This window comes from Miscanthus floridulus, chromosome 10, assembly GCF_019320115.1.
Source record: "Miscanthus floridulus cultivar M001 chromosome 10, ASM1932011v1, whole genome shotgun sequence".
Taxonomy (NCBI): domain Eukaryota; kingdom Viridiplantae; phylum Streptophyta; class Magnoliopsida; order Poales; family Poaceae; genus Miscanthus; species Miscanthus floridulus.
In genome coordinates, this window is record NC_089589.1 from 133,457,337 (window position 1) to 133,528,173 (window position 70,837).

Here is a 70,837-nt window from a genome sequence, read left to right on the forward strand (position 1 = left end):
TACCAGGCAAACGTCAGCAGAATGGAGTAGCTGAAAGACACAATCGTACCCTGATGGATATGGTGTGTAGTATGATAAGTTACTCCACCTTATCGTTGAGCCTGTGGATGAAGGCGTTAAAAACCGCGATTCATATTCTCAATAAAGTACCAAGTAAGTCGGTGCCCAAACAACCGTATGAGTTGTGGACTGGAAGAGTACCCTCACTAAATCACTTACGTGTGTAGGGGAGTCCTGCTGAGGCTAAAGTATTTAACCCAAACATTGGGAAGCTAGATCCCAAAACAATAAGTTGGCATTTCATTGGCTACCCAGAAAAGTCAAAAGGTTTTCGTTTCTACTGTCCAGAAGACATACAAAGTTTGTGGAAACGAGACATGTTGTCTTCCTAGAGGATGAAATGATGAGGGGGAGCATGGTAGCTCGAGAAATTGACCTTGAAAAGAAGCGGGTGTATGCGCCCACTCCGATGATTCATGAGCCATTTTTCTCACTACCTGCTGTCGCTGCACCAACAGTGCAAGATACTATGGTGCCAGCACCTGTTGTTATTCCGCCTATGGCAACAATGAATGACAATGATGAACCTATTCTTCAGGATCCTGTAGAACCTATTGCCACACATGAGGGGGAGCAACAACAGTCTCAAACAGAAGATGTGCTAAATGTGGAGGCCCCTAGAAGGTCTCAAAGAGTTAGAAAATCAGTTATTCCTGCTGACTATGAAGTATACAACACTGAGGAATTTCAAATGGACGATGATCCCACCTCATTTGAAGAAGCCATGAGAAGTGATCATTCATCAAAGTGGCTTGAGGCCATGGAAGATGAAATAAAATCTATGAATGCCAATAAAGTTTGGGACTTGGAAATAATTCCTAAAGGAGCCAAAACAGTAGGCTGTAAATGGGTCTACAAAATAAAACTTAAGTCTCAAGGAAATATAGAGAGATATAAAGTGCGACTTGTGGCAAAAGGCTTTACGCAAAGACAAGGAATTGATTACAATGAGACATTTTCTCTAGTCTCATGTAAGGATTCCTTCATAATCATAATTGCATTAGTGACATATTACGATTTAGAATTACATCAGATGGATGTAAAGACGACATTTCTCAATGGGGACTTGGAGGAAAATATTTACATGGCACAACCGAAAGGTTTTGTCATGGAAGGAAAAGAACGAATGGGATACCGCCTAAAGAAACCAATTTATGGATTAAAACAAGCTTGAAGACAGTGATACTTGAAGTTTGATCAGATAATAAGCAATTTGGGTTTAAAGAGAATATAGAGGACAATTGTGTCTATGCAAAATTTAAGAATGGGAAATTTATCTTCCTTGTCCTGTATGTGGATGATATCTTACTTGCTAGTAGTGATGTTAGTCTATTACTAGAGACAAAGAAGTTTTTGTCCTCAAAATTTGATATGAAAGATCTTGGTGAAGCCTCGTTCGTTCTAGGGATCGAGATTCACCGAGATAGAAGTAAAGGGGTATTAGGACTGTCACAAAAGGCATACATAGAAAAGATCTTAAAAAAATTCAATATGCACAAATGTAGTCTCTCACCTGCTCCAATAGTCAAGGGTGACAGATATGACGATTTTCAATGCCCCAAGAATCAGTATGAGATCAATCAAATGAAAACGGTTCCATATGCTTCAGTTATTGAAAGCTTGCAATATGCTCAAGTATGTACGTGCCCTGACTTGGCATTTGTTACCGGGTTACTTGGCAGATTCCAGAGCAATCCTGAAATAGAACACTGGAAATTAGTAAAGAAAGTCTTGCATTATTTGCAAGGAACGAAAAGCCTCATGATGACGTATAGAAGATCAGATTCACTCCATATAGTGGGATATTCAGATTCTGATTATGCGGGAGATGATAGAAAATCCACGTCCGGATATGTATTCACTCTCGCAGGGGGAGCTATTTCATGGAAAAGCTCAAAGCAAACCGTCACTACATCGTCCACAATGTATGCCGAGTTTGTAGCGTGTTATGAGGCAACGGGGCAGGTGAACTGGCTAAAGAAGTTCATACCCGGTTTGAAGGTGGTTGACGACATCTGTAGACCACTTAAGTTATACTGCGATAATAATCCGGTAGTACAGTATGCTCACAACAATAAGTCAAGTGGGGCTGTCAAACACATTGATATAAAGTATTATGTTGTGAAAGATAAAGTCCGGGATCATGTCATAAGTCTTGAGCATATAAGTACCGAAAAGATGCTCGCGGATCCGCTTACAAAAGGCTTACCACCCAATGTGTAAAGAGAACATGTAGTCGGCATGAGTTTAAGGGAAAGCCTATAATTCCTGGACAAAAGAAGGCACAAAGTTAAGTATCTATTTCAGAACAGAGTGGTGTATTGTAGTTGTTAAATCTATCGGCAATTGACCGTGATGATAAAACATGCTCTATGCGCTAATCTGTAATGGAATGAACAAAAGTAAATGATATGAAATTGAAAGATGGTAGGAGATCAAGGGGGAGATTGTTAGATTGATCTGTAATCCCAAACTGGGCCCAATGGCCCAGTTGGGCCTTTGATTCGTGCCCTGATCAGGGGCGCCCAGCCCACTATGGCTGGAGGGCCTCTGTCACACTGCGCTATATATGGAGGTGGGGGCCGACGGCTCAGAGTACGAGGTTTACCGTGAGCCGAGCTCCCCATCGATACCTAAACCCTAATCCCGATCAGAGAGGGGCACAGCCAGTGACGGGAAGCCACCAGCCGCGCCGCCCGCTCCACCGACGTCGACGACTTCATTGACCTCTTCCCCGAACGTCGCTGCCCGTACGCAGACTTCACCGACGAACGAGATGGCGGCTTCTGGACCATCTCCCTCTGCGGTGTCAGGTTCGACACGTTCTTTTTCTATTCCTCTCCGTCTCTTTACTCTCGATATCGCATTTACAGTAAAGAGAACCCGCTAGACCTAACCCTAGATGATCTTTACGATCTCAACAGTGGCTACTCCGTCCTCTCCCGTTCCTACAGAAATCTTCTTCTTTTAAGAGGCATAATAATGCCTCTTGCTTGCATTGTTTCTTCTCTACTGTTTCAATTGCATGTTTATATATATATATGCTTGCTTTCCCTAGCTAGCCAATCTGTATGCACGTATTCCAGCGTCAACATTTATATACACTCCATGCCATGGATGAGACCTTGCAAACCCCATAGGTTAACATTTTAGATCGAGTCACATGGTAATCATTAATTATATATTCTCCTTAAATGAGCCTTGCATCCAGTTTAGATATGAGTTAGCTAATCTTAAGGTGATTTAATTAATTTGGTGCCTGCACACTGGCCCCTAATTACATTGGCTGCTCATTACAATTAATATAACGAAATACCAATTAAATGAGCTTGCAGCTATTCCGATGAGACTAATCTGTCCTGGGTTACTTGTTTACGTAGGACGTCCTCTGGAGCCATGGCCGCCATCCTGGATGCTATGGCACCCTACGTGACGAAGCTGATAGCGGGACATGGCCACAGAAGAGGTGGCCATGTTGCTGGGTGTGTCTGGCGAGACTGAAAAGCTCAAAGATAACATGTACGAGGCATAATCTTAGAGAACTAAACCTGTACGAGCTCACCAACCTGACACATGTTGAGAACTTCACTTCAGTTGTGGAACTTGCCCTAAGCTCAAGAGGATCAGCGGACTCCCCATGTTGTAGAAGATTAGGATCGTTCACTGCACAAAGCTAGAGGTTCTAGAAGGTGTACCAGCACACGACAGCCTCGTACTGGAGAACTCCACCATGGATACGGTTCCAGAATACCTGCAAGCTGTAAACCCAAGGTATCTCAAGTTGTATTGCAACAAGAAGCTATACGAATCCTCCTCATCTCCAGGTAGCTCCGAATGGGACAAGATCAGCCACATTGGAAAGCACAAGATTGTCTGCCTCGAAGATTGAGACACAGGCGAACAGGCGAAGACTGGTAACTGCATAGCTGCATCGGAGATGGCTCGTGTGTTAAATTGCGTTATTTCACTTGGCCGGAAGTGGGTTTTCATATTAGTAATTATTGCTTGTACTCTGATTCATTGCAGGAAAAGCTTTCATTGGACCAAAATATATGGTGATTAGACAAAGTGTGGCTACAGCCTGCCCATCCGACAAGAGGACATCTACAATTGTTAACAATCAATTCTCTTAGAACAAAAGAAAAACACAGTGCTTGCGTTCACCTTTTCCCTGTTGAAGTCTGGTGTAAGTATGTTTGTTATCATCTCCTATATTTGTAACTACAATTTTTCTCTCACTTAGTACGTAGTTTCAAATGTCATTATGCACTGACCGTGTAAACTAATGTATGCAGGGATCCAGGATCCTTACGGCAGAGCCACATGATGCTAGCTTGTAGTGGCAAGTGGGAGTGACATCTGCTTGGTAGAAGCTCGTCTCCAGCACGCAGTACACATACTCTGTTCACGTCCAGACTGTCGTCATAGTACTAAATCATGGTTTGTTCACTCTTGTAGTCTTGACCATGTATATTTGTGCACTCCATATATTCTTTTTAAGTAATGGACCTATATATATTTACACATGTAATGGGTCTGAAGCCGTGGATCTTGTAATGAACCGAATGTGTGGTGATGAAAGCAGCAGAACATGCAGCACGAACATTGTATGCTGACCGTATTGATGATCATGAAATCAGGCATCCCAATCATTATTGTTGGTCGATCTTGCTCAGCCTCCTCGATGTCGTGGCGATTATGGAGTTTTCCTCTCTCCTCTGATCTCGTGGCAACACCATATGTGTCCTCTGCTTCTGTCGCCTGTACTGCACCAATATATGAAGGCCCTCTGCTTTCTGAGGGAGACAGACGAGCCTTCACTTTGTGCCGTGACTCAGGAATATAATGGTTCATTCATAATTCTTTGGAAGCACGGGACAGCATGCAGTTCATCCTATATATACCATATGTCAGTCAACAGAGTAAGGACCAAGTATAACAGAGCACAGCCGCCCTCTTGTCACATGGTTATTGGGTAGAACACCTCTGTTGCTTAGGCTCTCAACCTGTACGAGGAGCTGTCCAAATCTGCAGGTGCTTCAATGTGTCCCCACGCTCGACATATACAATCGATTGTCCCATGCACAAAAGGATCAACAACCTCTCTAGGTTACAGAAAATCAGGATCATCGGTTGCCCAAATGAGCAGGTGCTAAAAGGAGTCCCATCACTAGACAGCACGAGATGAGACTATTGATGCCACCGTGGAGACATTTTCGGAATACCGAACATCAGTAAGCCCGAGGTATCTCGGGTTGATAATTGTTCTTGTTAAGAGGCAGCTCATCTGACAACGACAAGATCAGCAATATCAAGTCAGTCGACTACTTTCCTGAAGATGAAGACTAATTGTTGTGTCGCCAGATCAGAAATAAAGCAAGTGTATATTTAGCCAGGGCCAGGTAGTTAATAATTTTCTCTCGCAACACATTGCTCGTCTTAGTATGTCTTTTTGATGCAACCAACTTTATGTATGCAGGGACGGGATCCTGTACATTCCTTTCTGCCATGGGAGCGCGCGGGGCCAGGGATCCTGTACATTCCTTTCTGTACATCTCTAGCTGGCAGATTTAATTTCAGTTTTCTGTACATTCCTTTCTGTACATCTCTAGCCCGAGGTATCTCTAGCTGGAAAGGAAAGGGTGCCAGCCTCGACAGATATCAGCTAGCCTTTGGGCTAGACGACGCCAATTTTTCAATTGCAGATCTCGAGGAGGGAGCAAAACTTTTTGTTTTCCCCGGACACACAGGGACACGGTGGGGTGTCAGGTATAATATTACGATATGATATTATATGGTGAATTAGCAGAGTGTTGAAATACTGAGCTGGAGAGGTGAGACTGCAGCACTAGTTGTATCCTTGCTTGCGCACGTGTGTGTGTATTTCTATATGAGTTGTACAACTAATGGAGATGTGAGGACTTGCGCACGTATATATTTGGTTTCTATGAGTTGTACAACTAATGGAGATGTTAGGACTTGCACACGTACAGTACGTACTAGTGTTGTGTGCATGCTTTCAACTTATTGACAGGTTTTACTATAGAACTTGTATGTTCCCATCCCTCCCTTGTTAATTAATGTAGACTATTGACTGAGAACAAGTATATTATACACATCATATCCATATGGCAAAAAACTATGCACCCACAAGGCAAGCACACCCCGCCTTAAATTTGCTCCAGCTCGGCCCTACATCTACGGTTGTGAAAATCCTCACCACCAAGGTGAGTGTCACCAGCCGTGGCCTTGACCTCAAAGATACCCTCCTCGATGGGAAAAAAAATGGGTGGGGACCGTCCCCATGAAGCAACCATAGGCCCCCATCATGGATTTGCGACATGTGTCTATGTGCATGCATCCAACGTATAAGAGAGATGTCGTTTTTCTTTCCAATTATTCCTTCTATATTTAAGCAATAGTTTCATTTGTTAGATGGACACATGTACCAAACTTACTCTGGGTGCCCAATGTTACTCCATGGGGACCATCCCAGCCTAATTTTTTTTCTGAGATGAGAGACATCAAAAGTCTTGCCTGCAATGGAAGGTCAAATATAAGAACATTAATGCCAAGGCCATAAGCAATAGCAGGAGCTTTCGGCTCACAGATGATGGCCAGGTGCGCATAACATTTTGACCAGCGATTACTCACATCATCCTTGGTGGCCTGCGACTGAAGTAGGCCAGGCTGGTACTATTATATATCATATATAAGCTCTGCTTTGCAAGGAAGGAAAACATAACGGGTCGGAGCAGATCACAACCCAAATGCCATGTATGCAAGGGTGCGATTGAGATAGGTGAAGGTACGGAAATTATTATTATTCCATATACCAGGACGAAGATAACATGAGAGCAGGAAGGAGATGAGAAAAATAACATGAGAGCATCTGACGCTGAAGCAGGGGAGGGAAGTGGAAGCGATGTACGCAACTCTAAAGTAAGGCATAACTTGCCATGTGCGCAACTCTGACCTGCTGACGGCATGCATGCTGTCTGTGTACAAAAAAACCCTGCCGCGAGATTCCAGAAGGAAGGAATTGTAAGTGAGACAGAACAACTCTAAAGTTTGGTTCTTAAGAGTGTGTAACAAGCATTGTATCTTCGTCTCCTTTCTTCCATTAACATAGCGGCTGTGGTGGCAGATGTATTGCCTTTAACAAAAGCGGCTGTGGTGGCAGTTGTCAGCAGCGTGGAAACCCAAGCTCTCCATCTACCTAGATCCAAAGCCCAGTATCAGTTCCAGAAGCAAGGAAAAGAACAAACTATCAAGCAAGCACAAATTAAGCTATTATTATAGTTAATTAACAGTACCTGCATTTATCAATCATCAAGCAAGGCATAACGTGCGTGCAATATATATAACAGCAGCATGCAGGTTCCATTCTAAGTTTGGTACTCGATTCTTGTAGTGTGTAGCAAGGATTGGATCGTGGCCTTTTTTTTTCCTTTTTCCAGCTGGTCCATCTTATATATATAAGCTAAGGCTCATGCCTGATGCCTTGCCATTTGCCTTACACCCTCAAGAGAAGTTAGCCCAACTGAGACGCAAGCAGTACCTGCAAATTGAGGTGCCTCCATCCTCTATCCCGAAACTATATATGCAGTGAATACTTTAAAGTTCATTTCTGTAATGTCTTCTTACTTGCTTGCTTGCATTGTTCGACCATCCTTTTCCATTATATTCTCTAAACTTCACCTATATATGTATTTAGAGAACCATGCCATAAATATTTCCCACATATATCTCTAGGTTTTGTTCTGTATACTGTAATACCTTATCACCATTTTTCTTGTGTGAAAATTTCATGAGAGAACTACCATATCTTGAATTTAGAGAGCAGTGTAGCCTCGCCATTTTCATCAAAAGCGTAGCCTCTCTATTGATGGAGAGTGAGAAGGGTGGTTTTAGATTGCAAAAGAGATGGAGAGTGCTTTAGAGAGTCCATAGGAGTCTGGCTTTTTGTTATGTTTTCTAAATTTTATGATAAAGCGGTGCGTAGAGATCCACTTGGAGAAGTTTGTTTCTCTAGCTAGCTATACATGCATGCATGTTCTATTCACATTAATGCAGGATCATGCCTGTAAAATGTATCTGTAGCGAATCTACATGTTAACTGCCAGTTCTATCCTTCTAAAAAACGGAAAAAAGAATGAGCGAAATAGGTAGCTAGAGCGAGGCTGGTTCTTTTCCGGCGTTAGTTTTAAACTCCCCGCTGCTCGCCTTTTGGTGTAAGTATAAGCATACTAACGTCTCGATCTTTGAACTCCCAGCTGCTCGCCCTTTTGGTGTGAGTAAGCATATTAAACGTCTAGTATCCCTTGGCAAATCCTAATTCACTTTAAAACAATAGATCTAGATTGAAAAAAATTTTATCATGATCCAAATTATATTATGAGGCTCTAGTATAAGGTGATTTAGTACAAGTGGCACAAAAGAATAAATGATCTAGTGGTTGTTCTGATGAAACAAGTGTATGATTCTGATGTACTTGTATATGTATAGGACGGACGTCTGGGGGAGCCATGGCCGCAATCTTGGATGCTATGGGACCCTATGTGATGCAGCTGATAGCCGACATGGCAACAAAAGAGGTGAAGATGTTGCTGGGCATATCTGGCGATATTGAGAAGCTAGAGAACAACATGGAAAGTATCAAATGCTTCCTTGCTGACGCTGAGAGGAAGCGCATCACTGAATTGAGGGTGCAAAGATGGGTTCAGAAGCTCAAGAACGCCATATATGACGCCACTGACATCCTAGACCTATGTCAAATCGAAGCTGACAAGCAGAGGGAATCGAAAGGTAGCAGCACGGTTGAAAAGGCTCCAGGTTGCTGCCGGCCATTGCTCTCCTGCCTACGGAATCCCGTGTTCGCACACAAGATAGGCAGCCGCATCAAGGAGCTCAACCAGAGGCTGGACAACATATATGAAGAGGCTCACAAGTTCAACTTCAGCAATCTAGGATCCCACCCAGAACAGAGGATGTCCACTGGAGAGAAGGTGACATCTGAGTTTGTTGAGTCAGCTATTGTTGGTGAGAAAATTGAGAGGGAGACAAGGGAGCTTGCTCAAATGCTAACCATCAATGGACACTACGACATCAAAGTGGTGGCCATTGTGGGCACAGGAGGCATGGGCAAAACCACCTTGGCCCAGAAGATCTTCAATGAGACCACCGTCCAAGGACACTTCAAAGTGAAGATATGGCTAAGCATCACCCAACACTTTGATGAGGTTGAGCTTCTCAGGACAGCAATTGAGCATGCTGGGGGAGTCCATGGTGGGGTGCAAGACAAGACCCTCCTCTCATGGAGGCTCACCAACACCTTGTCCATGGGTAGGTTTCTCCTGGTCCTGGATGATGTGTGGAGTAATGTATCATGGAGCAATGTGCTTAGTGTTCCAGTCAGAAATGCAAGTAAAAATCAACAAGGCAATTGGGTGCTAATCACTACAAGATTAGAAGACCTAGCTCTACAGACCGGAGCCTCCTTCTACCAACATCATGTCAGCCCACTCAACGAAGATGATGCTTGGTCCTTGCTGAACAAACAGTTGCCGCCAACACCTGGTCAAGTTAGTAAACACATATACCATTTATTTTGCAGTTTAATGCACATTATTCCCTTAACTCTATCTATTCAGGGCCTATTTTGACATAGCAGGTTTAGAAAACTATGGTATTACAAACTAGTTACAATATACAACTCCTAGTAAAGCCATAAGTACGTATCCAAATTATCGAGCTTTGTTGTTGAGTCTAAAGTGACTCATGAATATGCATCAAAATGATCCACACTAATCCATTACGTGTCCACCTATACAGGTTTGAACCTTTGAGATATAAGTCTTAGAAGTTTGTGGAAATGTTTAGTACCTATATCTAATCAAATTGCTTGTCTTTGTGCCCTTTGTCTCTCTTTTATTCTTTATACATAATAACCATATAGATACTATGTTACCTCTACCGAAGTGTGATAATTTGACCAAGTAATCTATATGTTTTCATCAATATTCACTATTTCTTCCTTTTTGTATCACAAAACTATGTGTCCGCAATGGTTATAGTCCATGATGAGCTACGTTGTCATGGACTACATCGTTTATTCTATTATTAGTCATTGTAATTTTCTATGCATATATCTTAAGTTGAAACTCTAGTTGTATATTCACCTATTAAGAAAAAATAGCATATATTAGGGAATGACCCCCATTACATGGAAGGAGCCACCTTGCAACAAGACATAAAAGCTTAAGAGATCCTAAAGACAACATCCACAATGATAACCTAAACAACACATATTTGAGAATGATTTTCAAGTTAAATCCCACAAAAGTGCCAGAAAGTTTTGATAATGGTTCATTGGAAACATGGTGAACATTGTGTAACACACCAGCCCGTTAGAAGCATGTAGTTGTGTTGTTGGCCCATGTGACCAGGGAGGGGTGTACCAAGGGGTGGTTCTAGGCATCTGCTGTGTGTGGTGAGCTGACGAGGACATCAGCCCTTCATGAGATGAATGTAACACCTCAGCCTGTTAGATGCCTGTTGTTGGCCCATGTGGCACATGAGCAGTTACAATTGGTGGGTTTATTACCACCTTATATATTTATTAGGGTGATGTCTTGTCATTCGAAAAATAGCATCTTTGGGTTAAATCCTTTTACACAAATTGAGGACTGAAGTGCAAGAGAGGTGCTAGTGTATGCAGGTCCGTTGCACTTGAGGAACTGCGTCAAATAAGAAAATTCTAGACGCAGAGTATTACACACTCTCATTGGATAATGGCACCAAAAACTTCCTAGTGATGCCCTTGAAACTGTATTAATTATTGCTTTCGTGATTCAAAAATAATTCTCATTTTTTGTTTTATTTAAAAGCTTGTCCGGACAAATGACACATCTTTTTTCAAAACTCTTAGGCATTCTTTCGTAGCAACGCACGGGCCTTCTTTCATATATTAAAGACCAAAAGGTTTCTTTATCTTTCATCAATCACAATTGCCCGATGGGATCGAACAGACTCAGTCTGTTCCATTTGTGTACAAGTTAGAGTAGGATGTCTAAGCATGATGCAGAGTCTATTTCCAAAACAAATTGGAATACAAAAGTGTTACCATGGTCCACCACATTTACCTATGTCCGTACAAATTAAGTGTTTAGGCATGGTGCATAGCCCGATTCCAAAATGAAATGGAACAAATAACATAATTGTTGAGAGTTTCCTCCGGTACACATATGAGTAAAAATATAGCATGTCTCAAGGCACAATATAGAGTTTGATTTTAGATGAATTGAAACACATGAAGTGATTACTAAATAGATATCCAGCACTACATGAGTAATCTAACTACATGACAAAGTTCCCATTGCAATGCACATGTATGTTTGCTAGTAATAACCTAAAGAAAACCCCTAATATGCATCCAAATTATCCTTCTCTATCATCACGAAAATAACAAAAGTAACACCTAAATATGCATCTAAATTACCCATATTTTTCATTAGTAAAAATAATCTAGGTAACATAAACATCTGCATCTAAATTATCGACTTGTACGACTATAAAAAGGTAATAAATGTACCTTTAAATTTGCTTCAATATTTTTTTAGTATTAAACATAATCTAAGGTCACTTATAAGTCTCCAATAAATTACTCATCTCTCCCATCTACATGTAAGATTGGCCACTAAATCATAATTTGATTTTGGGAATTTATGCATATTTAAGGCATGCTTGATTGGATCTCAAAATTTTCCATGTCAAATATTCAGTTGTGAAAAGTTGCACAAAAATATTTGTCATCGATTTGTCAACCTAAATGTGCGATGTAGGCAAATTTAGGTAGCAAACTGAATGGAACAAAAAATTTAGCGTCCATCAACAAATCAGCCAATGCATTGGGCAGAACTGCCATGGACAGCTCCCAATGTGAGGTGGGCCCACAAATTCCAAACTCAACCTTTCTACTCCCTCTGTTCCATAAATAAAGCAATTCTCACTTCCCAAGAAGTCAAGTAATTTAAATTTTGATCAAAATTATATAAGAAACTACTAACATTTACGATACAAAGTAAGTGCCATTAAATTATTACAGCATATATTTTCATAATAAATTTGTAGGGAGACATAAATGCTAATATTATTTATTAAAATTTTGTCATTAGAGCTATTTCGGCTAGCACGAATCCCATAATTGCTCTTTTTGTGACAGGGAGTATTTACCATTTTAGCTTCTTCCGTCCGTGCAGGCGGGGCAGCATATACAAAAGATTATATAGTATAACAAATCGGCTAACTGCTTACCATTATTTTACAAATTAAATATTGTAAATATGTTTTATGAGTGGAAATGGTTGTTTGTGCTGGTAGGTACATGGAACAGATCACCTGAAAGTTGTCGGGATGAAAATTATCAGTAAGTGTGGAGGTTTACCACTTGCTATCAAAGTGATGGGAGGACTGCTAAGTACGAAGCCCCGAAGCGAAGGTGATTGGGAGGCTGTTTTGAAGCATCATGCATGGTCAGTAGCTGGATTGCCTAAGGAACTGGACAACGCGATCTACTTGAGCTATGAGGATTTGTCTCCCCAGCTGAAGCAGTGCTTCCTATACTGCTCACTTTTCCCTAAAGGTACAACTATTAGGCAAGTTGAAGTTGGTCCGATGTGGATCAGTGAGGGATTTATCCATCCACCAGACAGAAGCAGTAGTTCATATGATGATTGGCTAGAAGAAATAGCAGAAAGGTATTACCAGGAGCTAGTCACAAGGAATCTTATTGAACCAGAATCAGCTCTCGCTCCATACTCATGCACCATGCAAACTTTGTCATGTATGGTTCCCATGACAATGTTTTAATACCCAAGGGGTTTGGTCAGTTAAAAAATCTAAGAACACTTTTAGGGTTCCGAGTACATTTGGACAAGAATGGGGGCACGGGCTGGTGCAGCTTGGAAGAGATAGGGCCTCTGTCCCAGCTTAGGAAGCTTTCTTTACATGGTCTAGAAAATGTGCCTGCTAGCTCGTCGGCTGGAATGGCCATTATTAGTAGCAAGGAGTACCTTGATTACTTGGAACTACATTGGAGTAGCACCGGATTCATGGGATTGAGGGATGAAACCAACAAGCAGAAGCAGCAGAGAGTAGTGGAGGAGGTAATTGAGAAGCTCAGCCCTCCATCCAGCATACGGCATCTAAGCATGGAAGGATACTTTGGTAGCCGGCTACCAAATTGGATGATGGTTCCAGCTACATGTGGCTTTAAGAGCCTGAGGATTTTAAGGATGGACAAACTTTGTTGTTGCACCCAACTCCCTGACGGTCTGTGCCAGCTCCCTAGTTTGGAGACTCTGGCCATTATTGACGCACCTGCTATCAAGAGTGTTGGGCCTGAGTTCCAGTCACCCTCATCCTTGGCAGTTGGTGGAGGTATTGTCACTACTGGATCAGTAGTAGGTTTTCCTAACCTGGCAACTCTTCATCTGGATGGCTTGTGCGAATGGGAGGAGTGGGAATGGGAGGAGCAGGGTGAGGATGCAACAGTAGATGCCATGGCAATGCCTGCACTCAAGGAGCTCGTAATTCTTAGCTGCAAGCTAACTTGTCTTCCACCAGGGCTCGCCAGTAGCAGGAGGCATGCTCTAAGAGATGTGCGCCTGTACAAGCTGAGCAACCTGACATATATAGAGAACTTCCCTTCAGTCGTGCGGCTTAAAGTATTCGACTGCCCGGAGCTGAGAAGGATCAGCAATCTCTCCAAGTTGCAGAAAATCGAGATCGCATACTGCCCAAATGTGGAGGTGCTAGAAGGAATCCCGTCACTTGACAGCATGGAGATGGAGGACCGCACAATGGAGACAGTTCCGGAATATGTGACAACAGTAACCCCAAGGTATTTCAAGTTGACATGCAACGAGAAGTTGTACAAGTCCTTGTTAACAGGCAGCAGCTCATGTGAGTACCACAAGATCAGCCATATCAAGTCATGCGCTATCGACTACTTTCGCAGAAGATGAAGACTAATTGCTGCACGACCATACCAGAAATAAATCACGTACTAATATTTTCAGGTAACAAGTGTTCCACATTACTTTTGGTTCACAGTGCAGTGCACCGCACCTACATGTGCAGTCATAGTACTTACTACGTAGTAGTACCACTTAATACGCACTCAATTTTGAAGTATCATTATCCATTGATCCTGTATGTAACTAATATATATGCAGGGATCCTTATCGCGGAGCCGCATCCTGCTAGCTTGCAGCGGCCAGTACTCTGTTTTGCTCAATTGCTCTGCTTGATGCTGCCGGTGGGTGGGTCACACCCAGACTGTGTACAGAGGCCTACGAACGACATACTGAGGAATCATTGTAACCGGTGGCGCTCTTGTATTACTTGGGCCTCTATATTTCATCTACTATGTATGTTTTTTTGTTGAAGTAATGGACCTATGTATATTTGTACAAGTAATGGACCTATGTATATTTGTAGGATTTGTAATAAACAGGGAGCAGACATGGGAGCACCATAATGGTGATTATGATGTGCTGTGCTTTCTGACGCAGACAGGGCAAATGTCCAGAACGAGCCTTCCTTGTGAGTTGTGGATAACAGATGAGTGGTGGCTTTGGTGGTCAAATCGACATTATTTGTCCGTCATTCTTTTTGTCTTAAATCGGTCGTTCTAACATTGTGAAGCAAAATCGTCTAAAAAAACAAAACTTGTGAAGCAAAATGACCAAAAAAAATAAAAGCCACCCTGTATTGCCCGACAGACCAATTCATAATTCCACTTGTAGAAGAAGATATCCGTCAAGTAGCATGTACATAATTTTTGTGAAAAAGAAAAAAGTAGCATGTACATAATGATCTTGTTCTTCCCAGCCCATTCTTGTAAAGCAAACAGATACTTGGATGACAACTACACTGAGTGGATTTTTTTTATGAGTCCTTGTGAACACGCAGAAGCTCATCTGAGTACAACAAGATGAGCCATATCGAGTCGCCCACTATCGACTACTCCCTCCGTCCCAAAAAGACCGTTGTTTTAAAAATGAACCTGAACAAGCACCTGTCCAGATTCATTCCTAAAACAACGGTCTTTTTTCTGGAACGGAGGGAGTACAATCACTGAAGATGAAGATTAATTGCTGCATGGCCATATCAGAAATAAATCACGTAGATATTCAGGTAACTAGCACTTATTACTTTTGGCTCACAAGGCAGTGTGCAGTCGTACTACTTTATGCAGTACCGCTTAGTACTCACTTTATTTTTTTCAATTATCTTTATGCATGATTCTTCAGTTATGGCCAAATAGTGTAACGGATTAACAACAGCCACAGTTAACGAGAGACTGCCCTCCTGGTGGCCCATCCAAACACGCCTGGTTGGACTGCGTAGATGTCAAAGTGTGTGAGCTGGGCCTTAAAGCACAGTCCGGTCCGCCCGAAGGAAAATCCAGATCAAGGCTGGATCCACTGAACCCCCTACTAGGCCCAAGAGCAGATAGGGTGTATTGTTGTGTTGCAGGGCCCATAATCTGCTCGTCGCTACCCAGGAACTCCGATGTTGGCGCAGGCGGCTGAATGAGCGCCTCCAGCAACATAGGATCCACGCCTATGCCCCCTGCGGGCCCCAACTCATCTCTGGACAGGAGTTCCATCACGGTGAGGGGCTCGGCGCAAACCTCGCACACGCCCTATGTGTGTATGTACACAAGGAATGGAATGGAATCGAACAAAACATGCCAGCTTAGAGCATCGGCAGTGTGTGTGTCGAAGCCGGTTCTATGCATTTAATGCATGTATGGAACCTGGTACGTTATAGTGTGGGATGGTTTCGATGGAGGAGCAGGTCCAAGATATAGAACCCGCCCCCTTTGCAATAAAAAAATATATCACTCTGACACATGACATAGCTCCAACGGTTCCAACTGCCTTGAGCTGATGAGCATTCAGATTTCAATGATCAAGTGAAATGCAGCGTCACTTGACCATTGCCTTAAAAAAAATAGTGTTCCTTGTTGCTTGCTATAGCACAGCGCTTCTTCAAAAGGAGCCCCAGCCCCAGCAGCCTGCTTCCTTCCTCCCAACAATCCCCCCGCCTCCTCATTCCCAGCGGCCTCCTCCTTTGCTCCCATCAATCTTTCCCTGCCTCCTTGTTCCCAACAACCACACAAAAATAGAGAAGCAAAATCAAAACAACTCAATACTCATATTTCTTAGTTCATATGGAGCCCTCAGAGGGAAGTTTTGGTAGGTTGCTCGCCACTGATCCCAGAAAATCAAAGAGCAGATAACACATGCTTCCAGCACATGCCAAATTTCGCACCAACACTTTCAACCAGACTCAGTTCCCCACCCCACCACCACCATTCAATCACTCCCATTATCCCCAACATAGTCAACCTACTCATGCCATGCACAACTTGAATCCCTTTGGTGGTGTAGGCAACCTCCAACAATATGCCCAGTGTTCACCAAGTTATCAAGGTTTTCAACCACTACCCAACTTTAACTTCCCAGGTAGAATGTTTGTAGGTACTGCTGGTGGTGCATCTTCGCATGGCTTAGATTCAGCAACCCTGCAATCGCAAATAAGAGAGCTGGAGCAAGATGAAGAAAAGGAAGATTCAAGTGCCAGCAGCCCTGATGAAGGAAGGAGGGCTGTGAGAATTAATTACACTGAGGACGAGAACCTACGCCTTGTAAGTCTTTGGATTAAGCATTCAGTAGATCCAATTCGTGGCACAAATCAGAGCAGAGAGGCCTACTAGAACAAGATAGTAGGAATGTTCCATTCGGGCCTGGCCAAAGGTGCAAGAAGAAGGTCAAAAGGATAGTTCAAAAGTCATTGGGGAAGAATTAATGCAGTTGTTGCTAAGTTCAATGGGGTCTATGGTCGAATGACCTTTTGTAGTGAGGAATCTGATGACATGCTGATGGACAAAGCACGTGTTGCATTTAAAAGAAAAAACAAGAAAAAGCCATTTACGCTTGAATATGTCTGGAAGATTCTGGGGAAGGAACCCAAATGGTATAGAAGCATATACCTGCTATGGATTGTTCAGAGAAGAACAAAAGGACAAAAGTAGATGAATCTGGAGCATACACTTCATCTTCCAACCAAGACACAGATAAGGGGGAGACATTCAAAAAAGTACGCCCAGAGGGGCAGAAGAAAGCAAAAGCTAGGATGAGAGGAAAAGGAAAGGGAAAGGCCATACCATAACCTCCCCTTGGCTCGCAGCCAGATGAAGACATGGTTTTGTTTCACGATGCTATGTTGAAGAGAGCAAGTGCACTAGAGAAAACAGCAGAAGCATCAAAGGAAAAAGGTTAGAATGGAAAAGATAGGAAAGGACATGCAAATTTCGGATGAGAAAGCACATATTTTTACAAATTGTGGAAGCATTAGAAAATTGGTCCCCGTATTTTCAGTTAAGGAGAGATGCATTCAGTAAGGTTGGTCTTTCACCGCTGCAAAAATGCACGGCTGCCCTCCGAATGTTAGCATATGGATCACCAGCAGACCTTATGGATGAAGCATTTGGAATTGCTGAAACCACAGCCTTAGAGTGTGTAATCAAGTTTGTTCAAGGTATTAGACACATATATGGGGAGAAATATCTTAGAAGACCTAATGGTGAGGATATCCAACGGTTACTTCAAGTTGGAGAAGCACGAGGGTTTCCAGGGATGTTGGGAAGTCTAGATTCCATGCATTGGTGATGGGGAAATTGCCCAGTTGCATGGAAGGGACAATTTACCCGTGGTGACTATAAGGTACCCACTATCATGCTCTAAGCTGTTGCCTCCTATGACTGCTGGGTTTGGCATGCCTTTTTGGGCACACCTGGTTCGCACAAAAAAAAGAAAAAGAAAAAACACAGACGAAAGTGAAATGGAGGCGGATAGATTACTTGCAACAGCTAAAGCAGTAGCAGCTGGAGGTGGAATCTGACAAGCTCGACTCCAGCAGGCCAGATTAAAGTAGATTCTCAAGACAAAATGACGCAGCTATGTACTGCACTTTTTGATATCGCAAGTAACATGCTCTAGTCTTACCAGCTCTTGACAGAGATCCACAGTGCCTGCTTCCTTGGCTTCACAGAGAATCAGAGTTGAGCTACAGATTCCAAAGGAGAGCAAGGAGAGTCATCGTTCCATCATGGCAAGTTGGCAACATGTACAGTCGTAGTATAGTACTTACGTGCCGCTTAGTACTTATTTTCAGGTGTCTTTATGCATGGACCGTGTAACCAATGTATGCAGCGATCCAGGATTCGTATGGCAGAGCCACACGAATCCTGGATGTTAGAAGCTCGTAGTGGCCAGCGGGAGTGTGAGATCCGATTGGTAGAAGCTCGTCTCTTTTACACAGTAGCAATACACATATTCTGTTCGTGTGGACATACCGTCAAACAGGGAAAGGTGAACCGGCGGCGAAGGTGCAGGAAAATGTGCCTGCACTCTTGTATTCTTTTTTTTTTTGTAGACCGCATATATATATTATTGTTTCTTGTTTTGAAGTAATGGACCAATATTTGCACAAGTCAATGAACCGAATGTGTGGCGAAGAAATCTTTTGTGGTACACTAACAAACAGCAAGCAGCAACATGTACTGTACGCTGACCTGATCCACTTACTCTTTGATCTGTTCACATGTACTATGTTTGTGCAGAAACTGAGCAGAGCACCTGCAATATGTTTGGGCTATTTCGTACCATCTGCTTGCCCCTGCTTTGGTCACATTTCACTTCTAGCGAGACACGGAGGACTCTGTACAACAGATTGCCTTGGGCTGATGGCGCTTGGAGTCATAACATGGTGAAGCAGAGTGCTGGATAGTCATTTTGTTCAGACTCTGGCACTAGCATGTTTCATATTTATTCTTGTGTTCGTATATTTGGGGAGATAATTTATTCTGAGCCCAGCAAGCACTGTATGTTAATCCTCTGCTTTGTAGCCTGCACCAATATACATACATACACATCCTCTGCTTTGAGAGGAAGGAAATCGTAACAGAAACAACAGCTCAATGGAATCAAATCCTCTTGCGTGTGCAGCACCTCTTACTATGAGTTCTGATGTAACGAACTTTATTTATGCAGAGGGAGCGGTGGCTCATCCATCATCTCTAGCAGGCAGATTTCAGTTTTCGACACATGCAAAGACACGATCGACCAGCTACCGCCAAATCATGACAAGCCAAGAAGCCGGTGCGTGGTCGAGGTGCTGGGAAGAAATAAAGTAAAGCGTGCCGGCCTCGATGGATGTCAGCTGGCCTTTGGGCTGGACGACGCCATAGTTTCAACTGCAGCTCAGGAGGAAGCAAAAGTTTCCATTTTTTCCGGGCCACACAGGGCGGCAGGCCATCAGATAATATTATATAATTAGCTAAGTGCTGATATAAACAGCTGGAGAGGCCGGTGAGACTGCAGCACTAGGTATATTATATGCATCCATTCCATGGTAAATCTTTATTTATTTATTTCAGTGTCTGTCATCCAAAAGCAATGTGTTGTGTTGGCATGGCAGATTATTATTATTATATTATACATACCCAGCAGACATAACATGAGAGCAGGAGCAGCCACGTACCAAATTTTTTATTCAGACGAGAAAAAACACTGAGCATCTGAAGGGAAGGGTGAAGAATGGGGCAAGGGAGGACGGACCCTGCAATGTAAAACAACTCAATTAATTAGGAACTTTGCAAATCACCAATCAGCAAGCAGAGCATAACTTGCCGTGTATGAAATACGGAACTCGCCTTCCTACTAGTAGTATTCATTCTGGAGCTCCATCCACCTGCATGCTGGGCATATCTGCTTCCATGTTAAATCCTTAGAGTGTGTTGCAAGCGTTGTATCTATCTTTGTCTCCTTTATTTTTGGCGCTGTTTTTTTCAGGTGCACCTCCCTACAGCAAGCTATACATAACGGCCACACCATACGCACTTGTCACCTTGCCTGTGTCACCGGCAATCACATCCTCAAGAGTCAGAAGCTGAGCAGGTTGCTACTCCGTCCTCTCCCGTTGCCACAGAAATCTTCTTCTTTCACTAGTACAGAAACGTTTTCCGCGGCGGACGATTTTGCTTTTGCGCAGCGGGCAAACGCGTCCGCCAGCGTGAAAATGTCACGGTAAATCGTGGCCTTCCCGCGGCGGACCGCTTTGCCCGCTGCGGTTAATCGAGTTCCTGCGGCGGGCACGTTAGGATGCCCGCCGCGGTTAAACGTTTTAAAAAAAACAAAAAAAACCCAGGAACCCACCGGCGAGCCCATTCTCGAGCCCACTGACGAGCTCATTCACAACCCAATACTGGCGCCACCGCACCTCGCTGGATCCGCCGCCGGGGTCTCCACCTTGCCGGATCTGCCGCCGGGGAGGTCATCCTCGCAGGATCTGCGCCATTGCCGCAGGTTGGGGCCGTCTCGCCGTGGATCTGTGTCGTCGCCGTGTGGATCCACGTCGTGGGAGCAGGGAGTAGACGCGGCCGCCCTGGATCCGCCGTCGTGTGGATCCACGTTGTAGGGACTCGACGCGGCCGCCTGGATCCGCCGCCGTGTGGATCACCCGTCCCTGCGCGCCACGCAGCTCCTCGCCTACGAGAGAGAGATGAGGGAGGTACCGAGAGGAGAGAGAGGGTGGGAGAGAGAGGGAGAGAGAGATACCGGGCACGGCGGCGTGCAGGCGTGGTGCTCTGTGTCCTTGAGGATCTCGTCGAAGTAGCTGTCCATGGAGCAGCTGCTAGGCGGGTCGGTGCCGAGCGCCGGGCACAGGTACGTGTCCGGGTTGGACAAATCCAGGTCCCCGTCGTCCATTGCTGCTGCGGGAAGGCGGGCAGGCGGGCGGGCGCTGGGCAGTCAAGGGCACATCCACCTGGGAACATGACAAACCATCGGAAAATTGTAAGTATTAGTGCTCCGTCGCTGCTCCGGAGACAAACGGATTCGAGGCAGCGGTAGGCGAACAGATTCTACCAGAGACAAACGGAACGAGCAAATCCGTCGGAGCGAAGAGCGGAAGGGGTTCCTTGCCTACCACCAGCAGTGGGGGAAGGCCAATCCAAGCCCCGGATGGGCGGCGGTTGCGACGACGAGAAGGGGAAAAGGGGCGGAGCGGACGGAGACGAAGGGGAAGAGGAGTCGATGAATCTGGACGGGGACCTGTTGCGCGTAGGGCGGCGGAGGGGGATGAGAGGTAAGAGGACTGAAACCCTAAGTGTTCATTTTATACCAGTACCCGCTACGGGCCTTGCCCTGGGCCTCGGACTTAACCGAGGCGGGCTTTATAGGATGCCCGCCGCGGTAAATCGATTTACCGTGGCGGACCTCTTAATATGCCCGCCATGGAAAATAGGTATTTTCCGTGGCGGGCATATTAAGAGGTCCGCCACAGTAAATCGATTTACCGTGGCGGGCAAAAGTGTCCGCCTCAGTAAATAAAAAATGCCCGCCGCGGTAAATCGTGGGATTTACCGCAGCGGGCAAAAATAGGAGCCCGCCGTGGAGAGTGTTATCGCAACGCTGCGCAAATTTGTTTTTGCAGTAGTGTTTGAAGAGGCATAATAATGCCTCTTGCTTGCATCGTTTCTTCTCTACTGTTTCAATTGCATGTGTATATATGTATATGTTTGCTTTCGCTAGCTAGCCAATCTGTATGCACGTATTCCAGCGTCAACATTTATATACACTCCATGCCTTGGATGAGACCCTGCAAACCCCGTAGGTTAACATTTTAGATCGAGTCACTTGGTAATCATTAATTATATATTCTCCTTAAATGAGCCTTGCATCCAGTTTAGATATGAGTTAGCTAATCTTAAGGTGATTTAATTAATCTGGTGCGTGCACACTGGCCCCTAATTACATTGGCTGCTCATTACAATTAATATAACGAAAGACCAGTTAAATGAGCTTGCAGCTATTCCGATGAGACTAATCTGTGCTGGGTTACTTGTTTACGTAGGACGTCCTCTGGAGCCATGGCCGCCATCCTGGATGCTATGGCACCCTACGTGACGAAGCTGATAGCGGACATGGCCATACAAGAGGTGGCCATGTTGCTGGGTGTGTCTGGCGAGACTGAAAAGCTCAAAGATAACATGTACGAGGCATAATCTTAGAGAACTTAGAGAACTAAACCTGTACGAGCTCACCAACCTGACACATGTGGAGAACTTCACTTCAGTTGTGGAACTTGACGTGTTTGACTTCGCTAAGCTCAAGAGGATCAGCGGACTCCCCATGTTGTAGAAGATTAGGATCGTTCACTGCACAAAGCTAGAGGTTCTAGAAGGTGTACCAAACAACTATGGACACGCTTCCAGAATACCTGCAAGCTGTAAACCCAAGGTATCTCAAGTTGGATGGCAACAAGAAACTATACGAATCCTCCTCATCTCCATGTAGCTTCGAATGGGACAAGATCAGCCACATTGGAAGGCACAAGATTGTCTGCCTCGAAGAATGAGACACAGACCAAGACTGTTAACTGCATAGCTGCATCGGAGATGGCTCGTGTGTTAAATTGCATTAATTCACTAGGCCGGAAGTGGGTTTTCATATTAGTAATTATTGCTTGTACTCTGATTCATTGCAGGAAAAGCTTTCATTGGACGAAAATATATGGTGATTAGACAAAGTGTGGCTACAGCCTGCCCATCCGACGAGAGGACATCTACAATTGTTAACAATCAATTCTCTTAGAACAAAAGAAAAAAACAGTGCTTGCGTTCACCTTTTCCCTGTTTATTATCATCTCCTATATTTGTAACTACAATTTTTCTCTCACTTAAAACGTAGTTTCAAATGTCATTATGCCCTGACCGTGTAAACTAATGTATACAGGGATCCAGGATCCTTACGGCAGAGCCAAAACTACCATAGCCATGCCTTGTCTTGAGAAACTACAAATCGATAACTGCAAGTTGAGCTGTCTTCTAGCAGGCCTCGCCAGCACCAAGAGGCATGCTCTTAGAGAACTATACCTGTACAAGCTCTCCAACCTGACACATGTGGAGAACTTCCCTTCAGTTGTGAAACTTGACGTGTTTGACTGCCCTGAGCTAAAGAAGATCAGCGGCCTCTCCATGTTGCAGAAGATTAGGATCGTTCGCTGCCCAAAGCTGGAGGTTCTAGAAGGTGTCCCAGCACTCGATAGCCTCGTACTGGAGGACTCCACAATGGACACGTTTCCAGAATACCTGCAAGCTGTAGACCCAAGGTATCTCAAGTTGGATTGCAACAAGAAGCTATACGAATCCTCCTCATCTCCAGGTAGCTCCAAATGGGACAAGATCAGCCACATTGGAAAACGCGACATCAACTGCATCGAAGATTCAGATACAAGTTCGGATGGATCTTCAGAGGAAGACTGAGGACAGCACAGCTCCATTGATGATCGCTCATGCACTCAGGTAATAATAAATCGCATTCTTTCACTATGCCGAAAGTTGCTTTCCAGATTATTAATTAGTTGTTGCTTGTACTCCAATTCTGGCATAAGTATGTTTATTATCATCTCTTGTATTTGTAGCTATAATTTTTCTCTCACTTAGTACGTATTTTCAAGTGTCATTATGCAGTGACCGTGTAATTAATGTATGCAGGGATCCAGGATCCTTACGCAGAGCCACATGATGTTAGCTTGCAGTGGCAATTGGGAGTGAGATGTGCTTGGTAGAAGCTCGTCTCCAGCACGCACTCATGCAGTACACATACTCTGTTCACATACAGACTGTCAACATACTGCCAAATCATTGTTACCGGCGGCGTCTCCTGCACTCTTGTAGTCTTGACCATGTATCTTTGTACACTCCATATATATATTTTTTGAAGTAATGGACCTATATATATTTGCACAAGTAATAGGTCTGAAGCCGTGGATCTTGTAATGAACCGAATGTGTGGTCACGAAAGCAGACATGCAGCACGAACATTGTATGGTGACCTGATCGTTGATCATGAAATCAGGCATCCCAATCATTGTTGTTGATCGATCTTACTCAGCCTCCTCGATATCATGGCCATTATGGAGTTCCCCACTCCGATCTCCGTGGCAACACCATGTCCACATCTGCTTTGTCGCCTGCACTGCACCAATATAAGCAAGGCCCTCTGCTTTATGAGGGAGGCAGAGCAAATGGTTCATTCATACTACTTCGATGTGAGCTGTGACCGAGGAATATAATGGTTCATTCATACTACTTTGGGAGTACATGTCACCTGGCACCAGTGAATCCAAGGTATCTCTAGTTGGATTGCAACAACTGGCCGCATAAGCCCGCAATAATATAATGTTGGCGACACGCGCAGACGGGTTGAGGGACAGCAGCAACCTGCCCTAGCGCCCCGCCTGCAGTTCTACTAGCGAATGCACTTGCTTGTTGTAAAAGCAGAAAGTAAAGGACGGACCTGCTTGTGCGTGCAGGCTCAAGCTCCCTTGTGTGAACACACGTAAGAGAAAGGCGGCGTTGAAAAGGTACCCTGCTGTAGCACTGTAGCCGCTGTAGGGGCAGGCGCCGAACGGTTCACCTGCCGCACTATAGCCACAGCAGGGGCAGGCGCCAGAGTCAGCCCTGCTGTCTCGTCTAGTCACTGTAGCAGCATGACAGATGTACTAGGACTAGATGGATAGAGTTGTATATATAGTTTACCACAGCAACTCAGTAAAGAGCGAGTTCAGATTTGTCATCTCCTATACAGGGCTCCGGCCAACGCTGGTGTCTCTGCTGTGTGTGTATGCTCTGTTCTCCATCACTTCTTCTACCTCTAGCCATAGTGTGTGGTCGGACAACGTTTATCATGGTCGGCAATACTGGTGAGTGGTCGACTCACCTGAGCCGGTGGTCGGCAAGACTGGTGAGTGGTCGACTCACCTGACCTGAGGGTCTAGTGGGATAACAAGTGGTATCGGAGTCGTACAAACGCCGTCGCCGGACTAACCGCTGGCGATGACGCACGGTTCGGAGATGGGCGACAGTAGCGGTGCTGCTGTGGCTGCCCAGCCACAATAGGAGGTCGTTGTTCGCACGGTGCGGGAGGTCAGCGGCACCAGTTGGCCGACGCTGACTCGGACCAACAATGATGAGTGGTCGGTGACCATGAAGGTCAAGCTCAGAGCCCGATGGCTCTAGAATGCTGTTGACAAGGGCACCGACAATGAAGAAGATGACATGTCAGCGTTGGAGGCTATCCTTGTTGCTGTACCGGTGGAGTACAGAGAGCCGTTGGGGGCGACGAGCTCTGCTAAGGAGGCATGGGAGGCCATTGCAGTGATACGCGTCGGTTCCGAACGCGCAAAGAAGGCAATGGCCCAACTTCTGAAGTAGGAGTACGCCAACCTCAAGTTCAAGGATGGTGAATCGGTGGAGGATTTCTCCCTCCGCCTGCAGACACTCATCAGCAAGCTGAAGAGCCACGGTGTGACCATCGACGAAGAGGAGGGGGTCTCCAAGTACCTCCACTCCGTGCCGGCAAAGTACATTCAGTTCGCTCTCTCAATAGAGACGATGTTGGACTTGTCCACCCTCACCATTGAGGATGTACAGGCCGTCTGCGGGCGGTGGACAAGCGCCTGGAGCAGGCGACAGCAACAAAGGACAGCGGCAAACTGCTGCTGACTGAGAAGGAGTGGGCTGCTCGGAGGAACTCCAGGTTAGCCTCCTCTAGCCGCGGTGGCGATGGCAAGCGCCGCGGCAAGGCTTCTTTGGAGAAGAAAAAGCAGGTCGACCCCAACGTCTGCCAACGTTGCGGGAAGACGGGCCATTGGTCACCCAAATCGCAAGCAGGAGAAGAAGGTTGAGGCTCATTTAGCACAAGCTGACGATGATGATGAGGCCACTATCCTGATGGCGACGTTCTATGCACAACACGACGTCGAGGCCGAGGAGAAGGGAGAGGTGATGGTGGGCGAAGGACCTGGGAAGGCCATGAAGGCTGTCAACTTCGATGAACCATGCGCCCAAGTCCACCTCGGACGTGTGGGCGGTGAGTAGGAGCAGCAGTGGTATCTGGACTCTGGTGCCAGCAACCACATGACGGGGTCCAAGGCAGCCTTCTCCGAGCTCGACGACGATGTGACCGGCATGGTGAAGTTCGGTGACGGCAAAAGGGTGGCAATCCAAGGGCATGGCACCATCATCTTCAGGTGCCAGAATGGCGAGCACCGCGCGCTAACGGATGTATATTACATCCCGCAGCTACGTTCAAGCATCATCAACATTGGCTAGGTGGATGAACGCGGTAGCGAGGTACTGATCAAGGATAGAGTCCTCAGGATCAGGGACCGGGAACATCGACGTCTTACCAAGGTGAAGAGGTTCCAGAACCAGTTGTACCTGCTCGACTTGAAGGTGGAGCAGCCGGTGTGCCTACCGGCATGGTACACCGAGGAACCATGGCTGTGGCATGCCCGGTTCGAACATCTCAGCTTTGACGCGCTTGGTCGGCTGGAGAGGATGGTCCGAGGGCTACCCCACATCGAGCACAGAGACGAACTGTGTTACAACTGCCTGGCCAGGAAGCAGAGGAGGCTGCCGTTCCCAAAGGCGGCCAAGTATCGTGTGGTGGACGCTCTCGAGCTCATCCACGGTGATCTCTGCGGGCCAATCACGCCAGCCACAAATGGTGGTCGGCGGTACTTCCTCCTGCTCGTGGATGATTGCAGTCACTACATGTGGCTGCATCTCCTGACGAGCAAGGATGAAGTGGTGATAGCGATCAAGAAGTTCAAGATGCACGTGGAGGCGAAGAGCGGCAAGAAACTACGCGTGTTGAGGACTGATCGCGGCGGCGAATTCACTTCGGTGGAGTTCGCTGCGTACTGCGCGGATCAGGGTGTGATGTGCCACCACACCGCGCCGTACTTGCCACAACAGAATGGCATGGTGGAGCGGAGGAACCAGACGGTGGTCGGCATGGCTCAATCCATGATGAAGGCAAAGGGCATGCCGGCAAGGTTTGGGGGTGAGGCGGTGACCACGGCAGTGTTCATCCTCAACCACGCTCCGACCAAGGCCCTAAAGGGCAAGATGCCGTTCGAAGCTTGGTATGGGTGCAAGCCGAGCGTGTCCTTCCTCCGGACATTCGGCTGCATCGGCCATGTTAGGAAGACGAAGCCGATCCTCACCAAGCTGGAGGATAGGAGCACACTGATGGGGTTCCTGGGCTATGCAGAGGGTACCAAGGCGTACCGGCTCTACGACCCACGCGGAGACAAGGTGCTTGTCTTGTGCGATGTCGTGTTCGACGAGAAGGTGGCCTGGGACTAGAACAGTCCGAGCACGGGGGAAGCTTGCGGCTTCACCAGCACCTTCGTCGTCGAGCACTTGGTCATCCATGGTGGTGGAGATGCTGGGGAAGAGGTGCCGAGCACTCCGGGAGGGGTGCTGAGCACTCAAGCGATAGAGCCGTGCACTCCTGGGGAGGTATCGAGCACTCCAGGAGGGGTGCCGAGCACTCCAGGAGTGGTGCCGGGAGGTCCTGCACTGGTGGCGATCACTCCACGACGGGTGCCGAACACTCCCATAGCAGAGCCGAGGGGTCTTGCATTGGTGCCGACCACTACAAGACGGGTGCCAAGCACTCCTGCAGTGGTGCCGAGCACTGTAGGAATGGTGACAAGCTGTCCAGGAGTAGTGCCGAGCACTGTAGGAATGGTGACAAGCTGTCCAGGAGTAGTGCCGAGCACTGCAACCAGGGTGCCGACCTCTCCAGGTACTGTGTCAAGCACTCCGACGGAACAGGGAACTCCATCGACGCCGATCGAGTTCGCCTCACCTCCAAGTGACATCACTGAGTTCGTGGATGCCTTCAACGACGGTGAGGAGGTGCGGTTCCGCAGGCTAGATGACATCGTTAGAGGCACAGGGTCCTCAGGCCTGGCGGGTCGGCTGCTCAATGATCTAGAGCTGCTTTTCGTCAATGCAGAGGAACCACGCACGTTCGCGCTAGCCGAGCATGATGGAAATTGGCGACGAGCGATGTTGGACGAAACGAAGGCGATCGAGGAAAACGAGACTTGGGAGCTCGTCCATCCACCTCCAGGATGTCGTTCGATCAGGCTGAAGTGGGTTTACAACGTCAAGCGGGACGAGCACGGGGCCATTGTCAAGCACAAGGCGTGCCTCATCGCCTGAGGCTTTGTCCAGCACAAGGGCATCGACTTTGAGGAAGTCTTTACGCTGGTAGCGCGCATGGAGTCTGTCTGACTGCTACTTGCTTTGGCAGCAGCAAAGGACTGGTGCGTCCATCACTTGGACGTAAAATCGGCCTTCCTCAATGGCGAGCTGGCGGAGACGGTCTTCGTCAGGCAACCTCTAGGTTTCGCCGTCAAGGGAGAGGAGCACAGGGTGCTCCGACTGCGCAACTTGACGCCATGCCTGACGCCATGCTGGGTGAACTTGGGTTCACAAGGTGCGCAACTGAGCACGCGCTCTACACGCGGTGATGGGGGAAGGAGGAGCTGGTCGTCGGTGTGTATGTGGATGACTTGATCGTCATCGGTGCGCGTGCGGAGGACATCGACAACTTCAAGCGCGAGATGGCAGCTTGTTTTTGAATGAGCGATCTCGGCTTGCTCTCCTACTACCTGGGCATTGAGGTGAGGTAGGGGAAGGAGGCACTCATGCTCGGTCAGAGCATGTACGCGTCGAAGCTTTTGGAGCGGAGGAGTATGACTAAGTGCAACCGTGCTTGACTCCGATGGAGGAGCGGCTGAAGCTGACGAAGGCCAGTACTGCGGCGAAGGTGGATGCAACACTCTACCGAAGCATTGTCAGCGGTCTGTGCTACCTAGTCCACACGAGGTCGGACATTGCGCTCGCCGTGGGCCACGTCAGTTGCTTCATGGAGGATCCCAGAGAGGATCACTGGGCTGCGGTGAAGCGGCTACTATGCTACATCAAGGGGACGATGGATCAGGGGATCGTCTTCCCCAAGACCGGCAGAAGTAGACTGCAGCTGACCGTGTTCAGTGATGCAGACATGGCGGGGGACATCGACGGACGACGGAGCACCTCTGGCATGCTCGTCTTCCTCGGATCGGCTCCAATTTTATGGTTGTCGCTGAAACAGAAGGTAGTGGCTCTATATACGTGCGACGCAGAGTATGTAGCGGCGGCCTCAGCGACGTGCCAAGTTGTGCGGCTGCGCCGCCTGCTGGGCGAGCTAACAGGTGTGGAATCTCACCCACCGCACTGATGGTGAACAACCAGCCCACCATCGCCCTCGCGAAGAATCCGGTTCTCCTTGTCCAGAACAAGCACATTGATGTTAAGTTCCACTTCCTCAGGGACTATGTCGATGGAGGGCAGATCGTCATCGAGTTCGTCGAAACTGGTCGGCAACTCGCGGACGTCCTCACGTAGCCGCCCGGCCGTCTTCGACTCACGTAGCTTAAGGAGATGATCGGCACGGAGGGGTTCAAGGGTTAGCAGTAGGATTAGGGGAAGAATTGTTAGATAATCTATTGCTCCCTTGTGTGAACACACGGCAAGGGAAGGCGGCGCCGAAAAGGTACCCTACTGTGGCACTGTAGCTGCTGCAGGGACAGGCGTCGAACGGCTCACCTGCCGCACTGTAGCCACAGCAGGGGCAGGCGCTAGAGTCAGCCCTGCTGTCTCATCTAGTCACTGTAGCAACATGGCAGATGTACTTTTGACACTGCAACTCAGTAAAGAGCGAGTTCAGATTTGCCATCTCCTATACAGGGCTCCGGCCAACGCTGGTGTCTCTGCTGTGTGTATGCTCTGTTCTCCCTCACTTCTTCTACGTCTAGCCATAGTGTGTGGTCGGACAACGTTTGTCGTGGTCGGCAAGACTGATGAGTGGTCGACTCACCTGAGCCGGTAGTCGGCAAGACTGGTGAGTGGTCGACACGCCTGAGCTAAGGGTCCAGTGGGATAACAGAAGCTTCGACTTTCATTGAAGCTGTGTTCAATTCAATCCAAAGTGTGTCGGTCAATAACTCAGTATCCAGCAGCAGGTCCATGTGCTTCCGAGTGGACTGGCGTCGCTTGTCGTGTAGGGGAGGGGGTCGCCGGTGGGTGCGGCCATGCGGGCAAAAGAGGTGCAAGAGCTGATTAGAGGTAGCTGTACACTGTGGTAGTCAACGTCGTCGCTGGTGCTAGACCGGGGTGGGAGAAGGAGCTGGAGTGGGGCGGATCGAGGGAGCACCGTTGGCGGGAAAGGGACAGATTGAAGGAGCGGCGGCGGTGGCAGCTTCAGGAACCCGATACTAATAAAAACGAGCCCCTGTGTGGCTGAATCCATGGGGGTGGGCCTAGTGTTACAAACAACTGAAGGAAAATTACCAGTATACTCCTGATAGCAAAAATTAAATTTATAAAAAATCTTTTTAAAGAATTGGTCACAAAATAGAAAATATGAAAGTACCTGCAAGTACCAATGGTACTTTTCCAACGAACTGTAAAAGATATGCAAGGTTCTCTACTGTGTGACCGAGGCAGGCAAATGTCAAAAGAGTTATTTTATGTACAAAAGCTTGTTGGGTTTATTTTAGAATACCATTTAGAACAAGGCTTAAAATCTTACTATTACTAATTAGAGGCCCCAACGGAGCCTCCATGTTAATCCTCATCAGATGCGTTAGAAAAAAAAGAAAATTGCTAGAAAATCTCACATTAATCAGACACATCTGGCTATCAAATCAAAAGCCTTGAGCCATTCACAACCATTAGATCTATTTTATTTGTTGAAAATTTCCCACGTATGACATTATACTAAATAAAATCTTTTTAATGAAAACAAAAAATGGCCGTACGTATGTTTCATAGTTAGTTAATACAAAATAGCAGATTGGTCTATCTATCATGTTCACTTTTAGTTAATATATTAATATCAACATAAAATATCAGGACCCATCACGTTTATGGATCTATCAATAAACTTACTTTTTTTTATAAAGAAAAACAGAACGTTCAATCATACAGAAAAAACTTGAACCGCCTTACAAATGTTCGTTCATAGATGGTTAATATAAAATATTAGATTAGCCTATGAATCGTGTTCACTTGGTTAATACATTAATATGCATATAAAATATCATATCCGTAGTGACGAGATCCTAACATATGGGTATGTTAAGCCTCGGGATCTATGGTTCTCGACCAAAGAGACCCCCGATCGATCACTACAGGATCGCACTGGGGTTCGGGGGCCATATCTATCGGGTACGCTTGCGCGCACCCTCAGACTAAGGAACTTGCCCGAGCTTGAGCACGCTAAGGCATCTGCTCAGGGCTCGGAGACTAACCCGATCCTTAGGCTCCCGATCGGCAGGGAACATGAGCCCAATCCTTGGCTCCTTCCTGGCCTACGACGCCAGCCAAGGTTCGGGCAAAAGAAGACACGCCCCGAGCCATCGAGGCTCGGGGGCTCCTCGACGCAACACTTTGGGCGCGGCCTTGCCGACCGCTCCCCCGACAAGGTGATGCACAGGGCGTGACACAAGAAGACAAGCTCTCCTCGGCCTCGGGGGGCTTGGGGGCTTCCGAGCCCGTGTGTTAGCCCCTCGAGCCAACCTCCCTCGCCACCAAGAAGACTTCCGAAGGTGTGCCTGGGAGAGGCCGGTCCAAGCCGACACAGTCTGACACTTAGCATGTCAGAACAGGCCAGCCGGATGATGCCCAAGGCTTCTTTGGCTCCACGACATCGCCATGGTCTATAGATCGCCGTTGCAAGACCCTCCTGGACTCCGGCGCATGTAGACCAAGGCTCAACCCCAAAACTGCCATGTACCCAACCTATCTCGATATATAAGGGGTAAGGTCGAATCCTAGAGGGGGGAAGGCGATCCCAGATAGATCATTCCATTCTTCATCGATCTGCTCCTGCTCAGCATCGAGAGTAGAGCAATCCAGAGAGGGGCACCAAGAGCTCCTCCACCGCACCTGTCATCTTCCTCCTCTCAGATGTGGGGAAGGCTCCATCGGCGGCGAGACAACCTCAGGATTAGCTCCGAGCTAACCCCCCTACCAAATCTCTCTTCCTCCTGTACCCTCTGTTGGAACCCCCCGATTTTGGGTGCTCTTTAGTATAAGGATTATCAGTTGCTGGACGTAGGACACCGATCAGCCCAAACCATGATAAACCGTTGCATCCTCTCTGTGATTCTTGTGTTCTTGAGTCCACCTAAGAAACCAGAGATACGTACTCTGACACCGACTCAAACAACAATGCTTGCCATGGTTCCGACCCCGCGACAGCTGGCGCGCCAGTTAGGGGGCAACATCAACTGCGATTCAGGCTCTACGGTAGCTAGAGCCAACCGCCTCGTCGCCGGAGCAAGAGGCACCGCCCCAGACGACGGTGTTCGCTTCCCTGGCGAGTTCTTCATCACAGCCGGTGCCTTCGCTCCGGGCCAGGTCCTCAACTTTGGGAGTCTGGCCTATGTTGCCGACTGCTACGGCAACGGGGCCACGCCGGCAGGCAATGAGCTCTTGGCGCCACCCCCTCTACCGGGCCTCCTAGGAGCAGATCTCGAGGTCCTGGCCTAGCAGATCCAACGCAGTCTAGGTCCATACCCCACCATATCGGGCCGTCGCCAGGTGTTCTATATGCTGGCCAACGTCCATCACCAGATTGCCAGCGGCAAGGTGCTCCCGCCGCCTGACCGCTTTTGGTACTAGCTCCAGACCTGCCTTTCAGGATCCAGAATACGGCAGCGTCCTTCCAGCTGGAGCTAGAGCACCTCGTCAGCCATGAGGCGCCATCCTCTCTGGCGCCGCGGGGACTGACGTCCCCTCGTTGTGCACCTTCCTCGAGATCCTCTCGGGGAACGGCCCGGAGTACGACTCCGACGACATCGATTACTACGCTCCACGCGCACGTGCTACCACATCGACAGCGAGGTACCCGCCGATGAGGCGCCCGAGCTCACGCCGCCAGACTTGAGTCCCCGTAGCCGCGCAAACTACCTTCAAGAGAAGGCGGATCGCTTATGAACTCAGCAGGTGGACCTAGGGGCCGCCGAGGCAGAGCACGAGCGCCAAAGGCAGGACTTTGCGTAGCAGCAAGCCACGTAGCTTCTTGCCAACAATGATGATGCCCGCACGGGGGGCCCAGCACCCTACACTTTCCTTGAGTGGCCTACAACATGGTGGCCACTGCTTGTCGGCTTGAGGACATCTTCAATACGCCGGACCTGAAGACAAACGAGCGGCTGAACGAGGCGTGGCCGCTTCTCCATGTCGCCCTTGAGCAGCAGGCCGAGAGTTCCGCCTCCCGGCGTCGCGCTATGTTCTCTAGGCCCTACCAATGGGTGGAAGCGGTGGTGACTCCTCAGGCAGCAGCTCCGGCCATCCACGGACCAGGGGCGCCAAGCCCCGGCAGGAGCGAAGGCGCGAGCTTTCGCCCCTGCGTCCCCCCGCGCACCACCGGGTCGGCGACGACCATGACATCTGTGACACCATTGAGGCCAGGTGCCACGCTCAGGCGCAGTCCCGCACTCCCGAGCGGAGGGGCGGGGGCGCCGCCTTGGATCACTTCGGCCCCCTGGCATTCGGGGCAGCGATCCAGGCCACACCCTACCCCAGGCGATTCCGGTGGCCGACGCACATCTCCAAGTACGACAGCGAGGCCAACCCGGACCATTGGCTCGAGGACTACCGCCTCACCATGGGGGCCAGGGGGTCGGACGACCAGAGCGTGGCTCGAGCAGCTCCAGTACCTTCCCCTGCTCCTATCTAGTTGACCAGAGCATGGCTCGAGCAGCTCGAGCCCGGCAGCATCCGCTGTGGGGCTGACCTCCGTTCCGTCTTCGTCGGCCACTCCCAGGGTACGTACACACGGCCTAGGAACTCATGGGACCTCCGCAACTGCAGGCAGAGGGCCAACGAGACCCTCCGGAAGTACATCCAGCGCTTCTCCAAGAAGCGCAACGAGCTCCCCAACATCACCGACGCTGACGTGATCAACACCATATTTACACTAGTATTGTGCCTGTAGTCCCGGGTATTATAATGAACTGAAAGTGTGGTGATCAAATCCTTTGTAGTACAGCAATAAACAGCAAGCGGACATGTAGCATGAACATTGTATGATGATCCCTGACCATTCTTGATCGACCTTACTCGGCCTCCTCAATGTTGGGGGATACAACACCATATATATCATGGTGATTATGGGATTCTCCTCTGCTTTTTCCGATCACCGCGGCCGCACCGTATCCACTGCTTTGTGGCCTGCATTGCACCAATATATGCAAGGCCCTCTGCTTTCCGAGGGAGGCAGAGCAAATGGCCAGGACGAGCCTTCACTGTGAGCTGTGACTGAGGAATATAATGGTTCATTCATACTACTTTGGAAGCACCGGACATGTCAGTGAACAGAGCAGAAACAGAGCAGAGCTGAGCACAGCCACCATCTAGTCGCTTGGCCTCTCAACCTGTACGAGGATACCAACCTGATATCTGTGCACAGCTTCCAATCAGTGGTGTCACTTGACGTGTCCCACTGCCCCAAGCTCAAGAGTATCAGTGATCTCTGGACTGCAGCACAAGATTGCACCATGCTCAAAAGGATCAACAACCTCTCTAGGTTGTAGAAAATCAGGATCATCGGTTGCCCAAATGTGGAGGTGCTAAAAGGAGTCCCGTCACTAGACAGCATGCGATGAGACTATTGATGCCACCATGGAGACACTTATGGAATTCCTAACAACATTAATATTATGAGAGAATTCTCTAATTGCCACTCAAACATATAACAATCCCTTCATTGCCATAAAAAGTTATAGGCTTCCTTCACTGCCAGTTTTTGATCCCCTCATTGCCATTACCGTTGTATGAACAAGCCTTATTTCCTTAATTGCCATCCATATAGATAATTTGTTCCCTTAAATGCCATTGAGAGGACAAAACACCATTACAAGGTGTTCGTTACACAGGAGACGGGACTAACTCCATTAAATGCCGTTGATAACCAAATTTGAACAATTTTTATAGTCTGAGTTTGATAGTATGCTTAGGCATTTTATTTCACTGGATTAATGAAATTTAAGTTTAATTCAGTACTATCTCTACATAGATATGTTTTATTTTTTTATCTCTAAGATCTACTTTAAGAAAAGAAAAATCAGCATCCTCCATTGTTCAAAAGTCCAAAAAAGCAATACATCCGTCCATATCAAGGATGATCCATCTCCAAGTACTTCATAAGAAAATCTCCCTCCATGATGCAGACTCTTCCTAATCTGATATATCTTGTGAACATTACTATTCAATCATTATTATTTAGCATAATGGAATCAGAAAAAACTATGAATTTCATGGTCAAACAATAATGTTCGCAGTGATGATGGCGTCACCCTCACTTGAAGCGGATGAAGATAGCACCAGCGGAGGTTCGCAGTGATGGCGCACTAGGGCCGGCGGTGACTTGACGACTTCCACTCGCCGAATCTGGCCGTTTCAGGTGGATGCCGGGAAGCAGGGATGTGCTTGAGGTTGTAGTTTGTTCCTTTTTTTGGTCGTGTCCTCTCCTCTTTGTTGAGGTGTAGTCTATGTGCTCTTGTATCCTTTGGCTGTGTATATCCTTCATGTATATAGAGGGGCCAGATTAATGAATCCATTATCTAAAAATTTGTTCAAACTCCCGAGACAACGGAGTATTTGTTTAGTCCCGCTTTTTTTACGATGATCGATACAGATTCTGATTTTAATACATATTCGGTCGCACCCCCTACATCTCGTATGTGACCTGGACCCTAAACCAGCACTCATACAAGATAGAACAAGTCACGTCTAGCAATGGTACGGAATTCAATTTTAATACGTATTGGATTCCGTTGCTAGTTAATTAAAAGGGTGATGAAACTAGCTCCTTGACGCCCGCGCCTGCTCCGCGCCCACGCGTATGCAGAACAGGAGGGGACCGCCTACACTGCTCTTCACCCGTGCGAATGCATGAGGGACCCACCGCGCCCGTTCCGTATCGTGCATGCGGGGACTGCCCGCGCCTGCACCTGCACCCCGCGCCTGGTCTTGAAACACTTGCAAGATGAAGCACTTGCTTCAACATACGTCTAAAACGGATGAAACATTTGGAACATACGCTTGCAACATATGTGTATAGCTAGTGCAACATATGCAACATCCAGATAAAACATTTGCAACATACATCTGAAGTAGATGAAACATTTTGAATAGACACTTGCAACATACGTGTATAGCCATTACAACACATGCAACATCCAGATCTACTTTTGCAACATCCATATGAAACATTTGCAATATACCTCTGAAATACCGAAAACACTTGAACATAGACGTTTGCAACACACACTTTCAGCGCAACATGGACGGGCGGCGCGGTGAACTGGTGGCGGTGGAGGTGGCCCTGCGGAACGAATCTGGGCAGGTAGGTGGTGTGGTGGAGGCGTCCACGGCTGCGGTGAGATGGCCGCAGTGGGCGGGGTGCGCGACGGGTGGGAGCAAGCGTGCAGGTGGAAGCGAGCGGCGTAGGTGGGGCGCACGACGGACGGGAGCGGCTGGGCGTCCGTCGCCGAACGGATGCCCTGATTGGTGTGATCACATTTGGAGTTTAGAGCTAGTTTTGCTCATCTATCCTTTCTTTCATAATAAATGGCTAAAGTTTTGTTGAAGGAGACAAACTCTCTGGGAGCTGGCAGAGTAAATCAGAAGGAAGCAGGCCAGAGATTGGCGTGATGCGTCCTGCTCGACCAGGCCACAACCGTCTAAAACCGCCCTACCTGCAACTCCAAGGTGGCCGGAATAATAGTTTTTCTTTTCTTTTCTGGCAAAGCAGAACAGAGCAGACCAGTGGGCCAGAGGCTGGGCGGCAAAACATATGAAAGAACTAGCACAAGTGGAACAAACAAAGCATAAATGGCATCGACAAATTGATAAAAAATCTGGCCGGCCGGTGTACCCTTCCTCAACTCCATCGGCAAATTAAGGAAAGAGAATACAATTAAGCATATATAGCTGCCTCCTTGGTGTGATCCGCATTGCCCCGGCCGCCCGTCCAGCAGCCGTTTACTGCTGGTTACTCATCCCCATCTGCCAATCTGCTGACGCGCGCACTCCGGTGAGTCGAGTCTAGCTACTTGATTACGGCGTATTACTTTTCTATGATCAGAGTACTAGTTAATACGAGCTACATAAATTAGTTAAGCACATGGTTTACTAATCGGCAGTTGCTATCTTGTGGGTGATTTTTACTACGAGCTGGCTACCACCAGCAGGTATACGACACGCTTAATTCAGCCATGGCGGCTATCCTGGATGCTTTCGCACCCTACCTCAAGAAACTAATCGCAGACATGGCGCAAGAAGAGGTGTCCATGATGTTGGGCGTCTCCGCTCAGATCACCAAGCTGGAGGACAACATGGAAGGCCTCAAAGCCTTCCTCACAGATGCTGAGAGGAGACGCATCACTGACACAAGCGTCCAGAGATGGGCGACAAAGCTCAAGAATGCCATGTATGACGCCGCTGACATCCTAGACCTATGTCAACTCGAGGCGAACAAGAGGAGGGAGTCCAGAGGGTGGCGGCAGCATGGAACAACAAATGGCGCACGGCTGCTTCCAGCCGTTGCTCTTCTGCCTGCGGAATCCTGTGTTCGCACACAAGATAGGCAGCCGCATCAAGGAGCTCAACCAGAGGCTGGACAACATATACAAAGAGGCTCACAAGTTCAACTTCGTCATCAATCTAGGCTCCCACCTAGAGCAGAGGATGTCCACTAGCGAGAAGATGACATCTGAGTTTGTTGAGTCAGCTATTGTTGGTGAGAAAATTGAGAGGGAGACAAGGGAGCTTGCTCAAATGCTAACCATCAATGGACACCACGACATCAAAGTGGTGGCCATTGTGGGCACAGGTGGCATGGGCAAAACCACCTTGGCCCAGAAGATCTGCAATGAGACCACCATCCAAGGACACTTCAAAGTGAAGATATGGCTAAGCATCACCCAACACTTTGATGAGGTTGAGCTTCTCAGGACAGCAATTGAGCAAGCTGGGGGAGTCCATGGTGGGGTGCAAGACAAGACCCTCCTCTCACGGATGCTCACCAACACCTTGTCCATGGGTAGGTTTCTCCTGGTCCTAGATGATGTGTGGAGTAATGTAGCATGGAGCAATGTGCTTAGTGTTCCAGTCAGAAATGCAAGTAAAAATCAACAGGGCAATTGGGTGCTAATCACTACAAGATTAGAAGACCTAGCTCTACGGACCGGAGCCTCCTTCTACCAACATCATGTCAGCCCACTCAACCAAGATGATGCTTGGTCCTTGCTCAACAAACAGTTGCCGCCAACACCTGGTCAAGTTAGTGAACACATATACCATTTATTTTGAAGTTTAATGCACATTATTCCCTTAACTCTATCTATTCAGGGCCTATTTTGACATAGTAGGTTTAGAAAACTATGGTATTACAAACTAGTTACAATATACAACTCCTAGTAAAGCCATAAGTACGCATCCAAATTATCGAGCTTTGTTGTTGAATCTAAAGTGACTCATGAATATGCATCTAAATTATCCACACTAATCCATTACGTGTCCACCTATACAGGTTTAAACCTTTGAGATATAAGTCTTAGAAGTTTGTGGAAATGTTTAGTACCTATATCTAATCAAATTGCTTGTCTTTGTGCCCTTTGTCTCTCTTTTATTCTTTATACATAATAACCATATAGATACTCTGTTACCTCTACCGAAGTGTGATAATTTGACCAAGTAATCTATATGTTTTTCATCAATATTCACTATTTCTTCCTTTTTGTATCACAAAACTGTGTGTCCGCAATAGTTATAGTCCATGATAAGCTACGATGTCATGGCCTGCATCTTTTATCCTATTATTAGTCATTGTAATTTTCTATGCATATATCTTAAGTTGAAACTCTAGTTGTATATTCACCTATTAAGATAAAATAGCAGATATTAGGGAATGACCCCCATTACATGGAAGGGGCCACCTTGCAACAAGACATAAAAGCTTAAGTGATCCTAAAGACAACATCCACAGTGATAACCTAAACAACACATAATTGAGAATGATTTCCAAGTTAAATCCCACAAAAGTGCCAGAAAGTTTTGACAATCACTCATTGGAAACAAGGTGAACATTGTGTAACACACCAGCCCATTAGAAGCATGTAGTTGTGTTGTTGGCCCATGCGTCCCATCTGCCAAATGAGGAGTTATAGTTGGTGTGTTTATTACCACCTTGGAAGCTTAGGAGCGTGAGGGCTAGCTTATAATCCTTTTCATTCCAATTGTAGCACCTCTGGGTTAACCTTTTTATTATACAAAGTGATGACGAAAGTACAAGACATGTGCTATGCAGACCCGTTCCACGTGAGGAGCTGGGCTGTAAGCAGATTTCGGACATATGGTGTTATAGGTAGTATTCAGAGCATCAACTCTTTTGGCATGTGACCAGGGAGGGGTGTACCAAGGGGTGGTTCTAGGCATCTGCTGTGTGTGGTGAGTTGCCGAGGACATCAGCCCTTCATGGGATGAATGTAACACCTCAGCCCGTTAGATGCCTGTTGTTGGCCCATGTGGCACATGAGCAGTTACAATTGGTGGGTTTATTACCACCTTATATATTTATGAGGGTGAGGGCTTGTCATTCGAAAAATAGCATCTTTGGGTTAATCCTTTTACACAAATTGAGGACTGAAGTGCAAGAGAGGTGCTATGTGTATGCAGGCCCATTGCACTTGAGGAACTAGGTCAAATAAGCAAATTCTAGACGCAGAGTATTACACACTGTCATCGGATAATGGCACCAAAAACTTCCTAGTGATTCCCTTGAAACTGTATTAATTATTGCTTCCGTCATTCAAAAATAATTCTCATTTTTTGTTTTATTTAAAAACTTGTCTGCACAAATGACACATCTTTTTTTCAAAACTCTTAGGCATTCTTTCATAGCAACGCACGGGCCTTCTTTCATATATTAAAGACCAAAAGGTTTCTTTATCTTTCATCAATCACAATTGACGGATGGGATCCAACAGACTCCATCTATTCCATTTGTGTACAAGTTAGAGTAGGATGTCTAAGCATGATGCAGAGTCTATTTCCAAAACAAATTGGAATACAAAAGTGTTACCATGGTCCACCACATTTACCTATGTCCATACAAGTTAGCCCAATTCCAAAATGAAATGGAACAAACAACATGATTGTTGAGTGTTTCCTCCCGTACACATATGAGTAAAAATATAGCATGTGTCAAGGCACAATATAGAGTTTGATTTTAGATGAATTGAAACACATGAAGTGATTAATAATAGATATCCAGCACTACATGAGTAATCTAACTACATGACAAAGTTCTCATTCCAACGCACAGGTATGTTTGCCAGTAATAACCTAAAGAAACCCCTAATATGCATCCAAATTATCCATCTCTATCATCATGAAAATAACAAAAGTAACACCTAAATATGCATCTAAATTACCCATATTTTTCATTAGTAAAAATAATCTAGGTAGCATAAACATCTGCATCTAAATTATCGACTTGTACGACTATAAAAAGGTAATAAATGTACCTCTAAATTTGCATCAATATTATTATGTTTTTAGTATTAAACATAATCTATGGTCACTTATAAGTCTCCAATAAATTACTCATCTCTCCCATCTACATGTAAGATTGGCCACTAAACCTTAATTTGATTTTGGCAATTTATGCATATTTAAGGCATGCTTGATTGGCTCTCGAAATTTTCCATGCCAAATATTCAGTTGTGAAAAGTTGCACAAAAATATTTGTCATCAATTTGTCAACCTAAATGTGCGATGTAGGCAAATTTAGGTAGCAAACTGAATGGAAACAAAAAATTTAGCGTCCATCAACAAATCAGCCAATACATTGGGCGGAACTGCCATGGACAGCTCCCAATGTGAGGTGGGCCCACAAATTCCAAACTGAACCTTTCTACTCCCTCTGTTCCATAAATAATGCAATTCTCACTTCCCAAGAAGTCGAGTAATTTAAATTTTGACCAAAATTATATAAGAAACTACTAACATTTATGATACAAAGTAAGTGCCATTAAATTATTACAGAATATATTTTCATAATAAATTTGTAGGGAGACATAAATGCTAATATTATTTATTAAAATTTTGTCACTGGAGCTATTTCGGCTAGCGCGAATCCCATAATTGCTCTTTTTGTGACAGGGAGTATTTATCATTTTAGCTTCTTCCGTCCACGCAGGCGGGGCAGCATATACAAAAGATTATATAGTATAACAAATCGGCTAACTGCTTACCATTATTTTACAAATTAAATATTGTAAATATGTTTTATGATTGGAAATGGTTGTTTGTGCTGGTAGGTACATGGAACAGATCACCTGAAAGTTGTCGGGATGAAAATTATCAGTAAGTGTGGAGGTTTACCACTTGCTATCAAAGTGATGGGAGGACTGCTAAGTACGAAGCCCCGAAGCGAGGGTGATTGGGAGGCTGTTTTTAAGCATCATGCATGGTCAGTAGCTGGATTGCCTAAGGAACTGGACAATGCGATCTACTTGAGCTATGAGGATTTGTCTCCCCAGCTGAAGCAGTGCTTCCTATACTGCTCACTTTTCCCTAAAGGTACAACTTTTTGGCAACGTGAAGTTGTTCCGATGTGGATCAGTGAGGGATTTATCCATCCACCAGACAGAAGCAGTAGTTCATATGATGATTGGCTAGAAGAAATAGCAGATGGGTATTACCAGGAGCTAATCACGAGGAATCTTATTGAACCAGAATCAGCTCTCACTCGATACTCATGCACCATGCATGACGTGGTGCGATCTTTTGCAGAGTTTATGTCTAAAGAAGAATCATTGGTGGTCCAGGATCAGCAAGATGATGGTGGTAGCAAGATCAGCCATGTACGTCACTTGTCTATAGGATCAACCAAGTCAGCACTAGAATGGGATATTCTACAGAAGCACAAATCAGTAAGAACATTAATTATAAATAAAAGAATTAATGTTCAGCCTAGTGACTCATTTGGGAGATTGTCTACCCTAAGAGTGCTTTTTATAAGGGGTACTGATTGTGATAGATTGGTTGACTCTCTATGTCAGCTGAGGCACCTGAGATACCTCCACTTAGAGGATACAAATATAACTAGGCTACCAGGAGACATTCATAGGATGAAGTTCTTGCAGCACATTGTGGTTGACGGATGTCCACAGCTAGACCATCTTCCTAGCTGCATTACACAGCTTCTGCATCTAAGAACTCTTAGCATGTATGGTTTCCATGACAATGTTTTAATACCCAAGGGGTTTGGTCAGTTAAAAAATCTAAGATCACTTTCTGGGTTCCGAGTACATTTGGACAAGAATGGGGGCACGGGCTGGTGCAGCTTTGAAGAGATAGGGCCTCTGTCCCAGCTTAGGAAGCTTTCTTTACATGGTCTAGAAAATGTGCCTGCTAGCTCGTTGGCTGGAATGGCCATGGTTAGTAGCAAGGAGCACCTTGATTACTTGCAACTACATTGGAGTAGCAGCGGATTCATGGGATTGAGGGATGAAACCAACAGCAGCAGCAGCAGAGAGTAGTGGAGGAGGTAATTGAGAAGCTCAGCCCTCCATCCAGCATACGGCATCTACACATGGAAGGATACTTTGGTAGCCGGCTACCAAATTGGATGATGGTTCCAGCTACATGTGGCTTTAAGAGCCTGAGGATTTTAAGGATGGACAAACTTCATTATTGCACCCAACTCCCTGACGGTCTGTGCCAGCTCCCTAGTTTGGAGACTCTGGTCATTTATGACGCACCTGCCATCAAGAGTGTTGGGCCTGAGTTCCATTCAGCCTCCTCCCTGGCAGTGGGTGGAGGTATTGTCACTACTGGATCAGTAGTAGGTTTTCCTAACCTGGCAACTCTTCGTCTGGCTGGCTTATTCGAATGGGAGGAGTGGGAATGGGAGGAGCAGGGTGAGGATGCCATGGCAATGCCTGCACTCAAGGAGCTCATAATTGATAGCTGCAAGCTAACTTGTCTTCCACCAGGGCTCGGCAGTAGCAGGAGGCTTGCTGTAAGAGAAGTGCGCCTGTGCAGGCTGAGCAACCTGACATATATAGAGAACTTCCCTTCAGTCGTGCAGCTTAAAGTATTCGACTGCCCCAGGCTGAAAAGGATCAGCGATCTCTCCATGTTGCAGAAAATCACGATCTCACACTGCCGAAATCTGGAGGTGTTAAAAGGTGTCCCATCACTCGATAGCATGGAGATGAGGGACGGCACCATGGAGACAGTTCCGGAATATCTGACAACAGTAACCCCAAGGTATTTCAAGTTGACATGCAGCGAGAAGTTGTACAAGTCCTTGTTAACAGGCAGCAGCTCATGTGAGTACCACAAGATCAGCCATATCAAGTCATGCGCTATCGACTACTTTCGCAGAAGATGAAGACTAATTGCTGCACAACCATACCAGAAATAAATCACGTACTAATATTTTCAGGTAACAAGTGCTCCACATTACTTTTGGTTCACAGTGCAGTGCACCACACCTACATGTGCAGTCGTAGTAGTACTTACTACGTAGTAGTACCGCTTAATACGCACTTAATTTTGAAGTATCATTATCCATTGATCCTGTATGTAACTAATATATATGCAGGGATCCTTATGGCGGAGCCGCATCCTGCTAGCTTGCAGCGGCCAGTACTCTGTTTTGCTCAATTGCTCTGCTTGATGCTGCCGGTGGGTGGGTCACACCCAGACTGTGTACAGAGGCCTACGAACGACATACTGAGGAATCATTGTAACCGGAGGCACTCTTGTATTTCATCTAATATGTATGTTTTTTATTGAAGTAATGGACCTATGTATATTTGTACAAGTAATGGACCTGAGGTGCAGGATTTGTAATAAACAGGGAGCAGACATGGGAGCACCATAATGGTGATTATGATGTGCTCTGCTTTCTGACGCAGACAGGGCAAATGTCCAGAACGAGCCTTCCTTGTGAGTTGTGGATAACAGATGAACCAAGCATGGTGGCTTTGGTGGTCAAATCGACACTATTTGTCCGCCATTCTTTTTGTCTTGAATCGGTCGTTCTAACATTGTGAAGCAAAATCGTCTAAAAAAAACTTGTGAAGCAAAATGACCAAAAAAATAAAAGCCACCCTGTATTGCCTGACAGACCAATTCACAATTCCACTTGTAGAGGAAGATATCCGTCAAGTAGCATGTACATAATCTTTGTGAAAAAGAAAAAAGTAGCATGTACATAATGATCTTGTTCTTCCAAGCCCATTCGTGTAAAGCCAATAGATACTTTTTCTGATGACAACTACATTTAGGCCTTGTTTGGACATAGTCGGATGCGCATCAATTCACATGTGTTGAGGTGGATTGGAGTGTAACTTGAACTAAATTCTACCCTAATTCACACCAACAGATATGAATTGAGGTGAATCTGACATCATCTGAACAAGACCTTAGTGGATTTTTTGTATGAGTCTTTGTTAATAGGCAGCAGCTGTGAGAGAAAACACTGTTCCGACTGAATTGTTGTGAGAGAAAAACACTATTCTAGCTGAAAAAAGAAGCCGAATAAACCGGATTATAAGGTAAGCCGAACGGGGCAGTACGACAAGATGACCCATATCAAGTCGCCAAATATCGACTACATTCGCTGAAGATGAAGATTGAGGGCCTGTTTGGTACAGCTTCACCAACTTTATATGCTATTGTGAGCTATCTTTTTGCCAAACATCCTTTTTCAAAACAGCTTCACGAGTTGTTTTCTCCTCTTACATAGGCATAGGGTGGGAGAGAGATGAAAAAAAGCTGCTTATCCCAGCTTCATCTGATACAAGTGGGCCCCAATTTCCTAAAAGACTGCATTTGCCCTCTCTCAGTGACGTCAGCATGTAGTGCGCAGCCGTGAGGCGCACGCGGCCATGGCCGGAACCCGAAGGGCAGGCCACCGGGGTGTAAGACACGGCCGCCGGGCGCGCGGTGATGCAGGCGTGCGTCAAGGGTGCCGCCGCTGGAGTCACAAAAAAAAGGTGTCCGGGGCGCTGCCTCTGGAGTAAAAAAAAAAGGGGCGTCGCTGCTGGCTATGCCTGCCGCCGTGAGGGGCTATGCCGTGAGGGGCGTTGCTGCTGTCCGCCGGGAGGAGCGCCGCCGTGGGCCCCTGGAGGGTCGATGGGTGGGGAGCCGCTACAGGGGGAGGTGGCCGCCGAGAGGGGCACGAGCCGCCTGGAGGGCCACCGGGAGAGGCGCCGTCTAGAAGAAAGGCTTGCAGGAAGAGCGAAGAAGACACCCACGAAGAAGACGAGGAAAAAAAGAGAAGTAAAAGATAAGGAGGGGTATTATTGTAATTTTATTTGGTTTGTTTTCTGTGTGAAGCTATTTTGCCGAACGGAGTCACGAAAAAAGTTCGGCTTCACCGACAAAACTGTTCATGAAGCTGTAACACCACAGCAGCCCTGTAGTTAGAACGGAGGTGCGGGCCGCTCCGTCGCTGGCCACCGTTGCCAGACGCCCACGCTTGCGTCCTGGACTGAGGAGAGCAGGAGAGGCCCGTCAAGTCACTTCCCCATATGGCTCCTTGTGTGTCTCCGATCCTGCTCTCTGCATATGCAGGAAGGCATTCAGAGGTCTGCGAGGATGACTGTTGGAACTAGCGGTTCCAGACAGAGTGAAGGAGGCGGAGGCCTCCGCCCGTCAGGTGTCGCCCTCGGGCGGAGGCTCGGGACAGGCACGACAAGTGGGCTTGTGGGAAGCTGGCATGAAAAGCTAGGGTTTCATTCATTCATCCACCATCCATCCGCATGGTTACAAGTGTTCCCTATTTATAGGGCTCAACTACTTCCTGACAGAATTTATTACAATGCCCCTCAACTGCTACAGTACATTCCTGAAATATTCCGCCACTGGTCTCTTGTTTGCGGGGCAATCCTGCCACACTGTCTCCAAGTAACGGGCCTCCATAAGAGGCCGGCCCACAGTGCCTCAATCTTCGGCCCAAAGGCCTGGGTTCCTGATGCTGGCCTCCATCTTCGGGCGCGCGCCGTCGCCTTGGCGGGTCTCCGCCGGTCCGGTTGGAAACATTGTCCGTATGTCTCCGCCCGGCCGCGCAGGGGCCGTGTTCGCCGATGCTGTCCTATGTCTTCGGGGGTGCGCCGTCGCCTTGGCAGGTCTCCGCCGGTCCGGTCGGAGACGTCAACCGCGGGTCTCCGCCCGACCGCGCGGGGGCCATGCTGGCGCGCTCGCGCGGACCACGGGCGCCTGCGCTTGAGTACCTGCACACACTTAGGCAAGATTGTTTGTTTACTTAGTTCAGAGGTAAGGCGGCCTCCGCCCTCATCGTCGGAGACGCCCGTGAGCCATAGCGGGGTGGCGTCCGCCTGAGCATAGGTCGGAGATGTCTGTGCCTGGCCTGGGCAGAATTCGCGACAAGCTCGCCGAGCCTCGTGCAGCGCCCTATGAGCATAGCCAGGAAAGTTCCTTTAGTCAGCGCCATGTCTCTACCCTAAGACGGTCGAAGACGCTTTGGCGACGCCTCACTGTTGGAGGCCTTCGTCACCCGCCGAAGCCGTGTTACAACAGTTCCCCCCTTTAGAGACCATGGTTCGCCGGAGCGTGCCGTGAGCTCAAAACGCCTTGACCAGAGGCGTCCGCGGGGGCGGAGGCCATATTCATTGGCGTCTTCGAGCGAGGCCCCACTACTTCCCCCCTGGCCCGCTCTGGCGCGGCCGCTGGTCTCGTCAGGAGTAGCCGTTGGGCAGCAAATCTAGTCGTTGTCCTACAGCGCGGCCGTTTACGCTGTGTCAGTTTCCGTTGCATACCTTGCGACTTTTTCGTAGGTGACCGTTGTGCGGCAGGCGAATTTACCGGAGGTGACCGTTGAATGGCGGGAGCCGGACCGCCTGCCCGCTGCCTATATAAGGGTGTTGTTGGTGGCGGGGTCCCCCCCCGCATTGCTCATTCGCTTTCGTTGCATTTGAGAAATCACTCTCTGCTCTCTTCGCCTTCGCCTTTTGCTGCCCTCGCGCGTTCCGTCTTCCTGCCTACGTCTCGCGCTTAGGCTGCTGTCGCGGTGGCTTTCCTTTCCGCCTCCACCCAAACTCGCCGGCCCGCCTTTTTCGGACCCTATCGCCACCTTCTCGGCGTTAGGGCCGTCGGCTGGGGTGCCCGCTTTGAGGAGTGCATGCTTGCCTCTGCCTCCGCGTTGGAGTTTGAAAAGCTGGTGGAGGAGGATTTGGGGAGTGTCTCTGCGTCTGTCAGAGACCTGATCGTTGCAGATTCTAGAGACATGGCAAGATGCATCGGCCGAGCGTGTTCATCCTCAACCATGCTCCGACCAAGGCCCTGAAGGGCAAGATGCCGTTCGAAGCTTGGTATGGGTGCAAGCCGAGCGTGTCCTTCCTCCGGACATTCGGCTGCATCGGCCATGTTAGGAAGACGAAGCCGATCCTCACCAAGCTGGAGGATAGGAGCACACTGATGGGGTTCCTGGGCTATGCAGAGGGTACCAAGGCGTACCGGCTCTACGACCCACGCGGAGACAAGGTGCTTGTCTTGTGCGATGTCGTGTTCGACGAGAAGGTGGCCTGGGACTAGAACAGTCTGAGCACGGGGGAAGCTTGCGGCTTCACCAGCACCTTCGTCGTCGAGCACTTGGTCATCCATGGTGGTGGAGATGCTGGGGAAGAGGTGCCGAGCACTCCGGGAGGGGTGCTGAGCACTCAAGCGATAGAGCCGTGCACTCCTGGGGAGGTATCGAGCACTCCAGGAGGGGTGCCGAGCACTCCAGGAGTGGTGCCGGGAGGTCCTGCACTGGTGGCGATCACTCCACGACGGGTGCCGAACACTCCCATAGCAGAGCCGAGGGGTCTTGCATTGGTGCCGACCACTACAAGACGGGTGCCAAGCACTCCTGCAGTGGTGCCGAGCACTGTAGGAATGGTGACAAGCTGTCCAGGAGTAGTGCCGAGCACTGTAGGAATGGTGACAAGCTGTCCAGGAGTAGTGCCGAGCACTGCAACCAGGGTGCCGACCTCTCCAGGTACTGTGTCAAGCACTCCGACGGAACAGGGAACTCCATCGACGCCGATCGAGTTCGCCTCACCTCCAAGTGACATCACTGAGTTCGTGGATGCCTTCAACGACGGTGAGGAGGTGCGGTTCCGCAGGCTAGATGACATCGTTAGAGGCACAGGGTCCTCAGACCTAGCGGGTCGGCTGCTCAATGATCTAGAGCTGCTTTTCGTCAATGCAGAGGAACCACGCACGTTCGCGCTAGCCGAGCATGATGGAAATTGGCGACGAGCGATGTTGGACGAAACGAAGGCGATCGAGGAAAACGAGACTTGGGAGCTCGTCCATCCACCTCCAGGATGTCGTTCGATCAGGCTGAAGTGGGTTTACAAAGTCAAGCGGGACGAGCACGGGGCCATTGTCAAGCACAAGGCGTGCCTCATCGCCTGAGGCTTTGTCCAGCACAAGGGCATCGACTTTGAGGAAGTCTTTACGCTGGTAGCGCGCATGGAGTCTGTCTGACTGCTACTTGCTTTGGCAGCAGCAAAGGACTGGTGCGTCCATCACTTGGACGTAAAATCGGCCTTCCTCAATGGCGAGCTGGCGGAGACGGTCTTCGTTAGGCAACCTCTAGGTTTCGCCGTCAAGGGAGAGGAGCACAGGGTGCTCCGACTGCGCAACTTGACGCCATGCCTGACGCCATGCTGGGTGAACTTGGGTTCACAAGGTGCGCAACTGAGCACGCGCTCTACACGCGGCGATGGGGGAAGGAGGAGCTGGTCGTCGGCGTGTATGTGGATGACTTGATCGTCATCGGTGCGCGTGCGGAGGACATCGACAACTTCAAGCGCGAGATGGCAGCTTGTTTTTGAATGAGCGATCTCGGCTTGCTCTCCTACTACCTGGGCATTGAGGTGAGGTAGGGGAAGGAGGCACTCATGCTCGGTCAGAGCATGTACGCGTCGAAGCTTTTGGAGCGGAGGAGTATGACTAAGTGCAACCGTGCTTGACTCCGATGGAGGAGCGGCTGAAGCTGACGAAGGCCAGTACTGCGGCGAAGGTGGATGCAACACTCTACCGAAGCATTGTCAGCGGTCTGTGCTACCTAGTCCACACGAGGTCGGACATTGCGCTCGCCGTGGGCCACGTCAGTTGCTTCATGGAGGATCCCAGAGAGGATCACTGGGCTGCGGTGAAGCGGCTACTACGCTACATCAAGGGGACGATGGATCAGGGGATCGTCTTCCCCAAGACCGGCAGAAGTAGACTGCAGCTGACCGTGTTCAGTGATGCAGACATGGCGGGGGACATCGACGGACGACGGAGCACCTCTGGCATGCTCGTCTTCCTCGGATCGGCTCCAATTTTATGGTTGTCGCTGAAACAGAAGGTAGTGGCTCTATATACGTGCGACGCAGAGTATGTAGCGGCGGCCTCAGCGACGTGCCAAGTTGTGCGGCTGCGCCGCCTGCTGGGCGAGCTAACAGGTGTGGAATCTCACCCACCGCACTGATGGTGAACAACCAGCCCACCATCGCCCTCGCGAAGAATCCGGTTCTCCTTGTCTAGAACAAGCACATTGATGTTAAGTTCCACTTCCTCAGGGACTATGTCGATGGAGGGCAGATCGTCATCGAGTTCGTCGAAACTGGTCGGCAACTCGCGGACGTCCTCACGTAGCCGCCCGGCCGCCTTCGACTCACGTAGCTTAAGGAGATGATCGGCACGGAGGGGTTCAAGGGTTAGCAGTAGGATTAGGGGAAGAATTGTTAGATAATCTATTGCTCCCTTGTGTGAACACACGGCAAGGGAAGGCGGCGCCGAAAAGGTACCCTACTGTGGCACTGTAGCTGCTGCAGGGACAGGCGTCAAACGGCTCACCTGCCGCACTGTAGCCACAGCAGGGGCAGGCGCTAGAGTCAGCCCTGCTGTCTCATCTAGTCACTGTAGCAACATGGCAGATGTACTTTTGACACTGCAACTCAGTAAAGAGCGAGTTCAGATTTGCCATCTCCTATACAGGGCTCCGGCCAACGCTGGTGTCTCTACTGTGTGTATGCTCTGTTCTCCCTCACTTCTTCTACGTCTAGCCATAGTGTGTGGTCGGACAACGTTTGTCGTGGTCGGCAAGACTGATGAGTGGTCGACTCACCTGAGCCGGTAGTCGGCAAGACTGGTGAGTGGTCGACACGCCTGAGCTAAGGGTCCAGTGGGATAACAGAAGCTTCGACTTTCATTGAAGCTGTGTTCAATTCAATCCAAAGTGTGTCGGTCAATAACTCAGTATCCAGCAGCAGGTCCATGTGCTTCCGAGTGGACTGGCGTCGCTTGTCGTGTAGGGGAGGGGGTCGCCGGTGGGTGCGGCCATGCGGGCAAAAGAGGTGCAAGAGCTGATTAGAGGTAGCTGTACACTGTGGTAGTCAACGTCGTCGCTGGTGCTAGACCGGGGTGGGAGAAGGAGCTGGAGTGGGGCGGATCGAGGGAGCACCGTTGGCGGGAAAGGGACAGATTGAAGGAGCGGCGGCGGTGGCAGCTTCAGGAACCCGATACTTTGTAAAATTGCTGTGGGACACTATACTTTTTTTCTTTGCTCTAGGCACACTGGGCGGTGTGCTACAGCAAAGAAATTAGTGTCCCACAGCAAAGAAAAAATATTCCAGTGTCCCACAACAAATTTCACATAAGTGGAGTGTGCCACAGCAAATTTTCCCTAATAAAAACGAGCCCCTGTGTGGCTGAATCCATGGGGGTGGGCCTAGTGTTACAAACAACTGAAGGAAAATTACCAGTATACCCCTGATAGCAAAAATTAAATTTATAAAAATTCTTTTTAAAGAATTGGTCACAAAATAGAAAATATGAAAGTACCTGCAAGTACCAATGGTACTTTTCCAACGAACTGTAAAAGATATGCAAGGTTCTCTACTGTGTGACCGAGGCAGGCAAATGTCAAAAGAGTTATTTTATGTACAAAAGCTTGTTGGGTTTATTTTAGAATACCATTTAGAACAAGGCTTAAAATCTTACTATTACTAATTAGAGGCCCCAACGGAGCCTCCATGTTAATCCTCATCAGATGCGTTAGAAAAAAAGAAAATTGCTAGAAAATCTCACATTAATCAGACACATCTGGCTATCAAATCAAAAGCCTTGAGCCATTCACAACCATTAGATCTATTTTATTTGTTGAAAATTTCCCACGTATGACATTATACTAAATAAAATCTTTTTAATGAAAACAAAAAATGGCCGTACGTATGTTTCATAGTTAGTTAATACAAAATAGCAGATTGGTCTATCTATCATGTTCACTTTTAGTTAATATATTAATATCAACATAAAATATCAGGACCCATCACGTTTATGGATCTATCAATAAACTTACTTTTTTTTATAAAGAAAAACAGAACGTTCAATCATACAGAAAAAACTTGAACCGCCTTACAAATGTTCGTTCATAGATGGTTAATATAAAATATTAGATTAGCCTATGAATCGTGTTCACTTGGTTAATACATTAATATGCATATAAAATATCATATCCGTAGTGACGAGATCCTAACATATGGGTATGTTAAGCCTCGGGATCTATGGTTCTCGACCAAAGAGACCCCCGATCGATCACTACAGGATCGCACTGGGGTTCGGGGGCCATATCTATCGGGTACGCTTGCGCGCACCCTCAGACTAAGGAACTTGCCCGAGCTTGAGCACGCTAAGGCATCTGCTCAGGGCTCGGAGACTAACCCGATCCTTAGGCTCCCGATCGGCAGGGAACATGAGCCCAATCCTTGGCTCCTTCCCGGCCTACGACGCCAGCCAAGGTTCGGGCAAAAGAAGACACGCCCCGAGCCATCGAGGCTCGGGGGCTCCTCGACGCAACACTTTGGGCGCGGCCTTGCCGACCGCTCCCCCGACAAGGTGATGCACAGGGCGTGACACAAGAAGACAAGCTCTCCTCGGCCTCGGGGGGCTTGGGGGCTTCCGAGCCCGTGTGTTAGCCCCTCGAGCCAACCTCCCTCGCCACCAAGAAGACTTCCGAAGGTGTGCCTGGGAGAGGCCGGTCCAAGCCGACACAGTCTGACACTTAGCATGTCAGAACAGGCCAGCCGGATGATGCCCAAGGCTTCTTTGGCTCCACGACATCGCCATGGTCTATAGATCGCCGTTGCAAGACCCTCCTGGACTCCGGCGCATGTAGACCAAGGCTCAACCCCAAAACTGCCATGTACCCAACCTATCTCGATATATAAGGGGTAAGGTCGAATCCTAGAGGGGGGAAGGCGATCCCAGATAGATCATTCCATTCTTCATCGATCTGCTCCTGCTCAGCATCGAGAGTAGAGCAATCCAGAGAGGGGCACCAAGAGCTCCTCCACCGCACCTGTCATCTTCCTCCTCTCAGATGTGGGGAAGGCTCCATCGGCGGCGAGACAACCTCAGGATTAGCTCCGAGCTAACCCCCCTACCAAATCTCTCTTCCTCCTGTACCCTCTGTTGGAACCCCCCGATTTTGGGTGCTCTTTAGTATAAGGATTATCAGTTGCTGGACGTAGGACACCGATCAGCCCAAACCATGATAAACCGTTGCATCCTCTCTGTGATTCTTGTGTTCTTGAGTCCACCTAAGAAACCAGAGATACGTACTCTGACACCGACTCAAACAACAATGCTTGCCATGGTTCCGACCCCACGACAGCTGGCGCGCCAGTTAGGGGGCAACATCAACTGCGATTCAGGCTCTACGGTAGCTAGAGCCAACCGCCTCGTCGCCGGAGCAAGAGGCACCGCCCCAGACGACGGTGTTCGCTTCCCTGGCGAGTTCTTCATCACAGCCGGTGCCTTCGCTCCGGGCCAGGTCCTCAACTTTGGGAGTCTGGCCTATGTTGCCGACTGCTACGGCAACGGGGCCACGCCGGCAGGCAATGAGCTCTTGGCGCCACCCCCTCTACCGGGCCTCCTAGGAGCAGATCTCGAGGTCCTGGCCTAGCAGATCCAACGCAGTCTAGGTCCATACCCCACCATATCGGGCCGTCGCCAGGTGTTCTATATGCTGGCCAACGTCCATCACCAGATTGCCAGCGGCAAGGTGCTCCCGCCGCCTGACCGCTTTTGGTACTAGCTCCAGACCTGCCTTTCAGGATCCAGAATACGGCAGCGTCCTTCCAGCTGGAGCTAGAGCACCTCGTCAGCCATGAGGCGCCATCCTCTCTGGCGCCGCGGGGACTGACGTCCCCTCGTTGTGCACCTTCCTCGAGATCCTCTCGGGGAACGGCCCGAAGTACGACTCCGACGACATCGATTACTACGCTCCACGTGCACGTGCTACCACATCGACAGCGAGGTACCCGCCGATGAGGCGCCCGAGCTCACGCCGCCAGACTTGAGTCCCCGTAGCCGCGCAAACTACCTTCAAGAGAAGGCGGATCGCTTATGAACTCAGCAGGTGGACCTAGGGGCCGCCGAGGCAGAGCACGAGCGCCAAAGGCAGGACTTTGCGTAGCAGCAAGCCACGTAGCTTCTTGCCAACAATGATGATGCCCGCACGGGGGGCCCAGCACCCTACACTTTCCTTGAGTGGCCTACAACATGGTGGCCACTGCTTGTCGGCTTGAGGACATCTTCAATACGCCGGACCTGAAGACAAACGAGCGGCTGAACGAGGCGTGGCCGCTTCTCCATGTCGCCCTTGAGCAGCAGGCCGAGAGTTCCGCCTCCCGGCGTCGCGCTATGTTCTCTAGGCCCTACCAATGGGTGGAAGCGGTGGTGACTCCTCAGGCAGCAGCTCCGGCCATCCACGGACCAGGGGCGCCAAGCCCCGGCAGGAGCGAAGGCGCGAGCTTTCGCCCCTGCGTCCCCCCGCGCACCACCGGGTCGGCGACGACCATGACATCCGTGACACCATTGAGGCCAGGTGCCACGCTCAGGCGCAGTCCCGCACTCCCGAGCGGAGGGGCGGGGGCGCCGCCTTGGATCACTTCGGCCCCCTGGCATTCGGGGCAGCGATCCAGGCCACACCCTACCCCAGGCGATTCCGGTGGCCGACGCACATCTCCAAGTACGACAGCGAGGCCAACCCGGACCATTGGCTCGAGGACTACCACCTCACCATGGGGGCCAGGGGGTCGGACGACCAGAGCGTGGCTCGAGCAGCTCCAGTACCTTCCCCTGCTCCTATCTAGTTGACCAGAGCATGGCTCGAGCAGCTCGAGCCCGGCAGCATCCGCTGTGGGGCTGACCTCCGTTCCGTCTTCGTCGGCCACTCCCAGGGTACGTACACACGGCCTAGGAACTCATGGGACCTCCGCAACTGCAGGCAGAGGGCCAACGAGACCCTCCGGAAGTACATCCAGCGCTTCTCCAAGAAGCGCAACGAGCTCCCCAACATCACCGACGCTGACGTGATCAACACCATATTTACACTAGTATTGTGCCTGTAGTCCCGGGTATTATAATGAACTGAAAGTGTGGTGATCAAATCCTTTGTAGTACAGCAATAAACAGCAAGCGGACATGTAGCATGAACATTGTATGATGATCCCTGACCATTCTTGATCGACCTTACTCGGCCTCCTCAATGTTGGGGGATACAACACCATATATATCATGGTGATTATGGGATTCTCCTCTGCTTTTTCCGATCACCGCGGCCGCACCGTATCCACTGCTTTGTGGCCTGCATTGCACCAATATATGCAAGGCCCTCTGCTTTCCGAGGGAGGCAGAGCAAATGGCCAGGACGAGCCTTCACTGTGAGCTGTGACTGAGGAATATAATGGTTCATTCATACTACTTTGGAAGCACCGGACATGTCAGTGAACAGAGCAGAAACAGAGCAGAGCTGAGCACAGCCACCATCTAGTCGCTTGGCCTCTCAACCTGTACGAGGATACCAACCTGATATCTGTGCACAGCTTCCAATCAGTGGTGTCACTTGACGTGTCCCACTGCCCCAAGCTCAAGAGTATCAGTGATCTCTGGACTGCAGCACAAGATTGCACCATGCTCAAAAGGATCAACAACCTCTCTAGGTTGTAGAAAATCAGGATCATCGGTTGCCCAAATGTGGAGGTGCTAAAAGGAGTCCCGTCACTAGACAGCATGCGATGAGACTATTGATGCCACCATGGAGACACTTATGGAATTCCTAACAACATTAATATTATGAGAGAATTCTCTAATTGCCACTCAAACATATAACAATCCCTTCATTGCCATAAAAAGTTATAGGCTTCCTTCACTGCCAGTTTTTGATCCCCTCATTGCCATTACCGTTGTATGAACAAGCCTTATTTCCTTAATTGCCATCCATATAGATAATTTGTTCCCTTAAATGCCATTGAGAGGACAAAACACCATTACAAGGTGTTCGTTACACAGGAGACGGGACTAACTCCATTAAATGCCGTTGATAACCAAATCTGAACAATTTTTATAGTCTGAGTTTGATAGTATGCTTAGGCATTTTATTTCACTGGATTAATGAAATTTAAGTTTAATTCAGTACTATCTCTACATAGATATTTTTTATTTTTTTTATCTCTAAGATCTACTTTAAGAAAAGAAAAATCAGCATCCTCCATTGTTCAAAGTCCAAAAAAGCAATACATCCTTCCATATCAAGGATGATCCATCTCCAAGTACTTCATAAGAAAATCTCCCTCCATGATGCAGACTCTTCCTAATCTGATATATCTTGTGAACATTACTATTCAATCATTATTATTTAGCATAATGGAATCAGAAAAAACTATGAATTTCATGGTCAAACAATAATGTTCGCAGTGATGGCGTCACCTCACTTGAAGCGGATGAAGATAGCACCAGCGGAGGTTCGCAGTGATGGCGCACTAGGGCCGGCGGTGACTTGACGACTTCCACTCGCCGAATCTGGCCGTTTCAGGTGGATGCCGGGAAGCAGGGATGTGCTGAGGTTGTAGTTTGTTCCTTTTTTTGGTCGTGTCCTCTCCTCTTTGTTGAGGTGTAAGTCTATGTGCTCTTGTATCCTTTTGGCTGTGTATATCCTTCATGTATATAGAGGGGCCGGATTAATGAATCCATTATCTAAAAATTTGTTCAAACTCCCGAGACAACGGAGTATTTGTTTAGTCCCGCTTTTTTTACGATGATCGATACAGATTCTGATTTTAATACATATTCGGTCGCACCCCCTACATCTCGTATGTGACCTGGACCCTAAACCAGCACTCATACAAGATAGAACAAGTCACGTCTAGCAATGGTACGGAATTCAATTTTAATACGTATTGGATTCCGTTGCTAGTTAATTAAAAAGGGTGAAACTAGCTCCCTGACGCCCGCGCCTGCTCCGCGCCCACGCGTATGCAGAACAGGAGGGGACCGCCTACACTGCTCTTCACCCGTGCGAATGCATGAGGGGACCACCCGCGCCCGTTCCGTATCGTGCATGCGGGGACTGCCCGCGCCTGCACCTGCACCCCGCGCCTGGTCTTGAAACACTTGCAAGATGAAGCACTTGCTTCAACATACGTCTAAAACGGATGAAACATTTGGAACATACGCTTGCAACATATGTGTATAGCTAGTGCAACATATGCAACATCCAGATAAAACATTTGCAACATACATCTGAAGTAGATGAAACATTTTGAATAGACACTTGCAACATACGTGTATAGCCATTACAACACATGCAACATCCAGATCTACTTTTGCAACATCCATATGAAACATTTGCAATATACCTCTGAAATACCGAAAACACTTGAAACATAGACGTTTGCAACACACACTTTCAGCGCAACATGGACGGGCGGCGCGGTGAACTGGTGCGGTGGAGGTGGCCCTGCGGAACGAATCTGGGCAGGTAGGTGGTGTGGTGGAGGCGTCCACGGCTGCGGTGAGATGGCCGCAGTGGGCGGGGTGCGCGACGGGTGGGAGCAAGCGTGCAGGTGGAAGCGAGCGGCGTAGGTGGGGCGCACGACGGACGGGAGCGGGCTGGGCGTCCGTCCGCCGAACGGATGCCCTGATTGGTGTGATCACATTTGGAGTTTAGAGCTAGTTTTGCTCATCTATCCTTTCTTTCATAATAAATGGCTAAAGTTTTGTTGAAGGAGACAAACTCTCTGGGAGCTGGCAGAGTAAATCAGAAGGAAGCAGGCCAGAGATTGGCGTGATGCGTCCTGCTCGACCAGGCCACAACCGTCTAAAACCGCCCTACCTGCAACTCCAAGGTGGCCGGAATAATAGTTTTTCTTTTCTTTTCTGGCAAAGCAGAACAGAGCAGACCAGTGGGCCAGAGGCTGGGCGGCAAAACATATGAAAGAACTAGCACAAGTGGAACAAACAAAGCATAAATGGCATCGACAAATTGATAAAAAATCTGGCCGGCCGGTGTACCCTTCCTCAACTCCATCGGCAAATTAAGGAAAGAGAATACAATTAAGCATATATAGCTGCCTCCTTGGTGTGATCCGCATTGCCCCGGCCGCCCGTCCAGCAGCCGTTTACTGCTGGTTACTCATCCCCATCTGCCAATCTGCTGACGCGCGCACTCCGGTGAGTCGAGTCTAGCTACTTGATTACGGCGTATTACTTTTCTATGATCAGAGTACTAGTTAATACGAGCTACATAAATTAGTTAAGCACATGGTTTACTAATCGGCAGTTGCTATCTTGTGGGTGATTTTTACTACGAGCTGGCTACCACCAGCAGGTATACGACACGCTTAATTCAGCCATGGCGGCTATCCTGGATGCTTTCGCACCCTACCTCAAGAAACTAATCGCAGACATGGCGCAAGAAGAGGTGTCCATGATGTTGGGCGTCTCCGCTCAGATCACCAAGCTGGAGGACAACATGGAAGGCCTCAAAGCCTTCCTCACAGATGCTGAGAGGAGACGCATCACTGACACAAGCGTCCAGAGATGGGCGACAAAGCTCAAGAATGCCATGTATGACGCCGCTGACATCCTAGACCTATGTCAACTCGAGGCGAACAAGAGGAGGGAGTCCAGAGGTGGCGGCAGCATGGAACAACAAATGGCGCACGGCTGCTTCCAGCCGTTGCTCTTCTGCCTGCGGAATCCTGTGTTCGCACACAAGATAGGCAGCCGCATCAAGGAGCTCAACCAGAGGCTGGACAACATATACAAAGAGGCTCACAAGTTCAACTTCGTCATCAATCTAGGCTCCCACCTAGAGCAGAGGATGTCCACTAGCGAGAAGATGACATCTGAGTTTGTTGAGTCAGCTATTGTTGGTGAGAAAATTGAGAGGGAGACAAGGGAGCTTGCTCAAATGCTAACCATCAATGGACACCACGACATCAAAGTGGTGGCCATTGTGGGCACAGGTGGCATGGGCAAAACCACCTTGGCCCAGAAGATCTGCAATGAGACCACCATCCAAGGACACTTCAAAGTGAAGATATGGCTAAGCATCACCCAACACTTTGATGAGGTTGAGCTTCTCAGGACAGCAATTGAGCAAGCTGGGGGAGTCCATGGTGGGGTGCAAGACAAGACCCTCCTCTCACGGATGCTCACCAACACCTTGTCCATGGGTAGGTTTCTCCTGGTCCTAGATGATGTGTGGAGTAATGTAGCATGGAGCAATGTGCTTAGTGTTCCAGTCAGAAATGCAAGTAAAAATCAACAGGGCAATTGGGTGCTAATCACTACAAGATTAGAAGACCTAGCTCTACGGACCGGAGCCTCCTTCTACCAACATCATGTCAGCCCACTCAACCAAGATGATGCTTGGTCCTTGCTCAACAAACAGTTGCCGCCAACACCTGGTCAAGTTAGTGAACACATATACCATTTATTTTGAAGTTTAATGCACATTATTCCCTTAACTCTATCTATTCAGGGCCTATTTTGACATAGTAGGTTTAGAAAACTATGGTATTACAAACTAGTTACAATATACAACTCCTAGTAAAGCCATAAGTACGCATCCAAATTATCGAGCTTTGTTGTTGAATCTAAAGTGACTCATGAATATGCATCTAAATTATCCACACTAATCCATTACGTGTCCACCTATACAGGTTTAAACCTTTGAGATATAAGTCTTAGAAGTTTGTGGAAATGTTTAGTACCTATATCTAATCAAATTGCTTGTCTTTGTGCCCTTTGTCTCTCTTTTATTCTTTATACATAATAACCATATAGATACTCTGTTACCTCTACCGAAGTGTGATAATTTGACCAAGTAATCTATATGTTTTTCATCAATATTCACTATTTCTTCCTTTTTGTATCACAAAACTGTGTGTCCGCAATAGTTATAGTCCATGATAAGCTACGATGTCATGGCCTGCATCTTTTATCCTATTATTAGTCATTGTAATTTTCTATGCATATATCTTAAGTTGAAACTCTAGTTGTATATTCACCTATTAAGATAAAATAGCAGATATTAGGGAATGACCCCCATTACATGGAAGGGGCCACCTTGCAACAAGACATAAAAGCTTAAGTGATCCTAAAGACAACATCCACAGTGATAACCTAAACAACACATAATTGAGAATGATTTCCAAGTTAAATCCCACAAAAGTGCCAGAAAGTTTTGACAATCACTCATTGGAAACAAGGTGAACATTGTGTAACACACCAGCCCATTAGAAGCATGTAGTTGTGTTGTTGGCCCATGCGTCCCATCTGCCAAATGAGGAGTTATAGTTGGTGTGTTTATTACAACCTTGGAAGCTTAGGAGCGTGAGGGCTAGCTTATAATCCTTTTCATTCCAATTGTAGCACCTCTGGGTTAACCTTTTTATTATACAAAGTGATGACGAAAGTACAAGACATGTGCTATGCAGACCCGTTCCACGTGAGGAGCTGGGCTGTAAGCAGATTTCGGACATATGGTGTTATAGGTAGTATTCAGAGCATCAACTCTTTTGGCATGTGACCAGGGAGGGGTGTACCAAGGGGTGGTTCTAGGCATCTGCTGTGTGTGGTGAGTTGCCGAGGACATCAGCCCTTCATGGGATGAATGTAACACCTCAGCCCGTTAGATGCCTGTTGTTGGCCCATGTGGCACATGAGCAGTTACAATTGGTGGGTTTATTACCACCTTATATATTTATGAGGGTGAGGGCTTGTCATTCGAAAAATAGCATCTTTGGGTTAATCCTTTTACACAAATTGAGGACTGAAGTGCAAGAGAGGTGCTATGTGTATGCAGGCCCATTGCACTTGAGGAACTAGGTCAAATAAGCAAATTCTAGACGCAGAGTATTACACACTGTCATCGGATAATGGCACCAAAAACTTCCTAGTGATTCCCTTGAAACTGTATTAATTATTGCTTCCGTCATTCAAAAATAATTCTCATTTTTTGTTTTATTTAAAAACTTGTCTGCACAAATGACACATCTTTTTTTCAAAACTCTTAGGCATTCTTTCATAGCAACGCACGGGCCTTCTTTCATATATTAAAGACCAAAAGGTTTCTTTATCTTTCATCAATCACAATTGACGGATGGGATCCAACAGACTCCATCTATTCCATTTGTGTACAAGTTAGAGTAGGATGTCTAAGCATGATGCAGAGTCTATTTCCAAAACAAATTGGAATACAAAAGTGTTACCATGGTCCACCACATTTACCTATGTCCATACAAGTTAGCCCAATTCCAAAATGAAATGGAACAAACAACATGATTGTTGAGTGTTTCCTCCCGTACACATATGAGTAAAAATATAGCATGTGTCAAGGCACAATATAGAGTTTGATTTTAGATGAATTGAAACACATGAAGTGATTAATAATAGATATCCAGCACTACATGAGTAATCTAACTACATGACAAAGTTCTCATTCCAACGCACAGGTATGTTTGCCAGTAATAACCTAAAGAAACCCCTAATATGCATCCAAATTATCCATCTCTATCATCATGAAAATAACAAAAGTAACACCTAAATATGCATCTAAATTACCCATATTTTTCATTAGTAAAAATAATCTAGGTAGCATAAACATCTGCATCTAAATTATCGACTTGTACGACTATAAAAAGGTAATAAATGTACCTCTAAATTTGCATCAATATTATTATGTTTTTAGTATTAAACATAATCTATGGTCACTTATAAGTCTCCAATAAATTACTCATCTCTCCCATCTACATGTAAGATTGGCCACTAAACCTTAATTTGATTTTGGCAATTTATGCATATTTAAGGCATGCTTGATTGGCTCTCGAAATTTTCCATGCCAAATATTCAGTTGTGAAAAGTTGCACAAAAATATTTGTCATCAATTTGTCAACCTAAATGTGCGATGTAGGCAAATTTAGGTAGCAAACTGAATGGAAACAAAAAATTTAGCGTCCATCAACAAATCAGCCAATACATTGGGCGGAACTGCCATGGACAGCTCCCAATGTGAGGTGGGCCCACAAATTCCAAACTGAACCTTTCTACTCCCTCTGTTCCATAAATAATGCAATTCTCACTTCCCAAGAAGTCGAGTAATTTAAATTTTGACCAAAATTATATAAGAAACTACTAACATTTATGATACAAAGTAAGTGCCATTAAATTATTACAGAATATATTTTCATAATAAATTTGTAGGGAGACATAAATGCTAATATTATTTATTAAAATTTTGTCACTGGAGCTATTTCGGCTAGCGCGAATCCCATAATTGCTCTTTTTGTGACAGGGAGTATTTATCATTTTAGCTTCTTCCGTCCACGCAGGCGGGGCAGCATATACAAAAGATTATATAGTATAACAAATCGGCTAACTGCTTACCATTATTTTACAAATTAAATATTGTAAATATGTTTTATGATTGGAAATGGTTGTTTGTGCTGGTAGGTACATGGAACAGATCACCTGAAAGTTGTCGGGATGAAAATTATCAGTAAGTGTGGAGGTTTACCACTTGCTATCAAAGTGATGGGAGGACTGCTAAGTACGAAGCCCCGAAGCGAGGGTGATTGGGAGGCTGTTTTTAAGCATCATGCATGGTCAGTAGCTGGATTGCCTAAGGAACTGGACAATGCGATCTACTTGAGCTATGAGGATTTGTCTCCCCAGCTGAAGCAGTGCTTCCTATACTGCTCACTTTTCCCTAAAGGTACAACTTTTTGGCAACGTGAAGTTGTTCCGATGTGGATCAGTGAGGGATTTATCCATCCACCAGACAGAAGCAGTAGTTCATATGATGATTGGCTAGAAGAAATAGCAGATGGGTATTACCAGGAGCTAATCACGAGGAATCTTATTGAACCAGAATCAGCTCTCACTCGATACTCATGCACCATGCATGACGTGGTGCGATCTTTTGCAGAGTTTATGTCTAAAGAAGAATCATTGGTGGTCCAGGATCAGCAAGATGATGGTGGTAGCAAGATCAGCCATGTACGTCACTTGTCTATAGGATCAACCAAGTCAGCACTAGAATGGGATATTCTACAGAAGCACAAATCAGTAAGAACATTAATTATAAATAAAAGAATTAATGTTCAGCCTAGTGACTCATTTGGGAGATTGTCTACCCTAAGAGTGCTTTTTATAAGGGGTACTGATTGTGATAGATTGGTTGACTCTCTATGTCAGCTGAGGCACCTGAGATACCTCCACTTAGAGGATACAAATATAACTAGGCTACCAGGAGACATTCATAGGATGAAGTTCTTGCAGCACATTGTGGTTGACGGATGTCCGCTAGACCATCTTCCTAGCTGCATTACACAGCTTCTGCATCTAAGAACTCTTAGCATGTATGGTTTCCATGACAATGTTTTAATACCCAAGGGGTTTGGTCAGTTAAAAAATCTAAGATCACTTTCTGGGTTCCGAGTACATTTGGACAAGAATGGGGGCACGGGCTGGTGCAGCTTTGAAGAGATAGGGCCTCTGTCCCAGCTTAGGAAGCTTTCTTTACATGGTCTAGAAAATGTGCCTGCTAGCTCGTTGGCTGGAATGGCCATGGTTAGTAGCAAGGAGCACCTTGATTACTTGCAACTACATTGGAGTAGCAGCGGATTCATGGGATTGAGGGATGAAACCAACAAGCAGCAGCAGCAGAGAGTAGTGGAGGAGGTAATTGAGAAGCTCAGCCCTCCATCCAGCATACGGCATCTACACATGGAAGGATACTTTGGTAGCCGGCTACCAAATTGGATGATGGTTCCAGCTACATGTGGCTTTAAGAGCCTGAGGATTTTAAGGATGGACAAACTTCATTATTGCACCCAACTCCCTGACGGTCTGTGCCAGCTCCCTAGTTTGGAGACTCTGGTCATTTATGACGCACCTGCCATCAAGAGTGTTGGGCCTGAGTTCCATTCAGCCTCCTCCCTGGCAGTGGGTGGAGGTATTGTCACTACTGGATCAGTAGTAGGTTTTCCTAACCTGGCAACTCTTCGTCTGGCTGGCTTATTCGAATGGGAGGAGTGGGAATGGGAGGAGCAGGGTGAGGATGCCATGGCAATGCCTGCACTCAAGGAGCTCATAATTGATAGCTGCAAGCTAACTTGTCTTCCACCAGGGCTCGGCAGTAGCAGGAGGCTTGCTGTAAGAGAAGTGCGCCTGTGCAGGCTGAGCAACCTGACATATATAGAGAACTTCCCTTCAGTCGTGCAGCTTAAAGTATTCGACTGCCCCAGGCTGAAAAGGATCAGCGATCTCTCCATGTTGCAGAAAATCACGATCTCACACTGCCGAAATCTGGAGGTGTTAAAAGGTGTCCCATCACTCGATAGCATGGAGATGAGGGACGGCACCATGGAGACAGTTCCGGAATATCTGACAACAGTAACCCCAAGGTATTTCAAGTTGACATGCAGCGAGAAGTTGTACAAGTCCTTGTTAACAGGCAGCAGCTCATGTGAGTACCACAAGATCAGCCATATCAAGTCATGCGCTATCGACTACTTTCGCAGAAGATGAAGACTAATTGCTGCACAACCATACCAGAAATAAATCACGTACTAATATTTTCAGGTAACAAGTGCTCCACATTACTTTTGGTTCACAGTGCAGTGCACCACACCTACATGTGCAGTCGTAGTAGTACTTACTACGTAGTAGTACCGCTTAATACGCACTTAATTTTGAAGTATCATTATCCATTGATCCTGTATGTAACTAATATATATGCAGGGATCCTTATGGCGGAGCCGCATCCTGCTAGCTTGCAGCGGCCAGTACTCTGTTTTGCTCAATTGCTCTGCTTGATGCTGCCGGTGGGTGGGTCACACCCAGACTGTGTACAGAGGCCTACGAACGACATACTGAGGAATCATTGTAACCGGAGGCACTCTTGTATTTCATCTAATATGTATGTTTTTTATTGAAGTAATGGACCTATGTATATTTGTACAAGTAATGGACCTGAGGTGCAGGATTTGTAATAAACAGGGAGCAGACATGGGAGCACCATAATGGTGATTATGATGTGCTCTGCTTTCTGACGCAGACAGGGCAAATGTCCAGAACGAGCCTTCCTTGTGAGTTGTGGATAACAGATGAACCAAGCATGGTGGCTTTGGTGGTCAAATCGACACTATTTGTCCGCCATTCTTTTTGTCTTGAATCGGTCGTTCTAACATTGTGAAGCAAAATCGTCTAAAAAAAACTTGTGAAGCAAAATGACCAAAAAAATAAAAGCCACCCTGTATTGCCTGACAGACCAATTCACAATTCCACTTGTAGAGGAAGATATCCGTCAAGTAGCATGTACATAATCTTTGTGAAAAAGAAAAAAGTAGCATGTACATAATGATCTTGTTCTTCCAAGCCCATTCGTGTAAAGCCAATAGATACTTTTTCTGATGACAACTACATTTAGGCCTTGTTTGGACATAGTCGGATGCGCATCAATTCACATGTGTTGAGGTGGATTGGAGTGTAACTTGAACTAAATTCTACCCTAATTCACACCAACAGATATGAATTGAGGTGAATCTGACATCATCTGAACAAGACCTTAGTGGATTTTTTGTATGAGTCTTTGTTAATAGGCAGCAGCTGTGAGAGAAAACACTGTTCCGACTGAATTGTTGTGAGAGAAAAACACTATTCTAGCTGAAAAAAGAAGCCGAATAAACCGGATTATAAGGTAAGCCGAATGGGGCAGTACGACAAGATGACCCATATCAAGTCGCCAAATATCGACTACATTCGCTGAAGATGAAGATTGAGGGCCTGTTTGGTACAGCTTCACCAACTTTATAAGCTATTGTGAGCTATCTTTTTGCCAAACATCCTTTTTCAAAACAGCTTCACGAGTTGTTTTCTCCTCTTACATAGGCATAGGGTGGGAGAGAGATGAAAAAAAGCTGCTTATCCCAGCTTCATCTGATACAAGTGGGCCCCAATTTCCTAAAAGACTGCATTTGCCCTCTCTCAGTGACGTCAGCATGTAGTGCGCAGCCGTGAGGCGCACGCGGCCATGGCCGGAACCCGAAGGGCAGGCCACCGGGGTGTAAGACACGGCCGCCGGGCGCGCGGTGATGCAGGCGTGCGTCAAGGGTGCCGCCGCTGGAGTCACAAAAAAAAGGTGTCCGGGGCGCTGCCTCTGGAGTAAAAAAAAAAGGGGCGTCGCTGCTGGCTATGCCTGCCGCCGTGAGGGGCTATGCCGTGAGGGGCGTTGCTGCTGTCCGCCGGGAGGAGCGCCGCCGTGGGCCCCTGGAGGGTCGATGGGTGGGGAGCCGCTACAGGGGGAGGTGGCCGCCGAGAGGGGCACGAGCCGCCTGGAGGGCCACCGGGAGAGGCGCCGTCTAGAAGAAAGGCTTGCAGGAAGAGCGAAGAAGACACCCACGAAGAAGACGAGGAAAAAAAGAGAAGTAAAAGATAAGGAGGGGTATTATTGTAATTTTATTTGGTTTGTTTTCTGTGTGAAGCTATTTTGCCGAACGGAGTCACGAAAAAAGTTCGGCTTCACCGACAAAACTGTTCATGAAGCTGTAACACCACAGCAGCCCTGTAGTTAGAACGGAGGTGCGGGCCGCTCCGTCGCTGGCCACCGTTGCCAGACGCCCACGCTTGCGTCCTGGACTGAGGAGAGCTGGAGAGGCCCGTCAAGTCACTTCCCCATATGGCTCCTTGTGTGTCTCCGATCCTGCTCTCTGCATATGCAGGAAGGCATTCAGAGGTCTGCGAGGATGACTGTTGGAACTAGCGGTTCCAGACAGAGTGAAGGAGGCGGAGGCCTCCGCCCGTCAGGTGTCGCCCTCGGGCGGAGGCTCGGGACAGGCACGACAAGTGGGCTTGTGGGAAGCTGGCACGAAAAGCTAGGGTTTCATTCATTCATCCACCATCCATCCGCACGGTTACAAGTGTTCCCTATTTATAGGGCTCAACTACTTCCTGACAGAATTTATTACAATGCCCCTCAACTGCTACAGTACATTCCTGAAATATTCCGCCACTGGTCTCTTGTTTGCGGGGCAATCCTGCCACACTGTCTCCAAGTAACGGGCCTCCATAAGAGGCCGGCCCACAGTGCCTCAATCTTCGGCCCAAAGGCCTGGGTTCCTGATGCTGGCCTCCATCTTCGGGCGCGCGCCGTCGCCTTGGCGGGTCTCCGCCGGTCCGGTTGGAAACATTGTCCGTATGTCTCCGCCCGGCCGCGCAGGGGCCGTGTTCGCCGATGCTGTCCTATGTCTTCGGGGGCGCGCCGTCGCCTTGGCAGGTCTCCGCCGGTCCGGTCGGAGACGTCAACCGCGGGTCTCCGCCCGACCACGCGGGGGCCATGCTGGCGCGCTCGCGCGGACCACGGGCGCCTGCGCTTGAGTACCTGCACACACTTAGGCAAGATTGTTTGTTTACTTAGTTCAGAGGTAAGGCGGCCTCCGCCCTCATCGTCGGAGACGCCCGTGAGCCATAGCGGGGTGGCGTCCGCCTGAGCATAGGTCGGAGATGTCTGCGCCTGGCCTGGGCAGAATTCGCGACAAGCTCGCCGAGCCTCGTGCAGCGCCCTATGAGCATAGCCAGGAAGATCCTTTAGTCAGTGCCATGTCTCTACCCTAAGACGGTCGAAGATGCTTTGGCGACGCCTCGCTGTTGGAGGCCTTCGTCACCCGCCGAAGCCGTGTTACAACAGTTCCCCCCTTTTGAGACCATGGTTCGCCGGAGCGTGCCGTGAGCTCAAAATGCCTTGACCAGAGGCGTCCGCGGGGGCGGAGGCCATATTCATTGGCGTCTTCGAGCGAGGCCCCGCTACTTCCCCCCTGGCCCGCTCTGGCGCGGCCGCTGGTCTCGTCAGGAGTAGCCGTTGGGCAGCAAATCTAGCCGTTGTCCTACAGCGCGGCCGTTTACGCTGTGTCAGTTTCCGTTGCATACCTTGTGACTTTTTCGTAGGTGACCGTTGTGCGGCAGGCGAATTTTTCGGAGGTGACCGTTGAATGGCGGGAGCCGGACCGCCTGCCCGCTGCCTATATAAGGGTGTTGTTGGTGGCGGGGTCCCCCCCCCGCATTGCTCATTCGCTTTCGTTGCATTTGAGAAATCACTCTCTGCTCTCTTCGCCTTCGCCTTTTGCTGCCCTCGCGCGTTCCATCTTCCTGCCTACGTCTCGCGCTTAGGCTGCTGTCGCGGTGGCTTTCCTTTCCGCCTCCACCCAAACTCGTCGGCCTGCCTTTTTCGGACCCTATCGCCACCTTCTCGGCGTTAGGGCCGTCGGCTGGGGTGCCCGCTTTGAGGAGTGCATGCTTGCCTCTGCCTCCGCGTTGGAGTTTGAAAAGCTGGTGGAGGAGGATTTGGGGAGTGTCTCTGCGTCTGTCAGAGACCTGATCGCTGCAGATTCTAGAGACATGGCGATAAAGTCTTGGGATTTCGGCCCCTCCTCTATTACTGAAGAGGCAATCGTGGAGATGTTGAAGGAATCATGTTTTCCTTCTTCTAGGGTAAAAATCCCTCCGCTGGGCCAGACTGTTCCGGAACCGGAGGAGGGATATGCGGTGGTCTTTCGGGACTTCTTCACCTGCGGCCTCCGCCTTCCTTACATCCCCTTTCTTCGTTGGGTGTTGGAGACCTTCAATGTCCAGCTCCATCATCTGACTCCTACCGCCTTCCTCACGCTTAGCAAATTTTGCTGGGCATGCATTTCTTATGGTGCCGAGCCAGATGTGGACACCTTCTGCGCGTACTACGAGCTGCAAAAGCAGCCGAAGAAGAAGAAGGAGGTGCGAGAGGGCAAGGAGGTGGAGGTGACCTACCAGTACGGTAGTTGCACCTTTATGTCTAAGAGGAACCAAGGCGCGGACCGCCTGGAGATCTCTTTCTGCCAGAAGGGCAAGTGGGACCGCGGCTGGCTTGAGCAATGGTTCTACGTGAAGACCTACGGGGTCCGTAGCACTACCGAGGATGGTGCGGAGGTCTCAGAGTATCCATTGACTTCAAGGATGGAGGAGATGGCGCCGCTCACGTGCGTGGATCCGCCGAAGGAGGTGTCTTCGATGAGGGAGGCTTGTGATCAGGCTTTTACGGCAGCGTGCCACTACTCCGGTGGTCGCGATCTGGTGGAGGAGATTATGGCCTCCAATTACTAGCCCCTGGGCAAAAACAACCCAGCCTTTCGGCTGGAACAGGTGAAGGTTCCCGTTTTTGGGCCGGAGGCCGGGATTCCGTTCCCCCGCTTTGGTTAGTCTTTGGGGGAGGGGGTGACGGAGGATAGTTTCGTATCCGAGGTTGAGGAAGCCGTTGTAGGGTTGGTTGGCAAGATTTCTGAGCAAGAGTGCACGTCTCGGATGGCCGTGGCAGGCACCATGCCGTGGCTCAATCGAGTTTTTGAGGAGGTCGGGATCGTCTACCGGGAGCGTGAGGTTCCCGCTGAGGTCCTGGCTTCGATTGAGAAGAAGAAGAAGAAGAAGGCCTTCGCGAAGAATGTTATGGCGGAGGCTGAGTCTAAGAAGACGAAGGGCGCCGTTGTTGCTCGGGCGCCCGCAGAAAAGAAGAAGAAAAGCGGTGCTCCATTGATCGCGCCGGCCATGTCTTCTGTCGGTAGTGCGGGCGTTGCCTCCGCCGATAGTGAAGATGTTGAGAGCTCTTCCATCCCGTCAGCGGACGCGTGGGTTGCGAGCGGAGGGGATCGCGGCTCTCCCGTAGCTCTGGGCGTCTGGAAGCCAGCATTGCCCCGACATGCTCCTCGCATGGTGCTATGAGCGTCGGCGAACAGCCGGAAGGTAGCGCCGTCGAGCCTATGCCCGACGTTCTTGTCGGGCTATGCTCAAGCTCCAAAGGGGACACGGAGGCCGTCCTGCGGCACGCTCCTTCGTCTCCTGCCGTTGTCGTGCCTTCGTCCGTGCCGGCGGCCGACATCGGGTAGCTGGAGGCCGTGCTTGCCGAGCAGGCCCCGGCGGCTCAGCCTTCTTCGAGTCCTCCGTCGGTCAGGCCACTGGCTGAGGAGATCCAGCCCTTTGGGCCTTCGCCGCACGATATGGCGGAGACTTCTGCCCAGGGGGCGCGGCAAGCTGCCCAGCCTAGGATTTTTATGAGTAAGTCTGTTTGGTGCACATTTTTGCGTTTACTGTCTTCGCCAGGTTCATTTGTTTACATATTGTGCCAAGTGCTAATACTGTGTACCTGTTGCTTTGTAGGTGATGTCATGGCTGGACTCCTCACCCCAGAGGAGCGAGCAGCCACTGCCGGCGCTAGGTTTGGTCTGGGGCAGCCGGGGCTGATGGCGCCGGGTCCGAGTGAGTATAGAATGTTTTTATTTTGATCATCATTTGGCCTGTTGTTATTGCCTGTTTCTGATCTGCCCTCTGACCTGAGCTGTTATTGTTGTTGTGTTTTTTTTACGTAGGCTCCTCCGACACCTCTATCTCAGGTTGGGAGGAGTGTTATCTTGCTGTTCTTGGAGACGTCGAAGGTGGTCTTTGGCTGTTGGTGTGTTTAACATGAGATTTGCTTTTCTCACCTTATTGTTTTATGTTTGTTTGTTCTTCTTTGAACAGATCGCTTCAAACAACATCTGAGGGACATGGATTTCTTCCAACTTCTCCGTGTTCAACTAGAACACCAGAGCCTGGTGTGTCTTCGGCGGTTTGCCCCTTTCCTTTTCTTTGTGTATGTTCTCTTTTAGACTTGTTTTTGATTCCATTGCTGATCGCTTTGGTTTTCCTCTCTCTGGTCGTAGGGGTATCACACAAGCGTTGTTATGGATGAGCGCTGTACTCACGAGGTCTCCGACCGAGACGCTGTGATTGAAGCGCTCAAGGTGGAGATCGAGCGCCTGGAAGGTGAGAAAGGGGGGCTGTCCGACTCCCTTGCAGCTCTCCACTTGTCTCTGGCGGAGAAGGAGCGAGAAAAGGATAGTTTGAGGGCCGACCTCGCCAAGGCCCGGGACGCAGAGGCTTTGTCCGTTGAGCAGGCCCGTAGGGCGAACGAGCTGGCCGAGGGTCTCCGGCGAGAGCTTGCCTCTAAGAAGGAATCTGCAGCCGCGGTGGGGGAGCAGCTGTCTTTGACGACGAGGCGTTTGGACTCGGTCAAGGGAGTCCTTGCTGCAACCGTTGGCCACTACCGGGCCACCGTCGCCGAGCTCGGAGGCGAAACCTCCGCTCCTCTGGAGGAAGACAGCGTGTACGCCCTCGCCTCCTAGCTAAAGCGTCACCTTGCGAAGCTCCCCGGTCCGATCAATGGCTGCATGGATTACGGGGCGCTAGCGGGAGTAGCGAACTATGCCAAGCTTTTGGCATGCGGCGGGTGTACGCATACCGAAAGTATTCCGGAAGGAGCGCTGCCTGGTCTGGAGGAGCTCGGTGAGA

The 70,837-nt window shown here is 48.2% G+C and overlaps 6 protein-coding genes across 7 annotated transcripts; all 6 read left to right on the plus strand.

The window, feature by feature from the left end:
- The first annotated feature begins 8,642 nt into the window (after positions 1-8,642).
- LOC136489699 (putative disease resistance protein RGA3) lies at positions 8,643-12,930 on the plus strand. The gene is made up of 2 exons (XM_066486265.1): positions 8,643-9,644; positions 12,442-12,930. Exons 1-2 carry the CDS (start codon positions 8,643-8,645, stop codon positions 12,928-12,930), a joined length of 1,491 nt encoding a protein of 496 aa, XP_066342362.1.
- Positions 12,931-12,993: 63 nt separating this feature from the next.
- LOC136485763 (putative disease resistance RPP13-like protein 1) lies at positions 12,994-44,010 on the plus strand. Of its 2 annotated transcripts, XM_066482605.1 has the most exons (3): positions 12,994-14,141; positions 14,298-14,448; positions 43,933-44,010. In XM_066482605.1, exon 1 carries the CDS (start codon positions 13,107-13,109, stop codon positions 14,085-14,087), a length of 981 nt encoding a protein of 326 aa, XP_066338702.1. In that variant the 5' UTR covers positions 12,994-13,106; the 3' UTR covers positions 14,088-14,141; positions 14,298-14,448; positions 43,933-44,010. The 2 variants fall into 2 exon arrangements, with proteins under 2 accessions (XP_066338702.1, XP_066338701.1); XM_066482604.1 differs by lacking the exon at positions 43,933-44,010 and having other exon boundaries at positions 14,298-14,496.
- Positions 28,788-29,285, plus strand: LOC136489700 (secreted RxLR effector protein 161-like). The gene has a single exon (XM_066486266.1). It carries the CDS (start codon positions 28,788-28,790, stop codon positions 29,283-29,285), a length of 498 nt encoding a protein of 165 aa, XP_066342363.1.
- On the plus strand, positions 40,986-42,666 carry LOC136489701 (putative disease resistance RPP13-like protein 1). The gene is made up of 3 exons (XM_066486267.1): positions 40,986-41,006; positions 41,443-41,988; positions 42,187-42,666. The coding sequence occupies exons 1-3, from the start codon at positions 40,986-40,988 to the stop codon at positions 42,664-42,666; spliced, it is 1,047 nt and encodes a 348-aa protein (XP_066342364.1).
- A 5,117-nt stretch (positions 44,011-49,127) lies between the features above and the next one.
- Positions 49,128-49,625, plus strand: LOC136489702 (secreted RxLR effector protein 161-like). Its single transcript, XM_066486268.1, has one exon. The coding sequence runs from the start codon at positions 49,128-49,130 to the stop codon at positions 49,623-49,625; it is 498 nt and encodes a 165-aa protein (XP_066342365.1).
- Positions 49,626-57,887: 8,262 nt separating this feature from the next.
- LOC136489703 (putative disease resistance RPP13-like protein 1) lies at positions 57,888-63,842 on the plus strand. Its single transcript, XM_066486269.1, has 3 exons — positions 57,888-58,898; positions 61,940-63,718; positions 63,813-63,842. The coding sequence occupies exons 1-3, from the start codon at positions 57,888-57,890 to the stop codon at positions 63,840-63,842; spliced, it is 2,820 nt and encodes a 939-aa protein (XP_066342366.1).
- Positions 63,843-70,837: the final 6,995 nt, after the last annotated feature.

Excerpts from the sequence above, each read along its gene's own strand:
- LOC136489699 (XM_066486265.1), top strand. The coding sequence starts at position 8,643 with ATGGCAACAAAAGAGGTGAAGATGTTGCTGGGCATATCTGGCGATATT. Across the intron at positions 9,645-12,441 it reads TGCCGCCAACACCTGGTCAA|GTACATGGAACAGATCACCT; the intron begins GTTAGTAAACAC and ends TTGTGCTGGTAG.
- LOC136485763 (XM_066482605.1), top strand. The coding sequence starts at position 13,107 with ATGGCCATTATTAGTAGCAAGGAGTACCTTGATTACTTGGAACTACAT.
- LOC136489700 (XM_066486266.1), top strand. The coding sequence starts at position 28,788 with ATGGAGGAGCGGCTGAAGCTGACGAAGGCCAGTACTGCGGCGAAGGTG.
- LOC136489701 (XM_066486267.1), top strand. The coding sequence starts at position 40,986 with ATGGACAGCTCCCAATGTGAG. Across the intron at positions 41,007-41,442 it reads TGGACAGCTCCCAATGTGAG|GTACATGGAACAGATCACCT; the intron begins GTGGGCCCACAA and ends TTGTGCTGGTAG. Across the intron at positions 41,989-42,186 it reads GTGGTAGCAAGATCAGCCAT|CTGAGGCACCTGAGATACCT; the intron begins GTACGTCACTTG and ends TCTCTATGTCAG.
- LOC136489702 (XM_066486268.1), top strand. The coding sequence starts at position 49,128 with ATGGAGGAGCGGCTGAAGCTGACGAAGGCCAGTACTGCGGCGAAGGTG.
- LOC136489703 (XM_066486269.1), top strand. The coding sequence starts at position 57,888 with ATGGCGCAAGAAGAGGTGTCCATGATGTTGGGCGTCTCCGCTCAGATC. Across the intron at positions 58,899-61,939 it reads TGCCGCCAACACCTGGTCAA|GTACATGGAACAGATCACCT; the intron begins GTTAGTGAACAC and ends TTGTGCTGGTAG. Across the intron at positions 63,719-63,812 it reads CTTCAGTCGTGCAGCTTAAA|GTGTCCCATCACTCGATAGC; the intron begins GTATTCGACTGC and ends AGGTGTTAAAAG.